This window comes from Gracilinanus agilis, chromosome 6, assembly GCF_016433145.1.
Source record: "Gracilinanus agilis isolate LMUSP501 chromosome 6, AgileGrace, whole genome shotgun sequence".
Classification (NCBI taxonomy): Eukaryota; Metazoa; Chordata; class Mammalia; order Didelphimorphia; family Didelphidae; genus Gracilinanus; species Gracilinanus agilis.
In genome coordinates, this window is record NC_058135.1 from 226,910,454 (window position 1) to 226,976,609 (window position 66,156).

Genomic DNA, 66,156 nt, shown 5'->3' on the forward strand with positions numbered 1-66,156 from the left:
CAGTGTTTTTTTTCTGCTTTCATTTTCACTTTTTTGAAGGTGTTTCGGGGGGGCAGCTAAGGGGCAGAAGCAGGGAGAGGGCACACATATATAGGGTCAGCAGGTGTCCCCTTCTATTATCCGAGGTTTCAGCCATCCACTGTAGGTCCTGGAACACAATCCCTGCAGATACAGGAGCCATATTGTATTTCACTTTATTCCCACAATCAGCCAATGAAAGAAGTCCTATGAGTAAGTGCTATTTTATAGCTAAAGGAAATAGGATCAGAGAGGTTTGGCCCTGGTCACATACCTATTATGCATCAGAGGCAGGATTCAAATCCAGGTCTTTCCTGACAATGCTCTTTCATACTATGCCATCCATCACTTTCTGCTTCTCCGTTGCTTATTCCTGCCCTAGTGTGGATGCAGAAGCATTTATGTCTACACTCTGGCTGAATGGGCCTCCTGTTTAAGCCAAGGCATGCATTACGTCCTGGCCACCCCAGCCACATTGGGCTCCCTTGGTCCCACAGTCTATGGCTCTTTCTACTCATCAGCTTCGGTCCTTCTCAGAGCCAGCCTCAGCGGGGGCTGATGGAGGTAGGGTCAAGGTCACAATGAGCTATCCTTCCTTTGTCTGGAAGGCTCCCTCCATTTCTTTAGTCCAAATTCCTCCTTTCTTTTGGAAACATCCATTGTCTCTTGCATCTCCTGAGACTCTTTAGTGTTGCTTCTCTTTGAGAATGGGGTGGGAAATTGTGGAAAAGGATGGGAAGGGAATGGAACTGAGGAAATGGGGGAGGAAGAGGCTAGAGTTTCGGGACTCATCCTCCTCCTCCCCCTGTCCCCAGGCTGCTGGCCCAGCGCCAACGTCACTCCTTTGGCCTGCATGGAGTGGCATGTCTGGGCACTGAGGCTCACCTCTCCCTCTGCCCCCTGGAATTCTATCGTGGCAATGACACTGCCCGGTGCCCAGGTGGGGCACCCGCCGTGGTGAGCTGTGTGCCAGGCCCTCTCTATGCCACACCGAGTGGCCAGAGAAAGAAGCAGTCATCACAACCTCAGGGAGAGGTGTGTGTGACCCAAGCAGAAGGAGGTCCCCCCATCCCCATCCCCTGACCAACCCAACCCACCTTACCACAAGGGATCAGTGGGACCCTGACAGTGACCCTCTAGGATAGACAGCAATCCCCTAGGGCTGGTAAACCCTTGATACTCTCCACCCCTTACCCCAAACAATGCCTACTTTCCTAGTCTATCCCTGTTAATACTCTCCTCCATCTCGTGTCTCTCTTCAGCCCCGGCTTCGTCTGAAAGGTGGAGCACGGCCGAGTGAGGGCCGGGTAGAGGTCTTGAGGGGTGGTGAATGGGGCACAGTCTGTGACCACAAGTGGGACCTCCAGTCGGCCAGTGTTCTGTGCCGGGAATTGGGCTTTGGCAGTGCCCGTGAGGCCCTAAGCGGTGCCCGAATGGGACAGGGTAAGCTAGAAGGGCAGGGGGCAGAGAGCAGTACTTGATAGGGTGGAGGGAGGGGGTACCATAGGGCACTGGGAAATTATTGGGCAGACACTGCAGGGACATGTGGTTCTCTTTAGCCCCTTGACCTCTGTCCCCTAACCAGGTATGGGCCCTGTCCACCTGAGTGAGGTGCGATGCTCAGGTCGGGAAGCTTCCCTCTGGAGCTGCCCCTATAAGAACATCACTGCTGAGGACTGTTCCCATGCCCAGGATGCTGCTGTCCGCTGCAACGTGCCCTACACTGGGGTCGAGACGATGGTCAGCTTTGTTCTGAGGCTTAATCAATAGCTCAGCTCCTTTTGCTGCTTCTTTCCCAGCCTCCCCCCTTCCCTATCTTCTATCCCCCAATCCCTCCTCTCTAACCCCCCTCAGTTTGGCCCCATTCAGCCTCACCTTTACTCCCTGCAGATTCGGCTAAGTGGGGGCCGTAGCCGTTATGAGGGTCGAGTGGAGGTGCAGGTAGGGGGGCCAGGCTCCCCTCGCTGGGGCCTTATCTGTGGGGATGACTGGGGAACACTGGAAGCCATGGTGGCCTGTCGGCAACTTGGCCTGGGCTACGCCAACCACGGCCTGCAGGTGAGTATGAAGGACAAGGGGAAAAGTAAGGTTCCCCCCCCCTTGTTTTCCTGGGCTCTCATGTGTCCACACATCCGTGTTTCCAGGAGACATGGTACTGGGACTCCGGGAATGTCACTGATTTGGTACTGAGCGGAGTTCGCTGTACAGGTTCTGAGCTATCCCTAGGAGAGTGTGCCCACCATGGCACCCACATCACCTGCAAGAGGACGGGCACACGCTTTGCTGCTGGTGTCATCTGTTCTGAGAGTGAGGGGAAATGGGTCAGGGAGGGGGGTCCCTGGCCCAATATGAACCTTCTTTTGAGGTGGAGAGCTGGGGGACCTGCAGCCCCAATGAAAAACCAGCCCCTATTCATACTGGGAGGGGGTGCCCCCTGCTCTCCACACTCACCAAGGTCATCCTTCTGCCTCTGCCTTTCTAGCTGCATCAGACTTGATCCTACATTCAGCACTGGTGCAAGAGACTGCTTACATTGAGGACCGCCCCCTGCACATGCTGTACTGCGCAGCCGAGGAAAACTGTCTGGCCCGCTCTGCCCGGTCAGCCAACTGGCCCTACGGCCACCGGCGACTACTGCGCTTCTCTTCTCAGATCCATAACCTTGGCCGAGCGGACTTCAGGCCCAAAGCTGGGCGGCACTCCTGGGTGTGGCATGAATGCCATGGGTGAGGAAGGGGGATCTTGGCTCAGGAGAGGGAGAGAAGGCTGCAGAGCCCTTCCCAGGAGTGGCAGGTCCAGGCCTGTAGGAACCCTGTGTACCCACCCCCCACAGGCACTACCACAGCATGGACATCTTTACTCACTATGACATCCTGACACCTAATGGCACCAAGGTGGCTGAGGGTCACAAGGCCAGTTTCTGTCTGGAAGACACTGAATGTTACGAGGGTGAGTCAAAGCCTGGAAGGGGCTCCCCATCCACCACTAGAATCTAACCCGACCCCAGAGGTCCTTCCCTATCTTGGGTCTCAGAGGCCCTGCCCAGGCCTGGGACTCGTGGCAGCCTCCTAGGCTGCTCCATCCTCTCAACTCCCCATCCCCCTCAGATGTCTCCAAGCGGTATGAGTGTGCCAACTTTGGGGAACAGGGCATCACTGTGGGCTGCTGGGACCTTTACCGGCATGACATTGACTGCCAGTGGATTGACATCACAGATGTGAAACCAGGAAACTATATCCTGCAGGTGAGGGCAACAGTGAAGGGCATCTGGGCTCTCTAGACCAGGGGAGGGTGAAGGGAATTGACCCCTAATCCTTCTCCACATCAGGTGGTCATTAACCCCAACTATGAAGTGGCTGAGAGCGACTTCACCAACAACGCAATGAAATGTAACTGCAAATATGACGGCCATCGCATCTGGGTGCACAACTGCCACATTGGTATCAGGGCTGGCTGGGCCCCCACCTCCACCCCTCCACCCCCGCCCCAACCCTCCAGCTCAGTCTACCCTCTAGCTCAGCCCTGCTGGGGCCAGGGCCTAACCCCATGGCTATCTCCCCTACAGGTGATGCTTTCAGTGAAGAGGCTAACAGGAGATTTGAACGGTACCCTGGCCAGGCCAACAACCAAATTATATAAGGCCCCCGGTCCATCTACTGCCTCAATCCTTGGACCTCCCCACCCTCAGGGCACTACTGGAGTCAGACCTTGGCTTCAGCCAAACAGTTTGGCTCCTGGTCTAGGAAGGCGGATTCCCCAGCCTACCACAACTGGACTGGAGCAGAGAGAGGAGCTCCTCACCATGCACATCAACATCCTGGGGACACGGTCAATACCTCCAGGCTTTTGGTTTTGGGAAGGAATCCATTCCATTCCCCTCACTTTTGGCTACAACATGTCACTAGTTAACATTTTATTTTATTTTAATTTTATTTTATATAAAATGTTTCTCCTGTTTCTTTGGGGTGTGTAGGGGGGGAGGGCCTGCCCTCCCCTGGCTCATTTCCCACCTTATTCCCCTCCCAAGCTATTCCAGCTTCAAGGAAGAGGGGGTCTAGAGACAGGGCAGGGGCTATACCCTCCCTTTTCCCTCCACTGGGACAAGCAAGATCATGGAAGTTCTTAGGCCCTTCAGTATGTCCTGGTCACTCAGTGACCTCTGGAATCACAAACAAGGTCAGTGTATCCAACCCCCTTCGGACCTGCACAGCCAGCTTGGCTTGTGTACGAACAGCCTCATATACATCTTCTGCTGACTTCACCAGGCAGTCTCCAATACACAGAATTATGTCCCCTGGCCGCAGACCAGCCCTGGAGGAGAAGAGAATCAAGGAGGGGAACTGTGGCCCTGCCCTCCCTCCTGCAGGCTCCTAGAGCTCCCCTGTACTCATGGAGACACAACCTCCTCTGCCTCACCGGTGTGCAGGGGAGCCCAGGATGACTTTGTGGATGAGGACGCCATGCTGGACATCAGGGAAGCTTGGCTCCCGGAGCTGCAGCTCAGCCAGGATGCTGATGGGGACATGAGGCATGGTCAAGGCTTTACCCAGCCACCCCACCCATTCTCCATATAAGTCCCTAAGGGAAATTCTGAGGATAAAAAAGGGTGACTGAAGCGTCGATCCTTGCACAAATGAGGGGCATCATCAATAGCATATATAGAAGCTCAGAAAAGAGAGGAAACAGTGAAGACAATGGTATTTACTGAAGGTTTCAGAGTTGGTGGAACTTGAGCTGGATGGATAGAGGAAAAAATAGGGCATTTTGGACATAGAAATGTAACCAGAGGTGCAAAAATTACTAATCTAGTCTGGTCAGAATCTTCAGAGAACGGTGATAAAACACGAAAGTTAAGTTGGGGCCAGAGAGAGCCCTGAACATCAGGCTCAGAATGTACTTTATTCCATAGGCAACAGAGAACCACTAGCATTTTGAGAACAGAGCAACTTGAGCAAAACATTTTTCTAAGGTGGAGGACTTGGGCCTGAAATAAGGTGATTGTGATGAAGTAAAAGGGCCATATGGGAAAAGGCTGCCAACTCTCAGTCTACTGGCTGGTGTCAAACCCTTGTAGAAAGTTTAACCAAAAATCAATGATTTATGATTCTCAACCTGGAAGTCATTTTGCCACTCCCACTCCATTCTTCTCAATGATTATACCTGGGTGTTAAAGTCAGCATCATCACCCCAATGTATCGACGTTTTGATTCACTGCTCCCAAACCAGGAACCTATTACAGACAGAAAATTAAGGAGCCAGGACAATTAGGTGGTTTAATAGATAGAGCACCAGGCTTAGAGTCTGAAGGAACTGGGTTCAAGTTTTGACCTCAGAGACTTCCTAGCTGTGTGACCCTGGTCAAGTCACTTAAACCCAACTGCCTTAAAGTCAATACTTAATATTAATTCTAAGATAGAAGATAAAAAGAAAATTACAGAGCTCCATCAACCTGCTCGATTCTGTCCTCTCTTCTTAGTCACCCTTTCATCCCCCAATTACCCCCTTCCCTCCTTCCTCTATCAGTCACTATTCTTCCTTTACTCCCCCCATCACTGGGGGATCATCAAGGTTCCCCTCTGGCTTCTCCCCACTTACTCTTCTTCCCCCCTCGCTGGAGGAACTCCCGAAGGCGGTCAGAAGGGATGGCAAAAGAGATCCCAGCTGTGACCTTCATTGTATTCACCCCGATTACTTCTCCATCCTGCAGGGACACAGCCCCCACCCCAGCACAAACCAGCCAGGGGTACAGGGGTGAGGGGGAGACACAGATGGACAGGGAGATGGGGCCAGCCCCAGAACCTGACCAATGATCTTTATGCAAAGAGAGTGCTTTCCCCATCCCCAAATGAGTCCTTGGGATTATCAAATGAATGGCATACTTACCAAATTAACCAGGGGACCCCCAGAATTCCCAAACTACAAAAAAAAAAAAAAGAAAACAGAAAGAGAAATGGTAAGAGAATAAGTCTGGGACATAGTTTTTTCCAAATTTCACATCCATCCTTTCCAACCACACATACCACAAAGACTACATCTATCACCCCATCTTCCACACACTAAGGCCAAATCTACCTTCACACCCCTGTCCTAACTCTCCATCCCCCGCGTACATCAATAGCTGCATCCGTCTGGATATACTCAACGTTGGGCTGAGGTAGACCAAGGTCCCGGGCCCGACGCTGGGCTGAGCTAACGATGCCAGAGGTGATGGTGTTCTGAAGTGCGAAAGGACTTCCCATGGCAACAACAAATTCACCCTGACGGACTTCAGCTGAGCGGCCCAAGGGTAGCGTGGGAAGGGGCTCCTGGGAAGTGGGAGGAATTGCTGAGGGAGGAGAGAAGCTCACAAGGAGTTGGGTCAGTGTATCAGCCGGACTTGGGGGTGGAAGGGCTGCTGGAGTAGGACTGGGCTGATCCAATGCCCACCCCCCCAACCTTGGTTGGGATCCTGAGTGTGGCAATATCAGCCACAGGGTCCACAGCAGTAACAGTAGCCTCGTAGGTCTCCCCACTGGGAAGTCGCACACGGACCCGGCGACGGTCAGCTACGACGTGAGCATTGGTGACAATGAGGCCATCAGGGGCCACGATGAAGCCCGAGCCATTGGAGATAGGAACCTCTCTTCCTGAGAACGGGTGTCTGGGGACGAAGAGAAGAGCACACTGTGGGGGACGGGGGAAAGAGAATAGGGGCAAAGGGCAGCAAAGGGGGTCGGGCGGGGTTATGGCAGGACTGTCCAGGAGGTAAAGATCAGTGGAGGTTGAGGGGGGGTCATTTCGTCCCCTTCTACACCGGTTGCCCCACCCCACTAGTTCTAAAGAAATCAAAGCTGGTGAGGAGTTCCCGACCCCACATTGGTAGGCTTAAGGGGGGCCCGGAAAAGGAGGTGGGATGGGAGGTCGGAGGTCAGAGGTCAGTACAGCCTCCCCACTCCCCCTCCGCCCCTCAGCCAATCCGCCCAGTTACCGGCCCAGGATCTCGATGTAGACCACGGCGGGCGCAGTTTTCTCCACCACGTCGGCGATGAAGTTGTAGAGCCGCCGCGGGGAGGACGATGAGGGGGGAGTGGGGACGGCAGCCAGTACGGCGGAGGGTGCGAGGCCCAAGCCCAGACGGTGTCCACGGCCCCCTGAACCCCACAGCAGTAACAGTGCCGCGGCCGCCCCCGCACCCATCGCGGCCGCCGCCCACCGGCGGGCTCGTGGTTCCGCGGCTCCGGGCTCCTCGGCCTCGGACAGGGGTAGGGGCCGCCCGGTGAGGCTCCGGAGTCCGCCCAGGTTCAAGGAGCGACCCCGTCCCACCCTCTTCAGCAGCGCTGCCACTGCCGCAGCCGCCATAGCTCACAGCCGGCCCTGGGCCCGACCCCAGAGGCGGTGCCCCAAGAGCCGACCCGGCTTAGGAGGAGAGACCGAAGCTCAGGTCGCGGGACACGTTGGGTGCTGTAGTTCTGGAGCCCGGGGTGGGCGGGGCCCTGTGGTGCATGCCGGGATACGTAGTCCCCCAGTCGGCTTTCTACGTTCCGAGACCCACAATCCTGTGCGGGGCCCCACGCGCGGGGCGTGTTGGGAGTTCTGGGCCCACCAGCCCGGAGGGCTGGCGCCCAAAGGCCGGCCCTATCCTTCCCAGGAGCCCGTGCGGCCGGCCAGGGACGAACATGGCGACGGGGTCTGGGAGACCCTAAAGCGGCTGCTGCGGCGGCGGCGGCGATGGAGCCTTCGCCGGCCCCGGGCCCGGAGCGGCTCTTTGATTCCCATCGGTGAGAAGGCCGCCCCGGCCCTCCCTGCCTGCCTCCCTCCCCGCCCCGAGCCCCGGTCCCTCCCCAGCCCCCAGTCCGGCCCGGGCCCGCGGGCCGCTGACGGCCGCTGCCTTCCCTCCTCCCCTGCCCCGCGGGGCCCAGGCTCCCCAGTGACGGCTTCCTGCTGCTCGCTCTGCTCCTCTACGCGCCCGTCGGGCTCTGCCTCCTGGTGCTCCGCCTCTTCCTCGGGCTCCATGTGTTCCTCGTCAGCTGCGCGCTGCCAGACAGCGTCCTCCGCAGGTACCGGCCCGGTCCGGCCCAGCCCGGCCCGGCCTGGGGGGCAGGGACAGGGGCGGCCCTCCCCGCGGCGGGGTCACACACCACGTCCCGTGTCCCCCAGGTTCGTGGTCCGGGCCATGTGTGCGGTGCTGGGGTTTGTGGTCCGACAAGAGGCTCCCCGGCTCCGCGATCCCAGCGTCAGGGTCTTTATTTCCAATCACGTGACACCTTTTGACCACAACATGGTCAACCTCCTCACCAGCTGTAGCACCGTGAGTGTGTGTTGAAGGGGGGAGGGACCCTAATCCACTCGGCCTTCAGGGGTCCTCCAGCCCTTCCCGATGAGCTTCCTCTCCTCCCAGGGCCACTCCGAGCCCAACAATCCTTTTTCTTCCTCTCTACCCCTTCCCCTTATTTCTGGTGCCACTCCCTTGTCCCTCCCTCCCAGCCTCTGATCAACAGCCCCCCTGGCTTCGTGTGCTGGTCTCGAGGCTTTGTGGAGCTGGATGGCAGTGGGGAATTGGTGGAGTCGCTGAAAAGATTCTGCTCTTCGAGGGGAAATCCACCTACCCCCTTGTTGCTGTTCCCAGAAGAGGAGGCAACCAATGGCCGAGAGGGACTCATGCGTTTTAGGTAAATGGTTAAGAGGAACAAGGGTAGGCAAAGCAGACAACAGGCTCAAGAGCCAGTAAACTTTTGTATTGAGGTAACCTAGGAGATGCCAGGGATAGTGGGGGCCTTCCTTTCCCTGCTATTTCCTGGCTTCCTGGAAAGTAGGTCTCTCATTTTTCTACCTGTCATTTTTTTTTTCTTGATGTTTCCCACTTTCTTTCCCATGGTTTCCTTCCTTTTAGTGATTTGTTCAGTTTCCTAAGGGGTTCTAAGTACAATTTCTGACAACCCAACCAACCATCATAATTGACTCTTGATTCTGTGATTTTTGTTCCCTTCTGCAGCTCTTGGCCATTTTCTATCCAAGATATGGTTCAACCACTTGCCCTTCAGGTCCAGAGGCCCTTGGTCTCTGTGGTGAGTGTATGACTAGGGAAGGTTTGAGTTTGTTTTCTTGGGGTTGGGAGCAAGGGGGTCTCCTTATCGGAGCCTTTAGCTCTCAACATTTGCATTTCCTCCCTTCAGACAGTGTCCGATGCCTCCTGGGTCTCGGAGCTGCTCTGGTCACTTTTCGTCCCCTTCACTGTGTATCAAGTAAGGTACTAACTTTTTCTTAGTTTCTGGGGAAAAGAGGGAGGTCAACTCGTAAACTCTGACTTCCTTAACACTCTTCCCCATACATGTGCTCCTACTCCAAACCCAAGGGGATATGGATTGTGGAAGAGTCAGGGAGGTATTTGCTTTTATGAGATTTCCTCCAACTTTGTTTTAATTCTCTTTTGCAGATGGCTTCGTCCTGCCCATCGACAGCCAGGAGAAGGGGGTGAGGCATTTGCCCTCCGTGTCCAACAGGTAACGGAAATTGGGGGAGTTAGGGCAGGAGGCGTAGGCATAGTGTTTTGTGGGGGCCTACAGACTCTGAACCTTGGCCTCACCTTCCAATTGTCCTCAGTTGGTGGCCAGGGAACTGGGCCAGAGAGGGACTCGGCTCACGCCTGCAGATAAAGCAGAACACATGAAGCGGCAGCGACACCCAGCAACATATCTCCCCCAGTCAGGTATGTCATCTCCCTAAAGGTTCTCTTTCTACTTAGGTCACCTCATCACATCTCCCATTTCTTTCTTGCAGCTCGATCTTCTACCCCTTCTTCGTCTGGCCTCACTTCTGACAGGCAGCTGGCAGATCTTTCACAAAGAGTCAAAGAGGTTTTACCCCATGTCCCAATTGGCGTCATCCAGAGAGACCTGGGTATGGGGAATGGGAAAGACAATTCCAGAGAGACTGGGGTTATGGGATGGGGGAGAACTCCAGACACATTCTCACCTAGAGAATCAGGAGGAGGAAATATGGGCTGGGGGAAGAAGCCCAAGTAGTAGCAGGGGAGGGGAGAAACCCTCATTCTCCTCTCTTCTGCAGCCCGAACTGGCTGTGTAGACACAACTATCACTAATCTGCTGGAGGGAGCTGTAGCCTTTGTGCCAGAGGAAATTGCTGAGGGGTCTCAGACCCTTCCACCTTCTGGGCCCCTTCCCACAACTTCTGTCTCCAAGGTGAGACCCAGGAAGTCATGGGGGGGAGGGGTGCAAGTCTTAGGCTGGAGGGTAGGGCTTGGGGTACTCCCAAGATGAAACCTTCAGTTCCCCAGCATCTTTTGTAAGTTAGGTGCTCAATAAATACTCGATAACATCTCAACCCTGTGACCCCTAGTCCCCCGGCTCTGACCCCGTGACCCCTCAGCCTGCAGCTCTGTTTGCCAAGTCTTCCTGGGCCCGTCAGGAGAGCCTGCAAGAGAGGAAGCAGGCACTATATGAATACGCCCGAAGGTGAGGTTGGAAGGAGCCTGGGGAATGTGGGGGGAGTAAGAGGGTCAGAAAAATCACACAGTAGACCCATGTATGGGCCAAATTTCCCAATCTCCCTCCTCCCCATCTTACAGGCGATACACAGAGAGACGGGCCCAGGAGACTGACTGAGCCCAAAGGAGATGGAGCAAGCCAGGGCCGCAGGACGGAAGCCAGGGGGCAGGCCCCCACACACAGGCCGGATGGGTGGGTCGTGTGAAGGGAGGGAAGGGGGCTCCCCAACTTCCCATTAAATTCAGGGTTTTCACTCAAGACAGCCTCATTTCCTATCTGGGCTTCTGGAGTCCTTAGGGTAAAATCATGCTCCTCCTCCCCCTTTATTAATTCTAGGGTATTGACTATATTGGGGAATTGGGGGAGGGAGAGGGTCCTTGGAATTTATCCGATTTTCCGAAGAGATGGAAGCAAGTTGTCGAGGAAAGTAAAACCGGATTAAAGGCTTAATAGCCCTTGACAAATGGGGCCAAATTTGGTTTTTAACCTCTGCCAAGCGGAAGCACAGAACCTCCTGTCTCTGAACTACAAATCCCAGAATACATTTCACTGATAGGGTCCGGCATGCAAAGCGTTCTGACGCTGCCGACCTCGCACATGCTCAGTGCGGAGTGGCGGAGCCCTCGTTTCCATGGGTTCCGGGTTCCCAGTCCCCAGCGGGGGTGGGGAGGCGACCACGCCCCCCACACCGGGCTTCGGGGTGGAGCCGGAATTTACCTTTGTACTGAACGTGAAGGGCGGGGCGGGTTAGGACGACTGGCGCCCGCCGGTTGGGGTAAGGTCCGCGTCGGAGTGTCGTCTTCTCCAGCTCGCGTCTCCGGTTCCTAGTGCAGGTTTGATTCCATGAGACTGGCTCTGCCATGCTCTCCCGCGCCGCCCCTTGGCCGCCCCCTATTTCCGAGCCTTCTGCCCGCTGGCCGGCCCGTCTATTTCGGTACCACCTGTCCGGCGAGGGCGAGGCTGAGCATAACCCCGCCCCCGAGCCCAGGGGTCTCAGGGGCCTGAGCTCTCCAGGCTCCGCCCCAGCTCCCCATCGCCCCTCCTGGAACTTGTCACCTGACTTGTAGCTTAGGGGTTTGCCTCCTTTCCTGTTCCCAATTGGTGTGCCACCGCTGGGTTAGGGTCAGGAGTAGGGGGCGGGCTTGCTCGAGGGGAGTGTAGCACCTCCCTCTTATGATAGCCTGCTGGACTCCCGTAGGTCCTGCTTAGGCTGCTATGGCCTCGGACGCCCCCGGGCCGACCGAGGAGTCGGGCCCAAGTTCTGATGGGTCGGACCTGGCGGTGAATCCCTATGACGGACTCCCTTTCTCATCCCGATACTACACTCTGTTGGCCCAGCGTCGTGCCCTCCCTGTCTGGGCTGCACGGTTTAGCTTCCTTGAGCAGCTGGAGAGCTGCCCCAGCGGTGTGGTGCTGGTGTCCGGGGAGCCTGGCTGCGGCAAGAGCACCCAGGTGGAAAGTGGGGGGATTGCGGGGGGGGGGGGGAGAGGCGGGGCCTGGGTGAGTGGAAGGGAGGAGTAGGGGCTGAGACAACCCCACCACCACCAGAATGCATGCATTAACGTCCACCCGGACTTCTTGAGTGACTGAAGAGGTGGAGTTTGGGACAGTGATCTCACCTGCGTAATTAAAAACCTGACAGAAGGCTTGTCTATTGACTCACCAACTAGATTCCTCAGTGGTGTGCTGAGTTTGCTCTGGCCAGGGGATTCCAGTATGGCCGGGTGACTGTCTCCCAACCACAGCCTTTGGCTGCCCTGAGCCTGGCTCTTCGAGTAGCTGATGAAATGGACCTAAGCTTGGGCCATGAAGTTGGCTACAGCATCCCTTTGGAGGATTGCACTGGACCAGACACCCTGCTCAGGTGGGGTGCCCCAAATATCTGCCAGTCAGCCCATTCCCCTGTCCAGTAGCTAACCCAGTCTTCCCTTCAGCCCTAACACTTCTTAGAAGAAATCACCTGGACCTTAATTACTATCGATACCAGCCTGTCTCCATCTGCTTTATACTACCTGTCTCTGGTCTCAACCAAACTCTTGTCACTTCACCCAGGGAGGCAAGCCCTTCCCCAGCTATGTCACCTTTCTATCTGTGGAAGTCAACAGATCTCAAAATTTTCTGAACCAAAAAGGGCATTGTGTAATAAGATCACAACATTGAGGTAGCACAGTCAGTAGGACCTAGTCAGATCCCACTTCTGTGGTCCTCTGACTTTCACTTAACCTATTCACTTAACCTATCTGGGCCCCAGTTTTTCACCTAAGAGGGAATTAGGCTGTGGCACCTCCTTTCTAGTTCAAAATCAGCAATCATATCCTGACTCATATAGCACAAAGCTTAAATACTGGGGAGGTGACTGCCACACCTCTAGGGCAGGCCATGTTTCAGCCTGGCATCTATCTACTCTTGCCTTCCTTTCACTTTGTTGGCAGGTTCTGCTGGGACAAGCTGCTATTACAGGAAGCAGCCTCAGCTCGAGGAGCAGGAGGTTGGGGTGTTCTGGTGCTGGACGAGGCCCAAGAGCGATCAGTGGCTTCTGATGTGCTACAAGGTTTATTGCGGGATGCAGGGTTGGGGAATCGCCTTGAAGGCCCACGAGTAGTTGTGGTCACTGATCCAGCCTTTGAACCCAAGCTCTGTGCCTTTTGGGGTAACCCTCCTGTGGTTCGGGTGGCCCTGGGGCCTGAAGAGGGCCCTATTCCTGTGTACAAGGATCCTGCTCCCACTGATGTGGTGGGTGCCGCCTGCCAGGCTGTACTGGAGTTACACCAGGGTGGGGCTCCAGGGGATGTGCTGGTCTACCTGCCCAGTGAGGAGGTGAGTGGGATCATGAGTCACTGAAGTAGAAGTCTTAAGAGTCAGTACCTTCTTTTAACGCCAGCCCCTTCCCACCTTTCCACAGGACATTTCAAGGTGCTGCGAGTGTCTTAGAAAGGAGGCAGAGCACTTGGGTCCCCAGGTGACCCCATTTCAGGTGCTGCCACTGCATACTGGGCTTGGCCGGGAAGTACAGGCTGTGTATGAGGATGTGGAAGGCAGTCCACGGAAGATCGTGGTCACACATTGGCTGGCTAATTCATCTTTCTCTCTCCCCTCAATCCACCACGTCGTTGACTCAGGACTGGAGCTTCGAAATGTGAGGGACAGGGTCTCTGCCTTTGAGTAGGGAATGGGGATGGGAGTGGAAAGGCCTGGCTGGGCCATAAATGGTAAACACCGATGTGTGTTTGGGCCCTGTGGGAGATAGGTTTACAATCCTCAAATCAGAGCAGAGTCCCAAGTGATGAGACCCATCAGCAAAAGCCAAGCAGAAGCCAGGAGGCTGAGGACTAAAGGCTCCCCACTAGGTAAGAGCCCATTTGTTCCATCTGAATTCCAAAGCAAGGACCCTCCCAAATGAGGGGAGAAATGACAATCTCTCTGAATCCATTTTCTCCCTTCAGGATCCTGCCTCCGCCTATATCCTAAGTCTTTTTTAGAGCTAAGAACCCCCTTACTTCCTCCACCCCGGATATGTGAGGAGAATCTGAGCAGACTCGTGCTACTGCTGAAGAGGAGACACATTGCAGAGCCAGGAGAGTGTCACTTTCTGGACCGGCCTGGTGAGACAGCTCCCTCCCTGTGAATAAGGGAGCTTCTGGGCCCTTCCAAAGCTCTTCCTGCTCTGATGCTCTCCCTTGTCCTTTCCTAGCCCCAGAGGCTCTAATGCAGGCTCTGGAAGACCTAGATTATCTGGCTGCCCTGGATGATGATGGAGATCTGTCAGACCTTGGGGTCATTCTCTCTGAGCTCCCTCTGCCCCCCGAGCTAGCGAAGGCCCTGCTGGCTGCCTGTGAATTTGACTGCGTGGATGAGATGTTAACCCTAGCAGCAATGCTTACCAGTAAGAACATGCTCCATGTTTCCAGTCATTACAGCTATCCCAGATGTTCTCTTCCTGTCTTTGTAGCTTAGCTCCAAGAGAAACAACAGTCCTCCCTGCTCCACCCCTCACCGTGTTCTGTCCCCCCACACCCTTGCAGCTGCCCCTGGGTTTGAGGGCCCCCCACTGTGTGCAGAGGAGGCTGCCCAACGACGAGCACTGGAGCATCCAGATGGGGACCACAGCACCCTCATTCAAGTGTACGAGGCCTTTATACAGAGTGAGTGAGTGCCTTTTTCTCGCCCTCCTCCCCCAGCAGTCCATTCATGGTTTCCCCAAGGTTTCCTGGTAACAGTAATACGCGTAGGGTTTGTGGGCCGGGGGACTAGCAAAAACACTTAGGAAGGCCTGGAGATGTGGGGCAGATCGGGACGGCTGTAATGGTCCATTCCTATTTCCTCTAGGTGGAGAAGACGAGAACTGGTGCCGGGCCCGGGGGCTGAGCTGGGCAGCATTGTGCCAGGCCCGGGCACTGCGGGGGGAGCTCCTGGAACTGATGCGTCGAATTGAACTTCCCCTGTCTCCACCAGCATTTGGCTCTGAACAGAATCGAAAAAATCTTCAGAGAGCTCTGGTGTCAGGGTACTTCCTCAAGGTGTGGTGGGGGGGGGGGCTGAAGGGGATGAGGACACTTGGGGGGGTCATCTGGGGTCAGTAAGGCCCACCTCCACCCCGGGGCCTCAGGGCTAAGGGGGTGGGTCATCCCTGTCTCCCAACCCCCTTCTGCCACTACCCTTTCTTCTACCTGCCCCTTTGGCCGCCCTTACTCAGGTGGCTCGAGACACGGACGGGGCTGGCAATTACCTGCTCCTGACCCACAAGCACGTGGCCCAGCTGTCCCCATCCTGCTGCTATCGAAGTCGACGCCCCCCAGCCCAGCCCCCACCCTGGGTGATCTACCACAACTTTTCCATCTCCCAAGACAACTGCCTCTCCATTGTGTCTGAGATCGAGCCCCACATGTGAGTCCCTTCCCGCTCGCTTCTCCTCCCCGGGGCCATCTCTGGGGAAAGGGACGTGTAGAGGATAGCAGAGGTGACCGAGCACCTTTCCCGTCTCAGGCTCGTGGAGCTGGCCCCTTCCTACTTCCTGAGTAACTTGCCTCCCAGCGAGAGCCGAGACCTTCTGAATCAGCTAAGGGAAGAAATGACGGGGGTCTCCTCAGGGAATGAGCCTCCCACCCAGGACCTCCACCTAGATGACAAGGATGCCTGCGCCTTGCAGTGACCTCTGCCTACGGAGATGACCCACCGCCACCAGTGGCCCCCGCCTGCCCCAGGGACGAGACAGAGGGGGGCCCCCACATCTGTCCTGAGCCTTAGGGCAAAGTCTAAAGCCAACAAGTGGGGCCTGGTAAATTGTATGACTTGGAGTGACAGAGCATGGGTGTGCAGGGAATACGGTGTAGGGGCTATTACTACTGGGTTCAAACAAGAAGGGGCTCCAGCTGGGGAGGAGAAGAAGCTCATTAACCCAAAGCCAGACTTCTGTGGGCAGCCAAACCCCCATCCTCAGCCTGTCCTTTGTTGTTGGAGAAGAGTTCACGTGCCCTCTTTCCTCTCTCCCCTAATCCCCAGCCCCTCATAAAGCTTTTTCTATGCCTAGATTTTTCTGGACTTCTTCTTGGACACCTTATATACTGTGAACATAAGGAGTTGGTGATCCTGGGGTCAGGGGCAACGGTGGTGTATTGGCAGCTAGGAGCTGAAATGGATAGAGCCACAGGCCTGGAAGAGGAGAAATTCCTGAGTTCAAATCCAGCTTCATAAACTAGTTGTATGCCCTTAGGCAAGTCACTTAACCTCTGTTGGCCTCTGTTACCTCATCTGCAAAATGGTGATAATAATAGCACCTACCTCACAGGGTTGTTGTGAGGATAAATGCAATAATAATTTTAAAGTGTTAGCACAGTGCCCAGTACATGCTAAGCAATATATATTAGTTGATGATTATGATTATTATCTCCAAGACCCAGGTTCACTCTACCTCATCCTGTCCCAGCCTGTGTCCTTAAGGGCCCCCTGAACTGGTGGTGAAAGCTGATGGATGGTTTGGTGAGGGCCAGCTTTGGCCTTCCCTAGAAAAACACTTAAGTTTTATAATAGAAGCTGTCAGGTTCCCAAAGGCTTGCTATCAGCCATCACAAGTCCCAGAAATTCCCTATTCAGCCTTCTTTCCTACCATGCTCAAAACCCAGTGCTACAGCTTTGAAAAGGAAGCAGCAAAACTAAAGTAGACCCAGCCCTGGCTCACCCCATGACCAGTCAATAGAGGCTTTGGCCCCATTTAGCTTGCCAGTCTTGCTTCCAGGGACTTGGATCCCCTTACTTACACATCATGTTCAGTCCCTTTATTCTTCTTGTTTTCAAGCTCCATTTCCATCAAACAAAGACTTGTTTCCCTTGCCTCTGACATCTTTCCCTTTTTCCCAGGTTCTGCCCGACCTTGTACTTGGAGACCGTTGTAATTAATGCACCCTCTTCACACACACACACACACACTTTTCCTTCTCTGAGCCATCCCAATTCCCTACCGCCTTCACCAGCCAAGGGAAAGATTCTAACCTCTCTTGTAAGCAAATATCCACTGCCACCATCAGCATAGACAGCTGGAAGAGATTTCAGAGACACGATATCCTCTTCTCGGTCTGCTTTTCTGAGTCCTTCTCTGGGTGCCCTCTAAGACAGCTCCTCTGTTCTTCTCTTGAACCTGACTGGTCCCCTCTTGCATTTTCCATGACTACATCTCATTCATCCCTAGATCCATAACTGTCCCCAGCATTGAATCCCTGGCCTGGGCACTCTACAGCATCTCTGCTGGGCTCATTCAGTTTTTCCCAACTTCACGTCTCTTTCCCCTTTTCACACCATTGTTCTCCCACACCCACAAGGGGGAATTAGCTTTGATCATCCTTCACCCTCTTATTTCCAGGCTGTCAAAAGGCCAGTGAATGTTAAAAAGTCTCACAGTTGGCCCTTCTTGAATCCATAACCCAAGCCCTAGACTTTATGGCTCTGTGGCTGGACTGATGTCTCCCTGTTTGCTATCCCAGGAGATACTTGTGGCTGGCCTGTAATACGTTGGATCTAAATGTTAGCTGTTACTATTAGTCTCTTCCTTTTCTAATCTAGCCGGCAGGTGCTGCAAGTTTTACTTCTCAATACTGCTACTCTGTTTGAAAATCACAATGAATGTCTTTGCTGTCAAGCCTTTCTCAGTGATTCTTTCAGATGCACCCCTGCATCTGATTAGACTTGTTCAGGCACACCCCGCTGTTTTCCTGTCCTCAGTGACAATCGTCTCTCTTTTTTGTCCATCTTAGAGCCTCTGCCTCCACCTTCCTACTGACCCTTCTCCCTGCCCCCTTTCCCCCCCCCCCCAACCCATCGGGAACTTCCCATCCACATACTTCAGAATGGTCAAGCCCTCCCTTATTGTGGCCCCCAAGTCACAACTGCTCATGCCCCAACGGCACCCACTCAAACGTACGCTTCATGGCCACGTGCTCCCCTCTAACGGTCATTAACACCCAGACATAATACACCCCCCCCAGGCCCTAAGGGTCACGTGCCTTCTACACTGCGACCCCTCTCCTAACCGTCCTGGTCGTGGTCCCTCGAGGCTCCCGACACACGCTCACACCCCCTCTTCCTGCAGTCACCCTTCTGCCCAGTGCCCGCTCTGTCCCGTTTCCTCCTCTCCCCTTAGGTGTGCTTGGCAAAGGAACCAGAATGGCAGGTTCCCCAGGGCGCAGGTGGACAGACTAGGGCTGCCGGACCGGCATCCTAACCCTCTCACCTCACTGCCCCTCGTTGGTGGCCATTGGCCAATTCTTCTCAGTCAGTCCCACCTCCTAATCTCATTGGTCTGTTCCGCTCGGCCTAGTTAGTCCAACCACTTCTCTACCACACCAGGTAGAAAGGGGAGCCCGAGGGCAGAAATTTGGGCGTCACAGACTTCGTGCTGAACCGAGAGCTGAGCCGAGCCGAGGCGTGGAGCGACGTGGTTGCCACTTAGGGAATCCTAGACCTAGGCTCCCCAACTCTTAAAACCATGTGAGCCCTCGAATCCGCAATGGGAGCAGCGATGCAACAACGGAGGGGAGGAGAGGGAACGGGAGGGAGAAAGGGAAGGGGAGGAACCTCTTCCTTCCAGGGGAGCGGGGGTCTCCTTTAGGGAACTGAGAAAGGAACCTACCCGGGGCCACAAAGTGTGATCCTGCCTCACGGGCTCTTTATTCCCCGAACTAATCATTTAAGGAGAGAGGAAGAGGGGAAAGGGGCTCGTAGGAAAGGCATGTCTGGGCCGGTTCCCCGGCCCCCGTGCCCTACTGTTGAATTCCGAGCATCTGTGGCCGCAAGATGCCAGTGAGCTTGGCCCACCGACTCCAGCTTAACTTAGTGGAGACACGGCGCGGGATCCTGCCCCGTCGAGACCTGGGACTTGGCCTCCAGTAGGGAGGGGAAAGGGATGAGGTGTCTGGTAAATGATGGAGGGGGGCTGGGACTAGTCTGGGAGAGGAGGACCGTGGGTACAGGAGGGTTGAAGACCGGGTCCTCTCCCGGCAGGAGTCACAGTGTCTAGCCAGGTCCTGTTAGGGGCGCAGTGTGTTGGTACCTCCGTGCATGGACAGTTGGTGGCCAAGGACCGTCTGGCTCTGTAAAAGTGGGTATAGGTGACAGGCCAACTCTGCAGGAGGCAAAGCGTCCAACCAGGTCCAGGTAGGAGTCCCAAATCTGACCTGTCTGTGCAGGGGGGCGGGGGTCTGGTATGACAAGACGAAATGTCCCCCTCCGAGTGGTGTCTGGTCAATCCTACAGAAGGCACAGTGTCCGGTCTATGGAGAGGCTCTAGGGATGCGGATGCAATGTTTGGCCTAGTCCTGGAGGGTGTGGGAATGTATCGCCCAGGCTCTGAACTAGGGTCCCCCTCAGACAACGGAGGCTAAGCCAGACACCGATGCGACCTTGTTGTCCTCCGCCCAGGGTTGCAGATTCTGCAGCGCAAACAGTGAGGAGTTGTGGAGACACAGAGGGTCCGGAGGCAGTGGTGGCCGCAGTGGCCTGGGCAGGGAGTCCTGCTGGAGGTGCAGGAGCAGCCTCCCTGCACGGTGCCTCTCGGCCTCCCGCTCTTCGGCAGTCTGCCGCCTGCATCAGGAGACCAGAGTTAGCCTAGAGGGTCGGAAGAACCGCCCCTCCAAGCCTTGCCGCACCCCCCCCACCCCCCAATAGAGAGAGAACGAGAAGATTGCGGCTCCAAGCAAGAAGACGCAGGCTCAGCAGGCTCCCCGCTGTTTCTGCCCACCTCTGCTTTCCTCCCCTGAATCCCCTCACACCGCAGCGCGCCCTGGTCTCCCCTGCCGCGGCTATCCTGTCCTCACCGCCACTTGGTCCGCCGGTTCTGGAACCACGTTTTGACCTGCGCGTCCGTCATGCGCAGGGCCTTGGCTAGCGCCGCTCTCTCGGCAGAGGCCAGGTACTTCTGGCGCAAGAAGCGCCGCTCTAGCTCCAGCACCTGCGCCCGGGAAAAGGATGTGCGCGGCTTCTTTCGCTTAGGAGGCGTCCGGTTCTGGTAAGGGTGGCCCACGCGACGGGCCCCAGAGAACGGGGACAGCGCAGCTGGGGGGAGGGGAAAGCAGAGGGTCCCAGCTCAGTCTCAAGTCAGCCCGGGGCCGCTGCTCTCAGCGAGCCACAGCAGGTGGGAGTGCTGGCAATCTGGACTACCTAACCCTCCTCCCATCGCCCCCTGCGCAGGCTCTGGAGCACCGGACCCGTCACTTAGGTCTCCTTACCAAGCCGACCCCAGCTTAGAATCATGTAACAGGCACTCCTGGTTTCCCCACTTCCCACCCCATCCCCACAACACTTCCTGGATGCTGAGCCAGTCCCTATCTCCGGAGCAGTCATTTCTTGACTGAAGGAGATGACTCCCAGAGGCAGGGGAAGGAGACAAATGAATAACGTGGGAATGAAGTGCTCGTCCCCAGGACCCAGTTCTGACCCATAGGGCAGACCTGCTGGGGAGCAGAGGATGGTGAGGGTCACATTACACCGAGTTCCCATATGTCCATAGCCCCCAGCAGTTACGAGTATTTTAGCACTCATAACTGAACCTCTCCCGGAGACTTCCCCCATCTCGATGTCTAGTCCTAGTGGCTGCCTCAAACTATTCTGAGTCTCTAAAGCATTTTCGGATTCCCTCTAATTATCTTGACCCAGAAAGGGCCAAACTCCTCCTCCCTTTAATTTGGAGACCCCCTCCTCTCCCTTCAGTAGAGCCAAGCTGAGAGGATCACGATTCCATTACCAAGGAAGGCCATCTTACCGTCCTACCAGCCTGGCCCATCTCCTTAGGTGTCAAGGCCTGAGATTAGGGAAAAGTGAAGGAGGGTTTAGTGGGAGTTGGGGTGAGGGGAGAGGGTCAGAAAATTCGGGAGTTAGTAATGTGTAGCTATCTAGCTGGAGAAATTGAGATTTCAAGAATAATCTGGGGACAGAGGGCTAAATGGAGGCAGGTTCCGATCAGTAGGGGAGGAATTGAGGGCTAGAGAAAGCTGTTGGTGGGAGAGGAAATGGCATCTTTGGATGGGTCCTAAAATTTGGAGTTGTCAAGAAATGGATTAAGGGTGGAGTATTGTAGAAAGTGGTCTAGCGGTAGAGGATTTTAGAATTAGGTGGAGGAGGGCAAAGACGATAAAGGAATGAAAAATCTAATGGTGAAGTTGGGAGAAAGACTAAATCAAGAACAAGGAAGGAAGTGGGAGTCTTTAGTGTTGAAGAATTAAGGGGCAGAATTTATAGGAATTTCCGTCCATTTTGAGAAGAAGGGTTTTGAGCTAGGTCGTCCTGGATTTGAAGATTTTAAAAAATGTGTGCCCAGGGATACGGTATTCCTAGGAATACGAATTTGGGGGAGTAAAGGATTCCCCAAGGGCATTTTGAAATTAGGAAAAAGATGGGAGGGGTGATTTTACACATAAAAGTAGGATTGGAAATTGAAGGCTAGGAAATACTACTTTGGGAAGGTCACTTTGCACTGTGAGGGGTTTGCAGGCCAATCGGGGGGAAGAGTTTGATGTGATGATTCCTGAGGCTGTCCTGGGATGGATGAGGAAGGGAGGATTAGGAAAGGGAGAACTTAAAAATACTAAAGGAGAGTTTCAGAGTATCTAGTAGAAGGAGTGATGCACCGGAAAGGAAGGAATCTTGAGTGAAGCAGGATGGGGCTGGAGGTGAAGAAAGCCTGCCCCACCCCACCCCCTCACCTGTGAGCCGGTCCTTGGCAAAACGGCGGCTGCTGTCCATCCAAGGGAAGGTAAAGCCAGATAGGCCACCTCCAGCGCCTAGGCCGGGGGTGCCTGGGGCTGCAGCCGGGCCCCCGGTGGGGGGTGGCACGGGGAGGGGCCGATGGGCGGGGACGCGGATGACGCCCCCCGCCGACCCCCCGCCATGACTCCCCGGAAGAGAGGTTAATGAGCACGAGGGGCCATAGCCCGAGGGCCCAGCGAATCCACCAGTGTACAGAGCACCCTCCGCTTGCCCCACGCGACCGGGACCTGGGCCAAGGCAGCTGCTGCCGGGGGGCTCGGGGCCGCTCAGGATCTGGTCGATGCCGAAGCTGATGGGCTCATGGTGCTGGAGGGTCTGCGGTGCTAGTCCGACCGGATCCATGGGGAAAGGACCTGTCAGTACTTGGTCGTGTGGTGGAGGTGAGGAAGGAGAGTCCGGAGGGCTTGCCGTTATACGGGCGGCCTCGGGCGCTCAGGGGCCCGCGGGCTCCGGGAGCATCTTCTTTAGGCGCTGCCCGGGTCCGGACCTGTGCCTGTTGCCCTGCGGCCCAAAGGGGCCGCCATCCCTGGTCGGGACTGGGAGTGGGGTAGCTCCCGGACCCGAGACCCCGGGGCCCTGACCCCGAACTTGGCTGGCGTCCGGGCTCCGGGGCTCGAGACCGATGGACACCCAGATAGACGGACACTGGGCTGCGGCTGCCCAAGTCCGGGGTGGCTTGGGTTGGCCAGCTCTGGAGAAGACTGACAGCTCGGCCCCCGGGGGCGGGGCGGGGCCGGACCGGCTCGTTAAAGGGAAAGAGCCGCCTGTTTGCGCCGAGGTGTGTGGGGCGGATGGCGGGTGGGGGAGCAGACGCCGAGCCTAGTGGAGGGGGAGGCGGGGGAGGTCAGCTGGGGTGGGGGTGCGCTCTGAGCTTAGCTTGGGGCCGCGCCCGGCAGGCAGGAGTAGGGGGAAGGGGGAAGAAGAGGGAAAAGGTGAAGGCCTCTCTCCTACCAGCCCTTTGCCTCAGCAGCAGGTGCCTTGAAGTTGTCTGGCTAGGAGGTGCAGCCAGGCTGGCATGCCAAGCCCGAGGCCCCAGCTACATTCGAAAGAGGGCCTGAGTCGGGCAGAACCTCTTAGCGACCCCAGATTCGTTTAGGTTCCAGGCCCGGCTAGCTTCAAGCCAGGATCTCGTTGGGTCTGGCCAGGAACTGGTGTTACTAGAGGCCCCGGGGGGAAGGAAGGACAGCTGGTGATGGCCTAAACCCTGACTGGGGCCTCTGGGTGCGACAGGGTGGGGGGTCGAGCTGGGCGCCGATGAGAGATGCTAGCAGGGCCAGATTGTCAGTGCCCGCTGCCACGCAGTTCGAGGGCCCCAGTAGAAGCGAATGGGGTGGGGCTGGAGAAGCGACCTTGGGGATAGGCTGCACTTGCTGACTTCGTTCGAGGAGGCCCCAAAGTGCACTGTTAGGCTTCACTCGGGGGCCAGTTCCCCCCATTTCTAGGGATTTCGATTTCTTGGGATCAGACCAAAGGTGACAGTGCAGCGCCGCAGCCTCTATCGCTTGCCACTTGTTCTTGCAGCCAGCAGAGTCTACCGTGACCCAAGGAGAATCCTTCCCTGCAGGAGCTCATTCCCCATCCAACCTAACTGCGGCTGGGACCCTTTCACCTGCCTTCTCGGGATTTGGGAAAGGGACTAGGAACTGCCTGGCCTGGGGCCTGTCAGGGATATGGAGTTTTTCCGCAACCCGCGACTCTTCCAGTGAACCGGGAGTCCTATGATATTGGGCTTAATTCCATCCTCAGTCCTGGTAAAAGGGAGCCGGGAGCTCAACTGGAAAATTGGAATTTAGGAGGTTCGAACCTTGACTTCGGTCCCAAGAGCGGGATGGTGGGGAGCTGGGAAGGAGTGCGCTCTGCATGCCTGCCCCTCCTTCCCGGGAAGGGGACCCCCGGCCCTGCCTCCGCCCTCACACCCCCACCACCGCCACCCCCAGACCCGCCCCGCCGCCGCCCGGCCCCGCGCAGGCTGTGGTAATCGGGTTAGCGGCGCTGGAATTACATTACCTTCCCCAGCCCGGCCGGGCCCCGGGGGGGCCTGGCGCCTTCGAGCCGGTCAGACAGGGAGCGGGGAGGGGGTGCAACTTCTTCTCCCGGTGGACCCCTGTAGTCTCCCCAGGGTCTTTTCCCCCATCCTGGCTCTCCTGGCCTCAGGCTACTTGCCTTCCCCAGAGGGGCTGGACATCGTCCCTGTCCCGGTTCCCCATCTTTCCGACCATCTGGGGTTAGACGCTGGGTCCCTTGGATTCAGATCCCCCATTTTCAGAGAGATTTGGTTCCATCCCGGTGGCACGGAGTGGGCACTCAGGAAGCCCGGAGGGCGGGGGTGGGGAATTGATTGACTGATTAGTTCATGGCAACCCTTTCCTCCCTTCCTCCTCCCTTCCCAGCAGATGGGCCAGCAGCCGGGGCGCCTGGGGCTGAACAGAGAGGGCAGAGGCTTCTCTCCCCGGATCCATCAGCTCTTTTAAGCGTCTGGTACAGAAAAAAAAAAAAAGCTGGGATAGGGAGAGTTCCCTAAATTCCTGGGTGCTACTCCCACCCCACTCATACAATCAATACCCAAACTGTTAAGAATACCAATAATTTACATTTCTTTGGCACTTAAAGTTAACAAGGGGTGTTTGTACTACAACCCCGATATGAGGAAACTGAGACTCAGAAGGGGAAGTCACTCGTTTAGGAAGTGGCAGGGTCCGAACAGGTTCTGATATGATGGTAAAATTTAATGCAGGATGGGTCCAACCACCTAATGTCTGGGGAAATCAGGATGGGTTTAATCCTCTGGGAGAAGAGCCCCATGTGTAGAGCCCTTAAGTGTAGTCCTTAGAGAGGAGGGAGAAAGAGTGTAGGCTCTAGGATTGACTATCCTAGAACAGGGATCAGAGATGACAAAAGGGTAGCTAATATTGATATTTCCTTCCCATCAGCCAGTCCTTCTGTAATCCAACGGCCTCTTTGCTCTTTCTTGTCTCCCCTCACTCTGCCTTTTAAGCCTTCCAAGCTCCAGAAAATGTTCCAAATTCTTCTTTCCTTCTTGGCTGCCCTGGAAGAGAAATCGATCTCACAAGTGACTCCCAACTCATTTTCACTAAGGAACCCAGGGAATGTGCAGCTGATTGGGGGAAAGGGGAAGACATCAATAGACAAGGAGGAATGAGAAAAACCATGGATGGGGAAAGCAGCAGGAGGAGGAACTGTATGTAACAAACCAAGCAGAACTGCCCCTCTATCCATTCATGCTGACCCACTTACACATGGACCCTCCTGCCTAGGTAGTTTTTCATCCTTTTGACCCTCTTAATTCCCCATAGGGCTGTTCAGGACCTTATCTACTTAAGCTCACGATCCTCACATGCATCCCTCCACTCAGTAAATGATCTTACCTCCTATATCCCAGAGAAGATGGAAACCATCCAGTGGGAGCCCCCTGAGCTGATTTTGTCTCCCTGAGCTCGTCTTCATCTAAAAATGCCGCTTTCATCCCCACATTTATCCTTTTTCCTGTCTCAGAAGTATGAGTGCCTCTCTGTCAGGGCTAACCTGTGCTTCATCTTGAAACTTCTTCCCACATTTATCTCCTCCCTTAACAATTTCATGCTCTCTTCTTCCATTGGCTTCATCCCCTTTGCTAACACATTTCAATTCTCTGCCAGTCTTGCTACTTCTCATGTGGCATACAACTCTCTTTATCCTCACTAGAATTTGATTGTCCTCTGATCACTGGCCTGGAAGTGTGGGAAGCTACATTTGTGTCTCATTGCTGACACTGGAAAAGGCCTGATTCATCATTTGCTTCTGTCTTCCTCTTTGTCCCAATTGCCATCACCTCAGTTCAGACTCTAATCATTTTATCAGATTTTTTTAAGTGGTCTATGATGCCTCTAGTCTTTCCTCCAGCCAGAGTTACCTTTCAAAGGTACAGCTTTGACCACAACACTTTGCAATTTACCATACCTACAGGATAGAGTAGGACCCTACAAAATCTTGCACCAAAGCCCTTTTCCAAATGTATCTCACTTCCAGATTTAAACTTGGTCTCTGACATTTACTGGTGATGTGATGGTGAACTTATGATGTGATGGTGAACTTATTTAATCTTTCTGCCTCAGTTTCTTCATTTGTAAATTGAGAATAATGCTTATACTTCCTAGTATACAAGACTGACTTGAGGAAAGTGCTTTGTTTTGAACTCTTACTTTTTGTCTTAGAATCAATATCTGTTTCAAGGCAGAAGAATAATAAGGGCTAGGCAATAGGGGTTAAGTGACTTGCCCAGGGTCACACAGCTAGGGAGCATCTGAGATCAGATCTTAATCTTGTATCTCCAGTCTCCAGGCCTGGTTCTCTATCTATGAGCCACCTAGTTGCCTCTGAGGAAAACCCTTTGTAATTCTTAAATTGCTATAGGAATGTGAACTTAACTCACAAATGAGTAGCCACTGTTTCTACTTCCTCAACATCTTTTGAGTGCTAAAACTTTTGTAATCTGGCTCCCATCCTGCCTATCCTCCCCAGTCTGTGAAACAGCTCCCTAAAAGCTACCTCCTAAAGGCTTCTCTCTCTTTAACCTTTCACTAGCCTGTTTTTCCCCTACTTCAAAAAAGTATTACTTTTTCAATCACCTTCATTCCCAAACACATCTCTCTTCCCCTCCTCCCTAGTGAATCATTCCTTAAATGATCATACCAATTGCATCAGATAATACATTCAGTGTTCACTTCTTGGGGGGAGGGGGAGAAGAAAAGTTACATTTTTTCACCCATTTCCTGCTGCCAAATTGGGTCATTATAATTACATGGTATTTGATTTCTTTTTTGTTCCTTTCATTCATATTGAAGACATCATGTATATTCTTTACCTGGTTGTACATATTTTATCCTCTATCAGTATTTATGTTCCAGCTTCTCTGAATTCTTGTTTCTCACCCTGCATTGCTTTCAGGTTCGGCTGTTCCCCAACTGACAGACATCTTCCATGCCTTCTTTTTTGTTCCCACAAAAAGGACTATGAATCTGGTGAATATGTCTTTGACCTCCTTGGGATAGACACCTTTCAAGGGAATCCTTGAATCAAAGGGAATAGATATTTTAGTTGCTTTTTTAAAACTGGGTTTCAGATTGCTTTCCAGAATGGTTAGAAGCAATTCATATCTCCACCATGTATTGATGTGTGCCTGTCTTTCCATTTCCCCTCCATCATTGCCTATTGCCACTTTCTGTCATCTTTGCCAGTTTGCAGCCACGTAAGAAAATGTTATATTGATACTGTTCTCACTAACCCTTCCCCACCACTACCAATAGAGTCTAATGACTCAGAATGATCGAACAAAACAAATCAACACTTATGTCTGCAAATGCATGGCTTATTATGGATCTCTAGTCACTTCTCTCCCAAGAGACAGAAGGCATGGTTTACCATCCATCTTTGGAAGTTAGGCTTCATCATTTCATTGATTATATCAATGAAGGCTTTTAATGTTTTCTGTTAGTGGTTTTGGACTCTGTTTACCTACCTACTCTTTGAAATCTTACTTTTCCAAGTATTTCACCTAGTTTTCCTCCTACTTTTATGAATGTTCCTATTATGCCTAACCCTCATCTTTTCTCTCTGTCTACTCCCAGATCTTATCCAGTCACCTGGGTTTAACTATATCTCTGGGCTAATGACGTTGAACCTCTCTTCTTGGTTCCATATCTATATTTCCAACTGCCTGTTGGATATCTTTGCCTGGTTGTCCCTTTGGCACCTCAAACTTGGCTGAACTCGCAGCTTCCACCCTCCAAATTCTCTCCATGCTTCCAATTTCCTAATTTATCTACTATTTACTGGGCTCAAAACTTCAGCGTCTCAGTTTTTTTTCTCCTACTTCTATTGTCGATGTGGCATCTTTTCCTTAAAAATTATTCTCAGATTTGGTCTTTCCAGCTATATAGCTAACACCCTTCTAAGTCTTTCTCTTCCCCCACCAACTCTCTTTCTCTCATCCTTTCTTGAACTATTGTTAACAACCCCTTCCAGATGGTTTTCCTGCTCCTAATCTCCTCTCCCCCACCCCCAACACATCTTGAAACATGATTTCATCAAAAACCACCAACGGCTCCCTAAACTGCCAACAAAGCTTGGGATTCGAGGTTCTGACTGTCTGACCTGTTCCTGCCTTTCTAGATTTGCCTCCATGATTCTCCTCTGTGCTACTTCTACCCTATCAAAAGAGATCATATTTAAAAAGTGCTTAGCTCCATGTCTGGCACATAGTAGGCACTTAATGTTTATTTCTACCCCTCTTCTACCTTGCCTGCTCTTCTCTTTAGTCCCTGCATACTTCATGCAGACAGTGAATGGTATTGATGAGATGAGCTCATGAGCAGTCATGTGATGCTTTATAGTCCCTAAAGCACTGTTTCACTGCCCTGCCTTATGAAGAAGGGGGCGTAAGTATGACTCCACTCCTTGACACATGTGTGATATCACTTTTGACATTGTCTATACAGATTGCAAAGATTTCAACATCTTAAAAGCTTGAACGGTTTTCTGATTTCTGTGGTTCCCCAAATCATAACCTGAAGTCCACCCTCTGGTGTTGAACCTCCAGGGACTTTACAATTTATTTACAATTAGGAAGGTTAAAGGTATGGAAATTGAGAGAAACTCTGGCTGGGACCAGAGGCCCAAACCAGGTAAGAATTTAGAGGCCCAGCAGAGGGGCACAGAGGTTAATTAAACAAGGCTTCTAGCCACAAGGCCTCCTCCAATAAGAGAGTTCCCAAACTTTTTTGGCCTACCACCCCCTTTCCAGAAAAAATATTACTTAGCACCTCCTGTCACATACTATCACCACCCCTTTACAGTTATTCACCACCCCCAAATGTACCTGTGGCCATCACCGTGCCCCTGTATCAATGCAGCACCCAACGGGGTGGTGGCACCCACTTTGGGAATCACTGCTCCAGGCATTCAGCTAAGCTGGTCAGTAGCAAACTTGTCTAAAAGTGGTTCATCAAAATCCCATTAGTTGAATGTGATAGGAAAATCAATGTTCCGTGCCCATTGTCCCTCATTTGTTTTGTTGGGGACATATGTAGTATCTTTCCAATTTAGTAAGACCTATCAGAGTTCTCTGTCTTTTGAGAATCCAAAGTTACTTCCACATAAAAAAAAATTCCAATTAGCCTTAGTAAAAAAGTTAAGATCAATCAAATATTAAGTCCCTATTATATTCCAGGCCCTGTAGACACTCATACAATTTGTATGTATGTTTACCAAACAAATATGAAGCTGATACAAGGTAATCTTGGAAAGGTCTAGCAAATGAAAAGAATCAGGAAAGGCCTTATATAGAAGGTGGCATCTGAGCTGAGGAAATGAGGGATCCCCAAATGCAACTGTGGGAAGGGTAAGCAGCACTGTAGGCATGGAATATCCAATGCAAAGGCCTGGCGATGGAAAATGGAGTATATGAGGAATAGCAAGAAAGTCATATAGTTGTATTACAGATTGCTTGGAGAAGAGTAATCTGTAATGAGTTTGAAAAGGAGAGTTTAAAGTGTCCCTAAGAGATGTAAAGAATGAAATTTTCCATGGGCAGTATTTCTTAAATTTAATTTAATTAGTTGACCATTCAAGACAATCTAAACTGGCCAGTCCATAATCCAATTGAAGAGAATAAGCTGAACAGAAGAAAGCTTAGCAAAAGAGCCTAAGAAGCCAGAAGAGAGAGCCCCAGGAACCTTCTAGAGCACCCCAATAAATGCCCTTTGGGACCTCATCAATCAATCCCTCCCCTAGACATCCCAAGACATCTCTGAATGGTAAAAAGCCACTGAGAAAGTGGCTTCATTACTTCTTCATAGGAAGAGGCAGGTCTTAAGGACACCAACAGGCCCTCTCCTCCCTGCCACTATAATCCAAAATGGCAGCTAGAGCTTTTTGATTTACGTGTGTCAAATGGCTGCTTGTCCCTGCTCTAAATCCTGTTATTCTTTTTAGGATATAAACAAAAAAAAGGAGGACCCCACCCAATTTCATAGTCTGGGATAGAAGCTTTTTCAGTCTTAAAATCAAACTGTTGTTGGGGTGGGTGGGGAGGCTAAAGGAGAAATTATTTCACAATTCAGTGTTAATTTCCACAGAGGTCAAGACTCCAGTCAGACAATGGAATTGAAAAAAAAACTATTTCCTACTAAAAAGGTACAGGGACATGGACATGAACATGGTCATGGAAAAATTGAATTCACTAAATGGGTAGAAGATAGAAGGAACACACTCCAATGAATCCAAACGTTGTCTAGGCAAGAGGATTCACAGGAGGTCAAAACGAAGCTTGGATATATATATATAGGTCATTGTTGGGAAACTAATTCTTTCTTGCTTTGAGGTTTCAAATGAGGTTTTAAGTGCATTTTTATTATATATCCTAATTGTCCCCAAAATGTTGAGAAACATGCTTCTAAGTACTCATGTGAAGACCTAGAAGAATATCTAATTTCTTAGAGAAGTTCTATATTTGCTTGTTTTCCCTTAATAAGATTGCTTTGATATTTTTACATGGCAAGAGAAAAAAATGGAGGCCGGAAAGGTATAATGTCAAGATCTAAAAAGGTTTTAAATGCCAAAGAAAGGAGGTGATGTTAAGCTACTGCAGTTTGTTGAATATGTGTATCACAGGAAAAAAATCACTTTGGCAATTATATTGAAGGTAGGACTAGATAGAGTACAGAGAAACCAAGCAGGAAGTTATTTCCATAATTTGGCAAGAGGAGATAAGGATTTGAATGAGGGTGATGGATGTTCGAGTGGAGCAAAAGGAACATATGGGAGATGTTATTAGAGATTTGGCAAATGAATGGATATGTGAGGTAAAAGACAGTAAAAAGATTTTGAAATCGGGTGACTAGAAGAATAATGATAAACTACAGTAATTGGGAAGTTTGGAAAGGAGGTTAGCTAAAGGGATAGATGAAATTCTTTTTTGCCTTGTGGTACTTTGAGTTTGTGATGTGTATGTATAAAATTCCAAATGTTGAATAAGTAGCTAGTGCTGCAGGTCTAGGGCTCGGGAGAAATATTGGGACTAGATGGATAAATCTGGGAGTCCATTGCAAAAATAAGACTGAACGCATTAGACTCATGGGAGCTGAAGATGTTGCCAAAGGTGGGCAGATAAAGAGAGAGAGGAGCCCAGGGCAACACCTTGAGATAAGCCCAATGTTGGAGTTCTGCAGCCTAGTTAGCAAATGAGATTTAGAAGGATAGTTGAGGGAGAGGAGAACCAAGAGAACATTGCCAAAAAAAGCTGGAGAGGAAAGAGTATCTTGGAAGATAAGTCCTAGATAAAGATGAAGAAGGTTGAGGATTGAGAAAAGAGCAATAGATATGACAGTTCAGACATCACTGGTACTGAATGCTGGGAATTTAATAAACAAGCTTGGCCCTAAAGAATATATGTGAGAAGATGCCTCCCCCAGGTGATGTTAAAAAAAATCATTTTAGGGGACAGCTAGGTGACTCAGAGGTTAGAAAGCCAGGCCTGAAGATGGAAGATTCTGGGTTTAAATCTATCCTAAGATGCTTCCTAGCTGTGTGACCCTGGACAAATCATTTAACTCCCATTGCCTAGCCATTACAGCTCTTCTACCTTAGAATCAGAACATTGAAACTGGTTGCAAATGATTCTAAGATGATAGGTTTTTTGGTTTTTTTTTTAATCTTGTTTTAAACTAGGCTAAATTACACAAATAAGAGATGCCTGGCAACTTTATATTTTGATAAATGAGTCAAGGTCTTTAGATGAGAAGAGGGACAGCGCTATGGGAGGTTTGAGAATATTTGGAACACTGGTGAATAGGATAGAGAATCACATAGGGAAAAGTAAAAAGATTGCCTTGCTACGTTTAGAAAGCAATTGAGATTAGATGTAATGGACACAATCGGCACTGTTGCATGATTTTATCCTTCTCGGTTCAGAGAAGGAGCAGAGGTAGCTCCATCATGAGGAATAATCCAGCCTTAGGGCTTGGCTTGGAAGGCATGAGCAACAGAAGAAATGGAGTAGGAATTCAAGAGGATAACAAATTGGAACAGTTCCCCAAGGACGAGGGTATTGAGAAGGGAGGAGGTCATAGCAAGAGTATGGGTGATGGCCCAGTAAAGTACTGAGGAGTGATGGTGAAGAATTATCCCTATTTTATAAGTAACAAAATAGACTCTGGCTCAAAATCACAAATGTAGCTAGTGGCATAGTTGAGGCTCACATGCAGGCCTGATTTCCAATGCACTAGTCTTTCTACATCTCTTGTATCTTTGTTCATGTGATCCTCCAGTTTTAGGTGGCAGCTAGCTGGCACAGTGAAGAGGGTACTGAATCTGAAGTCAAGAAGACAAATTCAAATCCTACATCAGACAGACACTTCCTATCTATGTGACCCTTGTGCTAGGGTTTTGTTTTTGCCTTTTTTGCCTTGGTTTCCTCAACCGTAAAATGGGTCTAATAGCAGCATATATATAAAGATAAAAACGAGATATTTGCAGTACTTTGCAGAATGCTGGCCACTGTAACTACTAACATTAACTTTGTGCCTGTCTTGTCTTCCCAAGTGTTTTTTTAAGATTCTTGAAGACATGGCATGGATTTTTTTCTGTGCTCAGCTTAGGGCTGGACACATAGTAGATACTCAGTAATTCTTTGAATGGTATGTGTAAGGGATAGTATATCTGTTTATTACGTCTGTGAGTGTGCATGTGTCTCTGAATTTGGGAACATATGCTTGCAAATGTGGGTTTGTTAGTCTGTTAGTATCTGCCCACTTTGTGTGTGTGTGTGTGTGTGTGTGTGTGTGTGTGTAGGTGGGGTGCCTTTGAGTGTGTATGAGTTTATGGATATGTCAACTATGTATGTTAGTATGCAGTGAATGGGTGTAGTGTTGTCTGTGTGTGGCTGACATTCATACAACATATTGGTATTGTCTCTGTGTGTGGTATGTCTGGGTCTGGGATGTGCATGCGTTTGTGTGTCAAGTTTCTGTGCAATTCGTCCATAAGGGGCAGGAAAAGATTTTACAGTATGTCTGGGTGTGGGATATGTGTGTGTGTGTGTGTGTGTGTGTGTGTGTGTGTGTGTGTGTGTGTGTGTGTGTGGAGGGGGGTTCTCAGTGTCTCTATAGGGTGTGCCTATCCATGTGTGTGTGGTGTCTGTCTGCTGTGTGCCCTCTGTCCCTTCATCTCCTCCCCACCCCCTTCAGCATCTGCTCTGCATTAGCTTGTCCCAGGCCTTGGCAGGCGCCAATGATTAAATCACCATCATTAAGCCGGGCCTGCCCCCCAGCAGCAGGGGGATGGGGGATCACTGCCAGCCCCCCAGGAGCCCCTCCCCTCAGAGGTGCCCGGAGAGACTTCCAAAGACACTCCCCAAGAGACTATGAGATTCCCTCAGAGAGAAGAGATCTGTTACTGAGGGGGCTGGAATGGAGAAAAGGAGGGAGGGTAGTTTGCAGATGGGGGAAACAAAAGGGAACAACCTAAAGGGAAAACGCTGAGATATATCGCTGATGAGAAAGAGAACAAGAGGGTGTGATACCTAGGGGCAGAACAATGGGGTGGGTCACTGAGGGGAGCCATTACTAGTGAAGGGGGTATCACTAATGGGGCAAATAACTGAGGGGGGAAACGAGATGAGGCCCAGAAGGCAACGCACCGAGGAGAAACAATCGCTTAGGGAGAAGCCCTGGGTAGTGATCCACATGCATGCAGTCCCAAATTGAATTGTGTTATCACCCTAACGGTTAGGACAGTTTATTTTCTTGTTTTGCCTTTATCGCCCCCACCCTGCTTAGGACAGTGCCTAGCACTTCGTCGGCGCTTAATAAATGCTTATTGATTCGAACTAGAGGAAATCTCCAGCAGATAGGCAGCATCAGAGGTGGGAGGGAGGGGGTCTCTGAGACCCCCTAGCGTGGCTACTGGAGGTGGGGGTCACATGAGAAGATCGTTATAGGGGCGATGCTGCAGCGAGCAGAGGAGGGGTAGGGGTTGGTCCGCCAGGGAATCCGGAGAGGACGGACACGGGACTACGACTACGCCCCGCGCGTCAAGGATTTGGCCGCGGGAGAGCTCAATCTCCGGCCACGGAGGGCCCTGTTTTCGGGAGCAGACGTTCGCCAGGCGCCCTACTCGTCCCGCGCTAGACTCGGCTAGGCTGGGGAGGATCCTCGGGGGGGAGCTGCTGGAAGAGACGCGGGTGCCCTTCTTCCCGGCCGCGGCAGCCTCCGGAAGACGTAGGCACCGCGGCATCCGCGGGGTCTGGCCCAGGGATGCGCGGCCTCGGCCTCTCTAGGGTAACGGGGCAGCTCGAAGCCCCCTCGGCAGCTCTGACGCCGAGCGAGGCGGGGTTAGGGGCGGGCCGAACTCAGGTGAGCACACGGGAGAGAGGGGTGGGGAACAGTGGGGCGGAGTACTGGGCGGGGCAACCAATCAGAAAAGGCCTAGGCCCCCTGTTGCCGGGAGACAGGCCCCGCCCAGCAGGCGGCACCGGAAGTGGCTGGCCGGGCTCAGCCTTTAAGATGGCGTCTCCTCAGGGGGGCCCGATGGCGATCGCGATGCGGCTGCGGAACCAACTTCAGTCGGTGTACAAGATGGACCCGCTGCGGAACGAGGTACGGAGACGGCAGGCTGGAGATGCCAGGCAGCGGGGAGAACCGAGGCCCTGAGGCCAGTGGGCTGCTGGGCAGCTGGCCCGATGCCCAATGCGCTTGCGCTGCGCCTGGGTACTGGATGCGCGTGCGTGGTGTTTGGAGAGGGGGGCGACCCCCGAGTATAACGCATGCGCTCCGCGACCCCCTCCCTCGCCCCCCTCCTTACGCCGAGAGCTCCGGTTGAGTGGCGAGCCCCCTGCTGGGCGGAGATGGGGGGCCCAGGGGTGGTGGTGGGGGAGGCATAGCCCGGGTGTGGAGCACTCGCCCATCTAAGGGTCGGACGGGGTAGCAGGGAGGGGGCCGGTAACACAAAGAGGTTTTCGTTGGACTGTCCTACGTCGGGTGTCAGGGTGGACACTTAGAAAGTCAGTGATGGTCAGTTTGGCTGCAGGAGGAAGTCCGAGTGAAGATCAAGGACTTGAACGAACACATCGTCTGCTGTCTGTGCGCCGGCTATTTTGTGGATGCCACGACCATCACGGAGTGTCTGCACACCTGTGAGGGTCCTCCCCACCCACTAGCCCACCCCACTCTGTGCCCTTCATGAGGGAGGGCAGCCCAGGGAACCCTGGATGGAGCTCCCTTTGGGGGGATCCTTCTTCCCGTATCCCTTACCAAGGACAAGGAGGGAGGGCAGGAGGAAGGCTGCAAAGTATATGACATCTCTCCCTCTATATAGTCTGTAAGAGTTGCATAGTGAAGTACCTGCAGACCAGCAAATACTGTCCGATGTGCAACATAAAAATTCACGAAACCCAACCGCTGCTCAACCTCAAACTTGACCGGGTCATGCAGGACATCGTGTACAAGCTGGTACCCGGCCTTCAGGACAGTGAGTGTCCTCTTCCCCACCCACCCCCTGCCCTCAGGGCAGTGAAAAAGCCCCCAGAAAAGCCAGGCATCCAACTTCACTGCCTAAATTTACCACTTAAAGCTTGGGCAAGTTTTGTTCCCACCCTGGGCCTCAGTTTCCCTCTCAGAGAAAAATGAGGGAGGTAGGCTAAATTTCTAAAGAGCCTTCCAGCTCTGACTTTTTATGACTCGAGAGCCAGCAGGACAGTGACAAATTTCATTTCCACTAGGATGTAAGTGCACATGTGAGGTTAGGCTATGAAGGATTAGGGGTAGTGACTAGGAATAGAGACTAAGGGTCTAACATGAATATCTGACACTCCCCTCCACTCAGGTGAGGAGAAAAGGATCCGGGAATTCTATCAGTCACGAGGCCTGGACCGAGTCACCCAACCCACTGGGGAAGGTGAGTATAGCCTCAGGAAAGGAAACCATCTCTTTCCCCAGCGTTTTCCATTTTTCCATCTCACATCTCACTCCCTTGTGATAGTCACCGTGTCTCTCCTAGAACCAGCCCCGGGTACCCTTGGCCTCCCCTACAACAGCTTTGACCATTCAAAAGCCCACTATTATCGTTACGATGAGCAGCTCAGCTTATGCCTAGAAAAACTAAGGTGAGGGGTGTGATTGGGGGGAGGGGGCATGGAAATGATGGTCTATCCCAAGTTTAGTGCAGAGTCGGGAGGGGGAAGGAAACCAGCTGATCTCCTCTATAAACAAAGATCTGAAGGAGAGGGGAAGCAGGGCCTGTAGTAAAAAAATGCCTAACCATTGTCTTTGTTCCCCCTTCTCCACAACAGCTCTGGCAAAGACAAAAATAAAAGCATTTTACAGGTAAGAGGGCTGAGGTGTGGAGCTCTCCCATCTTCCCATCCAAATAACCTAATAACACCTCAATTGCACTTATGTAATAATAGTAGCTCTCACATCTAAAGCACTTTAAGGTTTGCAAACTAAACTACAAAGTAATCCTGTAGAAGATTATATAGGTATCATCCCCATTACTCAGATGAGGGCACTTGGGAAGGGTCAGGATTTGAACTTGAGAGTTCTTGACTTGGAGTCCGTTGTTTTTTCTCTGTCTTCCCTCCCTGTCCAGCACAAGTTCGTCCGTTGTTCTGTCCGAGCTGAGGTTCGACATCTCAGGAGGGTCCTGTGTAGAAGGCTGATGCTAAACCCCCAACATGTGAGTTATTCTTCTAGGAAGAAGCTGTAAAAAAGTAGGTTGAGGGAGGAAGGGCTGAGGGGCTACCTGTCCTAGAGTGACCGTGACCGGGTCTCCCCTCTCCTCCCTCCAGGTACAGCTCCTGTTTGACAATGAAGTTCTCCCAGATCACATGACTATGAAACAGATTTGGCTTTCTCGATGGTTTGGCAAGGTAGGGAAGAGAAGGTTTGGGGGCAGTGAGGGACTAGACTGGATTGGAGGTGGGGTTTTATATAGGAAGATATTGGTTTTAGCTAGGAGAAAAGGGTGGTTGTTGGTTCAGGGAAGGAGGCTAAGGATGAAGGAATGTCGATAGTGTGTAACGGCCCTTCCCTCTTCTCTTCACTAGCCTGCACCCCTGCTCCTGCATTACAGCGTAAAGGAAAAAAGGAGGTAGAAGCTGGCCTCCCTCCCCCACCCCAGATATTTATGTGAGACCCACAGCGGTTTTATTTTTGAAATAAAAGCTGAAAAAGCACCATTGGCTCCTTGAACTCTCCTTCTTCCCATCCCTTTCACCTCCTTGACTGACATGGCCTCTCTTTCCTTGCCTTCCCTTCCCTCCCTTTCTTTCCCCTGCCTACCCACTCCATTCTCCCATTCATTATTCAGCAAATCTCAGTTACTTCTGCTGGACTGTGGGGAACTGAGTGGGCATCGAGGGATTGATGAGAGCCAACAAGCTGCCTTAGCAGGGCTGAGGGAAAATGGTGTGGAGAACTAAGGCCAGGGAGCAACCTCAAACACTCTCAGGGGAAAGTTAGAGTCTTGCAGGGTAGGGTGGGAAAGTGTCCAGGTGGGAGGACCCAAGGATATGACTGGAGAAGAGGAGGGGGTGAGCCCTTTGTCAGGAAGTTGGGGAGCCCAGTCTGACACCTCTGGAGAGCCATAGCCATCCCTTCCCCCATGCTCTTCAGAGAGGCTCCAACCTCTAGACGAGGATCTTCTTTGTGTCTTTCATCGGCAGGGGGGTGGGGGAAAGATTTGGCCAAGCTCTTGCTTTGGCAGCTGTTCCCTCCCCACCGCCACTGATTCAGACCAGCTGTAGGGTCAGCTGGGCCCCCCATTCTACCAACCTCCTTTATTCCCCTGCAACAAGTACCCCATGGTGTGTCTTCATCTCAGGACCTGTGGATGGGCCTTGTGCTCTGGGTCCCAGAGATCTCAGAACTCCTTTGGGGTCCAGGCTTGGTCAAAGGAATGGCAGAAAGAAAAGGGACCTGGAGCCCTCGCCACAGGCTCTGTACTACACTGTTCTCCCCTTTGTCTGGCCGGGTAGCTTCTTCTAGGAAGCTCGGGGAAAGATTGTAAGAAGAGAGCCCTGGTTGCCGTCTGTCCTCAGCTCTCTGCCTTCCCTCTCCCTCCCCCCCCCCAGCTGTTCCCAGCTGTCGGGGATGAAGGTGACTCCTCCCCTGCCCTTGCCCTCCCCCTGGTGTCCTCAGGAGACCAAAAAGTAAAAGCGTATGTAACACATATGGACACATGCACTGTGTTGGGGAGAGAACCCTGGGAGAACCTGAAGCTGTGGGTCTTGGCTGTGTAGACCTTGTTCCAATCACTTCCTATTTTTCTAGGCCTCATTTTTCCCATAGATAATAGCCAAAAGTTAGTCCATTTAAGCTTCGCAAACTGTTTTAAGGGTTTCATTTGATCTCTACATCTCTACATCTCAAAACCGTGAAAGTACCCACCAGGGCACTTGGGGCTTATGCCAACATTTACAAACACAAAGAGCATAATGTTTCTAGGCCTCGGTTTTCTCCATTGCTCCAATGCTTCTGCCAGCATTCCCCCTACTTTCAAAAGAAATTTAGGGGTAGCTGGGTAGCTCAGTGGAGTGAGAGTCAGGCCTAGAGACAGGAGGTCCTAGGTTCAAACCCGGCCTCAGCCACTTCCCAGCTGTGTGACCCTGGGCAAGTCACTTGACCCCTATTGCCCACCCTTACCACTCTTCCACCTATGAGACAATACACCGAAGTACAAGGGTTTAAAAAAAAAAAAAAAGAAATACCATCTGGATATCACTTTTAGGTTTACAAAAGAGCTAGTATACAGATTATTCTGGATTTTCTAGTGGGGAAATGGGTTCGAGAGAGGGAAGGTGATTTGTCACAGTGAGAGCTAGATCCAAATTTTCCTCCCGAGTCTGAGGGTTTTGTGCTATCTGTCTTTGGAAATATAGCGAAAAGGAGAGGGAAAGAACTGGGATGAGGAAACTGGACCAGGAGTGAGACTTTTCTAAGGCACATCTCCAATGAGTCTTGACCTTGATGTGAATTCTGTTTAACAATATCTGACATGAAGACAAATGAGAGCCTATCCGCCCTCCGATGGGTTTATCCCAAACTCCAGAGGAATATAGAAAAGTGACTAACTGGAGGTGGGCCCAAATTAGCTTAGGAATTATTGCCTGAGCTGCATTTGCAGAGGAGGCATGGTGACGACACACAGAAACTCGGTGATGATGGTAAGAGGCCTCTACAAGGTTGAGATGAGGCGATCAGTCTTCAGGAATACATTGGATCAGTGATGGTTTGCTCTGGATAACTGAGGTATAGTTGGGTTAAGCCAGTGGTTTCCAAACTTTTTTGGCCTACCGCCCCCTTTCCAGAAAAAATATTACTTAGCACCCTGGAAATTAATTTTTTTAAATTTTAATAGCAATTAATAGAAAAGATAAATGCACCTGTGGCCATCACCGCCTCCCTGGATTGCTGCTGCGCCCACTTTGGGAATCACTGGGTTAAGGGATGATGTTTAGCTCTCCATTGATGGGATGGTAGAGAAGTGAGAAGGGTGAAGGATGAGCTGGAAAAGAGTAGGCAGTGTTTGGGGGGGGCTCTTAGTGCTGGGGCTGTGACCAGATGGTGAGGTGCTGCTCTCCAGCTTGGGAAGTCTGACAGAGATGTTTTGGGTGGGGGCTGAATCAGTAACAGAGTAGGGATCAAAAATGGGATCTGAGGTCCATGATGAGTGCCAGGCTGTGAGATGGTTGATGGGATGTGTGAAAAGGAGCGTGTGGGTCACTAAAGGGCGATGTAGGAGAGGTCATGGAACAAGTTTGTGGTGGTGGTCACAGGGGATGAGGGTGTTTTCAGCACTGAAGTTCATGAAGCATCATGGGGGGTGGGGGTCAGTGACCATACTGACCAGGGACTGGAGTGGTATGTTGTGACAGGGAGTGAAGTTGGGGGTAGTGATGAGTGTCAGGTTATGGGAGGATCTTCAGTTGGTTTCACTCCCTGCCCTCTCCCCTACGAGAGGGACCTTCTCAATTTCCCATGGTGGGGGGGGGGGAGTGACCTCTGAGCCCTGAGGTTTAATCTCCCTCATTAATCACTCACCCCTCTCTCCTCCCCCAACCCCTTCTCCAATGGATCCGGTTTCTCTCTGGCTCCTTGACCTGGGGCCAGCAAGAGGCTGGAGGTCGGGGGTTTGGGGGGAGACTGAGAAATCCCTTCAATGGCCCCTCACCAGTCCCAGGGGAGACTCTCTTCTTGAGAAATGGGGCACCTCCCTTTCTGTGTGAGCTGTCTGGCTGTGTTTCTGTGCATTCTTTATCTTCTGTCCCGATGTCTACTGGTCTTTACTGGGCCCATGACTATCTTTGTTGCTCAGGTTCTGTGTGTCTACTTTTATCTTTCTCTTTGTTGATGGCTCTCTGTTGGCCCGTTTCTGTATGAGCCTTTCTAGCTCAAAAAATGGAGTATTTTTGTACATCTGTCTCTAGTCTGTGTCTTAGTTTCTATTGCATACATGCCTTTCCAGGTGTCTCTCATTGTTGGAGGCTGTTTTTTTTGGGGGGGTCTCTTTTTCCCCCATCCCCAATCCAAATCTCTTCACCATTTTCTTATTCTCTGCATCTCCACCCCTCCCACCACTACCCAGGGGACAGGCTAACCCCATTACCTGAGACAGGCACTGAGAGAGGGAGGGGGAGGAGGAGGGGGGGAGAGAGAGAGAGAAGGAAAGAAAAAGCAAAAATGGAAAAGCCCCCGGCTTGAAAGCCAGTTCTTATCTGGGGTGACAGATGTGAGTTTGCTTCAGCCCTCAGACTCAGGAGATCACACCCCACTTTTCTCAAGTCTTCTTCCTTACCCTTGAGCACTGTTTACATCTTAGACTGTCAGACTGAGAAACTATGGCTCCCGATCAGGCTCAGGGCAAGATGTCACCCCTCCAACTTGATTCTCCCCAGGTACCTGGGACCTCTGGGGACAGGAATGCATCAGAAGATCAGCAGGGTGGTCTGATAAAGGGACCCAGATAAAGAGGGACGAAGGAAGGAAGAAAGGAAGGGAGAGAGAGAGAGAGAGAGAGAGAGAGAGAGAGAGAGAGAGGAAGGAAGGAAGGAAGGAAGGAAGGAAGGAAGGAAGGAAGGAAGGAAGGAAGAAAGAAAGAAAGAAAGAAAGAAAGAAAGAAAGAAAGAAAGAAAGAAAGAAAGAAAGAAAGAAAGAAAGAAAGAAAGAAAGAAAGAAAAAGAAAGAAAGAGAGAGAGAGAGAAAGAAAGAAAAAGAGAGAAAGAAAGAAAAAGAGAGAAAGAAAGAAAAAGAGAAAGGAAAGAAGTAAAGAAAGAAAAGAAAAGAAAGAAGGGAGGAAGGAAGGAGAGCTTGTGAGCAAAGGAGTCAGGTAGATGGATGGCAGCATCGGAGGCAGATTTTGGCTTGTGTGTGAGTTGGGTTTTTGAAAATGTCTATTGTAGATACAAATGTGTAAGAGGTGTGCTGTGAGTGTGCACTTAGGAGTTATGTGTCCATGTTGTGTATGCTTGGGGGAGTTTTGCGTTGTGCCTAGGAGGTGTGTGTTTTCTACCTTAGCCTCTCGGTGGAGTTGAAAGAGAAGGGATTCCAGGAATGAGGGTTGGGGCTGGGAGGAGAGGCACACGGAGACTCTCCCGGGACCCACTTTAATTACAGATTAAGTGAAACAGCATCGATGGGACAGACATTGATTTGAGCGAAGAAAGGCAGCTCCCAGCCTAGCCAGGGGAGGGGATGGGAAGCGAGGTGTGCGTGCGGAGGCGGGGGTCTCCCCTCCGACATTGAGTAACCTGTGAAGAGGTGCGAGAATCACCTCAGTCGGCCTGCACACTTGGGTTCATTCTAATCTTTGACCATTAGTCGCCAGTGTGTCCATTGTGTGTCTATTCAACCACGCAGTTGTGTATATGTGTACGGTTGCGTATGTGTTTGCGGTCTGTCTGTCTTTGTGTCTGTGTGCATCGGGCTCAGTGTGCGTCCTTGAGGTCTTTAGGGAACTGTCAGGCTCTTCTCAAGGAATGCTGCAGCTCCAGGGTGCCCCGATGCCTCGGGTCCCTGTCCCTGCCTTCATCCCTGAATGTGTGGCGGGGCAGAAAGCAATGCTGGAATGAGCGCAGCCCGGGCTCACCCCCTCTGTCGCGGAACGAGGGACACAGACCTCTGCAACACACAGTCACCGACACACTCCCCAAAGGGGGCAGAAGAATGACCTGGAGAGAGGCGCTACCAACCCCGGGGAGGGGAGGGAAAGGGAAATGGACGTGCAAGCAGGAGACCCGGAGACCCGGAGACCCCGCAGCCAGAACCCGCCGCAGAGGAAGGAGCAGCTGCGAAGCGGCAGGCAGGAGTTTCACGAATCCCTTGGTTTTTCCGAAGGGACAGGGGCTCAGCGACTCCCAGAAACAGAAGCCACCTCCGAGGTGGGGATGGAGGGGACACTGGTCTAAAGTGAGGGGATTCAGAGGTCTGCCTTCTGTCCCAGGGAGTAGCTTGACCCGCAGCCTGCGCAGTGTGTTTGGTGCGATTGTGAATATAATTTGGCGTGTGAGAGGGAGGACTGGAGATTGTTGTGCCTTCTTAAGCCGGGTGAAGGCTCTGGAGGCGAGGGAGCAATAGGCTGAGAGTAGGAGGCTTTGGGATTCAGACAGAGCAACTGAGGGACCCCCACGAACCTGGCTCTCTGCTGGGAAGGAGCTAAGCCAGGGGGGCTCCAAGCCCTCCCTGCCGTCCTGAGGCCTAGGAGGATTCCATTGTAATTCGCCTGAGGCGGGTCTCTGCTAGGTCGACAATGCTAGGAGTCAATGCCCTGACTCTGGCCAGAGAAGAGCAGTGAGGAGCTTTTGCCAGGTATGGGTGTGTGACTGTCCAGCTCCATCCCCCCCCCATGTCTTTTTGTGTATGTGTTCATGTGTGAGGGCTCTTGGGGGACAGTAATATTCCTGAGTCAGACACCTACATCAATCTGAGGCTTTGAGGTCCTGGAGTGAGTGACTCCAGGCTTTGGGGCTCAGTCTAGCCTCTGAAAGCTTGGTTCAGGCCAGACCCCTAGCCCTGGGGTGGCCAGGTCAGTTTCTGCCTTATATAGAAGGCCCCTTCTCTATCTGAAGCATTAGGCTGGCCAGGGGGAGCTCCCATTCATTATAGAGCCAGAACTAGAGAGACCCACGCTCTGTGGGAAGCCTGGACTGCCCTCACCTTGGAGCATCAGGGTTGTTTGTGGCTCTCTGTCCCTGCCCCTTTGTAGCACTGGGTTTCAAATCTGGGGGGGGGTGTGGACAGACTCTTCGAGGGTCCTCTTCTAGCACCCAACCCACCACTTCATCCTCCGACTACTTGTCCCATTTTGGGGGGGTCTCCAAGTTGGTCCTGTAATTGTTTTGTGAGATGGGATAGATACTGAGTCCCAGGTCTTGAGACAGTCTAGAACAGAAGTCAGAACCTTGGGAAGTCTAGTGTGCAGCCTCCAGAGCCCCAGGGAGCCAGTTCTGAAAGTTGGGATTGGGGGAAGAGGAGAGGGGTATTACATGTCTGGGAAATGGGATCAGAATAACAGGAAAGGAAGGGATAGAAAACAAGAAGAAAGAAGAGGTAGAACCGACAGGGCTTGGGGATGGGGAGGAGTACTGGGCCTGGGGCCCAAGCAGTGAAGAGTGGAACTGAAAGAAATGGGACAGTACCAAAGGAAGAGGATTGAATAGGCAGAATGTCCATGGGTTCCCCTCACCTGCCTCCTCCATTAGGTTCAGCCCTTCACCCCCAACCCCCACCCTTGGCTCAGCCAGCCCTGAGCAATCTCTGTTCCCAGGGTCTGAGAAGGAGTGCTCCCTACTGGCCAGGTGGTGGAGCCTCGGACCTCCTCTGTTTGCTGGGCCCAGCCATGGCGGATCTATTGGGCCTGAACAGTGCCCCTACTCCCTACCCCCTCATTCCCAATCACTCCCAGCCCAGTCATTCCCATCGCCTTATGGACCCATTCTCTCAGTGGAGCTGGAGAGGAAGGTAGATTTAGTAGAGTTGAGTGCACAGAGAAGGGGAGCTAGAACCAGAGGCAGGGAGGGTGGCAGATGCAGCTGCCCCCTAGGTCTAGTCACAGCTGGATCCAGCCCCCTCTTCCTTCACAGCTGGTTTCAACGCCCCCCCCCCCCAACTTCTGCGCTGGGAACTTTTAAAAGCCCTTGAGGCCGCGGAAGGAAAAACCCTTTTATCGCCCGCAGTTTTATGGGCCAGAGAGGCTGCTCCCATTACGGATCTGGGGCCCAGGCTGGACAGCGGTGAGGGGCACGGTAGGGGGGACTGGGTCTGGGGATTAAGGGACAGGGGTGAGGGCTGGAAGAGTAAGGAAGCTGGCTGGAAAGGAGAAAAGAGCCGCTAGGCCCTAGGCAGTGGCCACAGGAGAACAGGAATCAGAGGAGGGCTGTGGAAGGGGTGCTTTGGGGGTAGTGCAGTGTCCCATCCCGTGGCGTCGCCGAAGGGTGCTTGGACTAGGTCACTTCCTCAGCCCGCGTCAGGGTCACCTGGGCCCCAGCCTGAGGCGGGTGGACGATCAGATGAGTTGGGGGATCCTTGACGTGGGGGTGGGTCTGGAGGAAGGAGACGGGCCCCGGAGCTAGGGGGCCGCCGCAAGCTCCGCCCCCCCACCCACCCAGTTGCCGCCTCCGGCCCCGCAGTCCTTTAAGGCAGGGCTAAGGCTCTGCCGGCAGGCCCGAGTAAGGGAAAGAAGCTGCTCCAGGCTTGCCCAGCACCGTCTTCTGGGCTTAGATCGGGGCCCCGGGGGGCGGTGAGGGGCGGTCCCGGGGCCCGGGGCCCAGAGCATGAGCCGAGGAGCGGAGGAGGTGGGGGAGGAGGAGGAAGAAGCGGAGGCGCGGAGCTGGCGGCCCCGGCAGCGGGGACCCCTTGGCCCGGGGCCCCCGACATGACCTCAGCCCAGGAGCCCGGGCCGCCGCCCGCCGCCTCCAATAAGCCGCTGACGCCCTTCAGCATAGCTGACATCCTGGGCCCATCAACCCGTCCGACCCCAGCCCCAGCCCCAGTGCCGGCCCGGGGCCCTACTTCGCCTCTCTGCGCCCTAGAAGAGCTGGCCAGTAAGACGTTCCGCAGGCTCGACGGCAGTGTCTTGCAAGCGGCCGAAGGTACGCGGTCAGATGCTTAGCTGGGGTTACAGTTAGAGGGACGGCAGGCGGGAGGGGGCTTGGTTGGGGTTCTTAAACTGCTTTGCTTGTTACTGCGCCTCCCTGCTACAACCTTCTCCTACAGCTCCTACTTTCTCCTTTTTTCTACACCGTTTCCTCTCTGTCCATTCCCAAATCCCTTCTTCTTCCCCCAAATTTTCCTCCCGATTCCCCTTTTTTCTAGACCTCCTTTCTCTTCCCTCCTTCCCCCTTTTCCCTCCTTTCTCTTTCCCCTGGTATCTCCTTCTCTCCTGACCTCCTCTACTTTCCCCTCGATCCTCACCCCCTTTTCTCTCTTTCCCTGGAGTTCCTTTCTCCCCTGATTCCTTTCCTGGATCTGTTCTTTTCTCCCCCCTGGCTCTCCTCTTTCCTCCGCCTTATTGAGCCTCCTCTTTCATTCACTGCCTCCCCTTTAATTGGTTCACCCCCTCTTCCAACACCCTCCCCTTCTCCAGTCCGGCTCCATCGAAAACGTGGGCCGCGAAGAGCCTCCTCCTGGGTGAGCTGGCCTCGAATTGCCTAGGGTCGCTTTTTCCTCTCCCCTGTGTTCCAGGGATCTGGCCAGGTCCCCATCAGGTCTTATTCCGTCCTTACTTCTTCGGCCCGGACTCGGTCCCACCAAAGCCTGCCCTAACTGCGCTTCCCTCTGGACAGTTCCGACCCTTGGAAAATGCCCTGGCGCCCATATGGACACGAGCGCATACACGCACACAACACACACAACCACACAATCGCAACCACACTGAACCTAGGGAGGAACAATCATATGGGGGGACTCACTGCTCCTGTTAATCTGTGTACTGCGGCAGAGATAATAGAGATCCTGTAGGGCTGAGAAAGACAAAGGGACAGATCGAGACAGAAGAGGAAGAAAGAGCAAGAGCAGGAGATCTAACCCAGTTTGGGATCCGCCTTCGCCTCTTCCCAGGCCTGTAGGGTTCAGAGACTTCAGGCTCATTCCTCCCCCGCTGTGTTTGTGTCTCCACCGCTCCGGCCCCTGCAGAGACCCGTTTGGCTACCCGGAGGTGGAGGAGGGGCACGGGAAAGGTGTGAGCCAAACCATTGGGATAATAAGGGGGGCCTGGGAAAGGCACCGAGGTCCTCAGAGGAGCTCCCAGGCCTGGGGGAAGGCCATAGGGTTAGATCCCTGGTCTCTTTTCACTCACCTGGCTTGGAAGCCCAGGGCAGTCCCATCATCCAGTTCTTCACTTCTCTCTCACTCATCTCTATCCTACAAAACTTCCTTTTCAAAACCGTCTGGACCTCCAAAAGCCTGCTCCCCATTTCCTTGTTGCCTTGTCTGTTCTTCCCATCTCCTTTCTCCCAGCTCCCTTCCTCTTTGTGCCTCCCACTCTAATTCTAACCCTAACCCTGCCTCAGACCCTCAGTTCTAGTTCTACACCCTTCTGACCTTCGTCTCAGTCATCGCAGACACCTTGGTATGGTCCCAATCAATCAAACCATCAACAAGTCTTTCCAGTGAATACTCTCGACCCTTTCCCTCCCTTCCCCCCGCCAGGACCTCGCATTAGCCTCCCGGCCTAAGCTCGGACCTTGCCTCAGGGAATTCATAGATCACCACCCCCCTTTCCCGAGTTAAAGCTCGGCTCACCCCTTGGGACCCAGAGAGCTTCCAGATTCTGAGCCAGGGTCAGCCTTGTCGATGCGGACAAGGTCCGAAGTTCACTCCACTCCGCTTGTCCGAAGAGTGCTGCAAGGCCGACCTGTCTGCTCTCCGGGAGGTCCTGGCCTAGACTTGATCACACCGCTGCTCCTTCCTGTTACTGCAGGTCGGGAGGCACTGAGCCCGCTGAGCCCCAAGCCTGTGACCCGAAGGCGTCGGAAGTCCCGTACAGCGTTCACCGCGCAGCAGGTGCTGGAACTGGAGAGGCGCTTCGTCTTCCAGAAGTACCTGGCTCCAGCTGAGCGGGACGGGCTGGCAGCTCGGCTGGGCCTGGCCAATGCCCAAGTCATCACTTGGTTCCAAAATCGCCGGGCCAAGCTCAAGAGAGACGTGGAGGAGATGAAGGCGGACGTAGCCTCCTTGCGTTCGCTGCCGCCCGCAGCTCTTCGCCGGTTGAGCCTGTCTCTGCCAGAATCAGGCTCTAGTCCTCCGGTTCAGCCAGAACCCAGCCCTGAACCTAGGCAGGAGCTTTCAGATGAGGAGATCCAAGTGGACGATTGAAGAAAGGCTGGCCCCTTGCCAGCAACCTGAGGGCTAGCCCGATGTTAGACTCTTTTGAGACCCACGTTTACCCACTGCGCTAGCTCAAACAGTTTAGGTCCCTGAGACTTTCATTGCCCAGTTTTCCCCACACTGTTCCTCTTCCATTCGTGGTCCCCCACTCCTAGCCTCTACTACCCAATCCTCCATTCTTTGGGGTCATCCGATTACTCCACCATTTAATCCTACAGTGAGGGTGTGGGGCAAGATGGCACAGTCCATCCTGCCACTCTCCATTTTTCCAGGCTCTCGATCACTGCTCAAAGGCCTTCCCGCTCCCCTTTTTCCAGTCCCAGGGAGGGAGGGATCGCAGACACATCTACCGAGCTAGTTTCTTTACTTCCCACTCTTGTTCCTGGAATATCCCGGGTTCCTCACTTCTCTGGAAAGCCTAAGGCTTCTCAGAGAGTGCTGCTCCTTATTCCAACCGCCTCCCTGGCTCTGTGTTATCCATTCACCCTCGTTTTCCGTAACCTAGAACCCAGATAGATTCTATACTGCCTGGTCTCCCCAATCCCCACTCTTCCAGGCTGAGGAAACCCTTCTGGCTCCAGGCTGCGGTGCCTCTCCCTCCTGAAACCTAGTGCCCTCTGGCCGCTATAGACTTAGCCTATCCAGTACCCTCCCTCCCTTTCTTGGGCACCTTTTGTTTTCTGTGGTTATGTCCTAATCCGGTCCTCTGCCCGGAGACTTCTCCCAGCAATGTCAGTTGCTCAGGAGATGGACAGCGAGCCTGGGCCAACCAGATCTTTTCTGCCTAGGATAGGTATCCCGCAGCCTGTAGCGGCCTGCCTCTCTTCCACCCCCGCAGTGTGAATAAAGACGATTCGAAGGGGCATTTCGACTTTTCTCTCTTGCTAGAGGAGAGGACCCGGCAGGCCCAGATGCCTGGAGTTTGTGTGTGAGTTCGGCCACCTCTGGGTACTCACGAATTGCAGGCCTGAAATGGGGGGTGGGGGAGTCCGTTCCCCATCACCTTTACCCCCACTCAGTTTTTCTTGTTACGGAGCTGACTCGGACTGGAGCTTCTTCTCCCCCTCACCTTATAGGATAGGAGGTCTGGGTCCTCGAGGGCATTTCTCTGACTTCCTTTCTACAAACACGGCTCCCTCCTCGCGCGCGGCCCCCAAAAGAGTTTATTAGGATGGCCCTGACTCTGCCCTGGACCCCAGCCAGACCCCCGTGGGCTGCGCAGAAACTGCCGAGAGGTCAGAGGAAAGGGCGAAACTTCACGGTGTAGGGGGCCACACACCCCGCCCCTGGCTACGCACTCCGCGATGGACAAACCGGCAGTCCCTCTGGGCCAACCATAGAGGCCGTAGCGCATTAAAAGGGCCTCTGGGGGGCACTATGGCTACCCGAGGGGAACGCATGCGGCGACGTTCTTCGGTCACGCGTATAGCTGGAGCCCTGCAGTCAGCAACGTGGGACACACAACACACATAGACAACCACAGTGGACAGAAAATAACCCACGCTGTTGTAACACAATAACCACGCGACCCCCACAGTGACGCGGAACAACGTGCTCCATTGCGCATCACACATAACCCAGACAGCTGCACGGTCACACACGGCAACGCAAGAACACGTAAGGACACATACCGTAACATGGTCAACACAAAGACAGTCCCTTGGAGAGCCCAGATTGCTTCCCACCCCCACCTCTATCCCCTACATAGGAGCGCGCGCGAGCGTGCGGGAGGGGGAGACTTGGGAAGATTGCCCCACCCCCACACGGTGGAGTGGCTGTACCCTTCCCCCCCTCGGTAATTTCCCGGGTGACCGAGCCGCCGCTGGCTGCTGACATCCGCCGCTGAGTTTAATTCCTTTAACTTGTGATTAATTACCCGCCCCCGCCCCTACCCCTCCCTCGGGCCTGTCTGCACATCAAACGCCGAGGGGGAGGGGCTGCCGGGAGTTCCAGGACCGGAGAGAAAGGAAAAGGGGGAGGGGAAAAGCTGTGACTACCCACCGACTCTAGGCCAGGTAAGGTTTCTCCCACTCACTCACTGCCATACACTTGGCCTTTCTCTCGACTATGCAAAATCTCCCCCAATAAACACCTTAGCCCGTACTCCCTTCTGCTCTAGCGGACTGAGGTTCTGTTAGGCCCATTTCCTCATGGGTAAAATGAGGGGTTTGGGGTAGACCCATGATCCTCCGTGGGTTCCATCCCCAGAAGAAAGTGAATGAAGAGAACAAAAGCAGCCCCAGGTCGGAGTCAGGGCACCTAGCTTCAAATACTAACTTGGCAGCTTTTCTGGGCGATAGCTCCAGATCCCATCACCCCGTAGTCCTCTTTCCCTCTTTCTAAAATGAGGGGGGGAGGGGCGGAGCAGCTCAATTGCACCGATAGAGAGCTGGCCCCCTACACAGTGCGACCTGGCTGTGGGACTTAACCCCGATGGCCTAATCCCTGTCATTCTTGTCTTAGAATCGATAGGAAGGCAGAAGGCGAGGGCTTTACAAATAAAAACGTGAGGAAGGACCTCCTATAAAAGTTGTAATAGTCGCCCATAAATGCATAGTTCACAAAGGCTGGCTTCCGGGAGTTAAGAAAGAGATCTGTGCTGGCCTGGTGGCCAGAGAAGACTTCCTTAAAGAGGTCAGTTTAAGTTGGGTTCCTCCTTCATAGGAGGAGAGGGAAGTAAGAGCTGGGAGAATGAGGTAACCTTTGGGACTTGGCAGGCTGGATGTTGTAAGGGTCTTGAAGCCAAGGCAGGGTAAGAGCAATGAAGAATCGGTGTCTCTACAGTCGATAAACATTAAGCACCTACTATTTGCCAAGCACTATGCTAAGCACTGAGGATACAGGAGGAGACAAAGGACCTGCCCTTAAGGAGCTCATAGTCTAACAAGGGAGACAATGTGCAAACCACTCTGTACAAACAAGTTATATACAGGAATAAGTGGAAATAATTAACAGAGGGAAGGCACTAGAATTCAGGGGGACAGGGAAAAGCTTCCCGTAAAAGGTGGGACTCTATCGAGGATAGGACATGAAGGAAGCCAGGGAAGTCAGGAGGCAGGAATGCAGAGAGAGAGAGAGAGCATTCTAGGCGAGGGAGACAGCTAGTGAAAATGCTCAGATGACATGGCATGTCTTGTTCAAGGAACATCAAGGAGGCTGGTTTTTCACTCCCAATTGTAGGAGAAAGGGGGAAGGGGGTGCTGGTGGTAAGCTTTTAAGAACACTGGGAGTTGAGGGGGTGGGGAACAGGTTAAGAATGATAGCCCTGAATGACAAAAGATTTTATACTTTCGCCATTAGAATAACAGAACTGACACGGTAAGAGCTTACCTTTAGGAAAATTGCTTGGATAGCTAGGTGGAGGACAGCCTGGAGCAGGGAGAGACTTGCATCAATTTTTCAGGTATGAGGTAATGAGGGTCTCTGCCAGGGAGAGAAGGTGGGGTATTTGATTAAAAAAAAATTTTTTTTTTATTATTAATGGTCTGTGGATGCCCTTCCTGATAGGATCTCTATGAGCTTGGTGTAAATGCTGCCTCTGTAGAGCTCAGAGAATCTCTTCGGCTTGAGTATGCAAGGATTTCTTCTTTTGTGACACTATAGACTGTCATAATTGCTTCTTCATGCTGGTGCAAGACTGTGTTGTTTCAGGGGAGGTTGAGACACAGCATCTTCTACTTCTTTATCCATTAAGTTGGATAGTGATTCTACGGTTAACCTATAATCCCTGAAAGAGATCTCTTTTTTCCTTTTCTGAGCTTTTGCAACTTTGCACAGGTTCAGATATTTAACCGGTGCCAGTGCTTCATGGCCCAGGAGCTTCAGGGCTTTTATATACGGGAAATTATCCACAGCGTGTTGTGCTATCAGCTGTTTTTCGGCATTTAGGAATGAACCCATCTCAGTTGCAACTCTAGGCAGCATGGCACCTCTTGAGAGTCCTTTATCAATAAAGCCTTTCATAAAGACATATGGAGTCATCTGAGCATATTTGGCAATCAGCTTGACTTGTCTTATTAAAGCCTTTCCAGTTTCTTTTGTAGATTCATGATTCTGTAATTCAAATAATGATTTAATAATGACTCTACTAGCCCTTCTCAGAAAGAGCCATTTGGATGCTTCTTTCATGTTTAGGAGAGGATCTATGTCAACTGGAGGAGTTTGAAGGCTTTTTATAACAGTTGTATACATTGCATTAAATCGTTTTGTGATTTGTGCCATAGGATTTCCTTGTGGCTTTCGAATAACATGATATAATAATCCAAGGGTTAATTTAAGGATAACATTTTCTCTTGTTCTGTAATGACCATGTTGTCAGGAGTTCAGGGCATTTCTTGCCCAGATGTTTTGGGAACACCCCTTGGTTTGCTTGATAAATTTATTGGTCTGCCATCGAGTTCGTAAAGGGCAGGAAGCGATGTGAACAAAAAGTTAAGAACTATTGCAACTTCTTCTCCAAGAGTATATTTAACCACTTTGCTGAGTCCCTTAAGAGCTGTGGATTCCGATAACACAGCCTTATTCGGAGGTGGTAGTGCAATTGTTTTGGTGCCACCAGTCTTCCGTGAGTTTGCCATCGTGTCCTAGGGTATTTGAGAGATATTGCAATGGTAAAATCAATAGGCCTTGGCAACAGATTGGGCAAAGAAAGGGGAAGAGTGACCCAGAAAGAGAGGAGATGAGGATGAGGACAACACCTAAAATATGAACCTGGGGGAACTGGGAGGATGCTGATGCTCTGGACAGGAACAGGGAAGTTTGAAAGAGGGGAGGGCCTGGGGAAACAACTGAGTTCAGTGTTGGGCATGTTGTGTTTGAGATGTCTACAGGACATCCGGTTCAAGATGTCCAATAGGTAGTTGGAGATAAGATACAAGACTAGTCAGCAGAGAAGTTGGGGCTGGATAAGCAGATTTGAGAATCATTAGCATAGAGATGATAACAATCCATGGGAGCTGATGGAAAAGTATAGAGGAAGAAGAGAAGAGGGTCCAGGATAGAGCCTTGGGGGATCCCCACTGTTAGCTGGCATGACCTGGATGAAGATCCAGCAAAGGAGACTGAGGAGCAGTCAGATAGTTAGGAGGAGAACCAGGAGACAGTGGTGTCTTGAAAACCTGGAGAGGAGAGTATCAAGAAGAGGAGGTCATTGGGGGCAGCTGGGTAGCTCAGTGGATTGAGAGTCAGGCCTAGAGACAGAAGGTCCTAGGTTCAAATCTGACCTCAGACACTTCCCAGCTGTGTGACCCTGGGCAAGTCACTTGACCCCCATTGCCCACCCTTACCACTCTTCCACCTAGGAGCCAATACACAGAAGTTAAGGGTTTAAAAAAAAAAAAGGAGGTCAAGATGGATGATGACTAAGAAAAGGTCATTAGGTTTGGCAAATAAGAGATCATTAGTAACTTTGGAGAGAGTTCTGGTCTACTGATTGAGATCAGAAGCTTGATTTCTGAGAGTTATGAGAGTGAAAGTAAGGGAAGTAGAAGCACCTATTGCAGATAGCTTTTTCTAGGAGTTTAGCCACAAAAGGGAAGAGATGAAATGATAATTAGTAGGGATGGATGGATCAAGTCAGGGTTTTTTGAGGAAGAAGGAGAAATGGACATGTCTGTAGCCAGTAGGGAAGCAGTCAGTAGACAAGGAAAGATTGAAGATAAATGAGAAAGGGAGAAATCTACTGGAGATGGAGGAATGGAGTAGGATCATATGAAGTGGCTTGCCAAGGCAAAAAGTACCTCTGTATGTGAGATGGGATTTGGATAGTGGGAAATGAGGAAGAAGAGGGAGCTCTCAGTGGTAGGAGAGCTCAATTTTTGAATACTTTCAATTCGCTTAGGAGAAATAGAACTGGCACCAGCAGTTCAAATGAAACCTAAATATTCTACTTTTGGGAGACACCACTGAGCCTTTCCCTTTGAGATCTTATGACCTCTTTCATGTAATTCTAAAAGATGTTTACTATCTTCTTGACATGTTTTGGCATCTGGTGAGGCCAAGAGCAAATCACCCACATATTTAATTAACTTACTGTTTTTAAATTTTATATTATCTGTATCTTGGCTCAAAATTTGTGCAAAAAGGGTGGCACTTTCCATGTACCCCTGGGGCAGTCTAGGTCCAATGGGAATTTTTCCAAGTTAAAGCAAATATATGTCTGGAATCTTCATGAATAGGAATTGAGAAAAATGTGGAGCACAAGTCCACTACTGTAAAGTAAGTGATTGTACTGGGAATAGAGGAAATTATTGTTTGGGTTGGAAACCACAGTATGTCTTTTTTATGACATGATTGTTTACAGCCCTTAAATCTTGAACAAATTGATATTGGGCTTTTCCAGCTGGGCCTATTTTTGGCTTTTTAACAGGTAAAATAGATGTATTATATTCTGATTTACATGGAATTATTATTCCTTGCTCAATTAATGAATTTATTACTGGGGTGATTCCCTCAACAGCTTCTTTTGATAAGGGGTACTGAGTTGTTTTAATCTTAACAGGAACAGCTGATTTAAGTAGGCCTACATCAGAAGATGTGGCCCAGAGAAACTTAGGGATATCTGGGATTTCAAAGGTGGGAAGCTCTTTCACATCCTGGCTCTCTGAGAGAAGTACAGGGAGCAAATTTAAAGATTCCTCAGGTAATTCTAATGACATAGAGCTGTCTGGAGCACAAATTATTGTGGCTTTAAGTTTATATAATAGATCCCTTCCCAGAAAACTTGTGGAGGATCCAGGCATTAAAAGAAAGGAATGTTCTACAGTTAGGAGTTCCATGCTTACTATACAAGGAGAGTTTTGGGACCTTTTGAGGTGTTCCTGATACACCTACTACATTTAGAGAGCCAATAGTTACAGTTTTCATGTGGTTTACTCACCAGGACTGATCTTGAAGCTCCAGTGTCTAATAAACAATTGTAATATGAATTTCCCACTTTTAGGGTTACATGAGGTTCCTTACTATGTGTGTGTGTGGAATGTATGAGGATAATTGGCATAAAAATATCAGGGTCTGGAAAATTAAAGGTTTCCCTTTTTTATTCCAAGGCCCTTGCCCCCTCATCACACCTTCATAAAGATGCTTGGGCATTTCCTTGGGCAACCCCCCCCCAGGGGCATTAGTCCCCTGAGTAGTTCAGGGGCAAGCTCCACTTAAGATATACTGTTTTGGAGTCATTTGGTACGAGTACCCCTGATTTTTATTCCTAGCATTTTTATCACTCCTAGAGTTGCTATTCCTAGAATCATTGTTATGGTTATTATTCCTATAGTTATCTTTCAACTGGGTATTATTTCTGATTACTCTTAACAAATTCCTACAGTTCATCATTGTATGGCCCTTCTTCTCACAGAAGTGGCAGGTAAGGGATTTCAATAGTTAATTCTTGGATAGGTGCTATGGTCTCTCCCTGATTTTTCAGTTTTTCTCTTAGCATTTTATTTTCTATTTTTAAAGCTTCTACTGAGTCACTGTTTTCCTCATGTCTTTGTGCATGGCCCTTAAAAACATAAGATGCTATCCTCCTCCTCAATTCCTCAAGATCCATAGAGTCCCAGTTTGGGCAGTCAGTTTTAAAGTAGTCTTTGACCACTTTACAATTCTTAAACTGTCTACGTATTTGTCTAAAATCCCATTCTCTGGTCAAGTAAAAGTCTCTCTCTCTCTCTCTTATATATGTTGCCCATCTCAATAAGTGTGTCCATAAACTGGGAGGGAGTTTAATATTTTGTTTGGTCTCCCTGAATTTTGACCAGCTTTGAGGCATATCAGAGCAAGCTTTTATAGATGACAATAATGCTTCTCTGCCCTAGTATAGTTTTGTGTAATCTAGGTCTGAATTGTAATTCCATTTAGGATTTTGGACCCACCAATTAATTGCTCCTCTACCTTGCTTCTTATTGACAAGAGATATGATTCTATTTTTCTCACTTCTTGTTAGAAATATTTCTAATAGATTTTCAATTGTGGTCATAAGTTTGGAATATATTCTCCAATTTTCTCATAATTAAAATGGGTACTGACTCAAAAGTAGGCATATCTTCTCTGAATCTGGCTAAATCTTGGGGGTCGAAGGGTATATGGTGTCTTATAGGCACCAACTCCCCATTTTTATTGAAGGTGGGTACTACCTTTAAGGGAAATAAGTGTTGGGCTGCATCATTTTGTGTTCCTGCCTCTAGCCTCCCAGTCTGGTGATTCGTGGGGTAGGTAAGGGGAGGGGGAGGAGTAGGTAAACTGGGAGGAAGGGGTTGGGGGCAGGAAGGGTCAGAAGGATAAGAGATAGGAGGAGCAGGATGGGAAATGAAGTGAGCAGGTGGGGGAGGGAGGGAAGGGTTAGGGGCTGGGGCTGGGGCTGGGGCAAGGGAGGAGGAATAGGAGGCATCAGGGACTGGGGAGGGAAGGAATTTGGGAGAGGCTGGAGTTGGAGCCACAGTAGGGATAGGGTATGGGATGGGTTGAACAGGGGGTGTGTCAGTAGCAGGAGCAATAGGTTGAGTGGAGGGTGTGCCAGTAGCCGGGACTGGGGGAGGGATGAGTGGAGTAGTGGGAGGAGGAACAGAGTTTTGTAGGGCAGGGTGGGACAAAGACTCATAATGAGGAGGTATGTAGAGAGAAGTCTGCTGCTGTCCCTTATTCTGGGGTTTTTTAGAGTTGTTTCATGAAAGCCATTAGCTTCCCTAACTTCTCAATATTGTCCAGTCTACCTGAAGTGTGTTCCTCATAGAGAAGCTGAGATAAATCTCCTAATTGTACCTCCAGCATACTTAGGTTATTTCTCAAGTCCCTGAAAGAAAAAAAAAAAAAAAGATAAAAAACTCCACATCCTATTATTATAATTATACCCAGGAACAGCAGTGCTAAGTATATTCATTGTGGTATACTCTCTGGGAGTATAAGCCAATTGGAAATGCTATCAAAAATTATTTTGAATAGTTTTCTTATGTTTAAATTTAATTATTAGTGTTTGTAATTTTGTTTTTTGTCAGTAGATGGCGCTATTGACTAGGGCTACGGGTCTTTTGTCTTCAGGCCTTAATCCAATTTTAATTTCTGGCTGGCGGAAAACAAAGCCTTTAGCCTGAAGACTGAGTTTCTTTCAGAGGCTAAGTTTAGGAAAGGCAACTAGATACAGCTGAAACTTTTTGCAGCTTAAAAGTTTAATTTTAAAAGTCTGAGAGAGCTCCCCCCCCCAGGCTAAAACTGCTAAACCCAAGTGCTTCCCTCTTTTGGGCAAAAACACCACTTTTTCTAGCTGGCTCCACCAGGCTTTTGCTTCTCACTTAAGCTTTAAAAAACTAGAGACATATGGGGCTTGGAAAAAGGAAGTAGACTCCCAGAAGTAAAACTAGGCTAAGAATTGGTTAATTTCAGCTTAAAATGCACTCTCCCTAAAGAAACTACTAACAAGCCAACGTCCAGTACCTTCATCAAAAAAATTTTTTTTGGGGGGAGGAGATTTTTTTTTGCTTCAGGATGGAATTTCTGCCTTTGGGCGTGGAGCAGAGCTGCTTCTAAGCTTTTTCCAGGTGTGTGTGGCACTTGGTTAGTTAAGAGACCAAGCAGTCCACTAGTCACCACTAAGGCAACTGAAAGAATTCCTCTCCAAGTGAGGGTCTGCTATTTGGCTTGTTTGTTCCCAGAGGCGAGGCGAGGGGGGTTGGAAACAGCCTCCTGGGCTGAGGTCTCAGGGCCCTGCCACTAAGATTAAAAATGGCTGCTTCCTAATTTATTTTAAGGATAAAAAAAAAAAGTTTGATCTTACCCATCTGGCAGCTTTATGTGAATTGTAGATCCAAAACAAGCTGTTAAAAGGCTGACTTGGGGATAGTAACAAAAGTAAAGGAAAAGTCAAGAAAATTTATGTAAGGGTGAAAAGGAGTTTTTATTGTGTAAATATTAAAAGGTTAGGTTGCCAGGGAACTGAATAATTATCCATCCCCAAAATGATCTTAGTGATTTGTTTACAAAAATATAAGAGAAAGTAGAAGTAGGGAAATGAGAAAAGAGGGTAGAGTAAGAGACCATATTCAAGTCTGGGCTTTACTCTGGTGGGTCTCCAGAGGCCAAGCCAGAGCCTAAAAGTCAATTAACAAGGGGTTTAGCCACAAGGGCTTCTCCCAATCAAGGGAGCCTCCAGGAGGCTAGTACCTCCTGGGAGGAGGTTAAAGGAGTCAGCTTTCTTCACTCACCACGTGTAGTTCTAAGAGAGATTTAAAAGCAGTCTCACTAAGGTCTCAGGGTCCCAGCTGGCACTCCTCCAAGAACCAGAAGAGCTCCTTCTCCGGAAGACCCCCTCACTCACTCCACTCTCTCTTTTTAAAAGGGTCACTTATGCTGTCACTTCCTGTGCCTTCCTCCTAGTCCAATCACAATAGATGATTCTCATAGTACTGCCTAGGGGGCAGTCAGTCGATTCTGATTGTCGTCCACTCTAGCATATGTGGGTTACAGACCTCCCAAAAATGGAGATGTTTTCACCTTTGGTGATTAAATCTAAAGATGGGCAGTGTAGATTTGATCTAATTATCACATTTAGGAAGATTGAGGGCACTAGTCACAACCTTCCAGTCAGCCAAAATGTAAAAGGGGAAACAAATTATGAATGGATTGGATATTTAAGCGTTTTAGTGTGGTCCCCAAGGAATTGAATAAATATCAACTCCTAATAAAAAAGACCCAAGTCAGGATGACTTTTATGGTGGTTTATTTACAGTTAGGAAGGGAGAAGGTAGGAAAAGAGTAAGAGAAAGCGAGAGAGTTACTCTGGCCTGGTCTGGATACCCGAACCAGGAAAGGCTTGCTTCAGAGGCCCCAACAAAGGCGGCACAGAAGTTAATTAAACAAGGCTTCTAGTCATGAGGCCTCCTCTAAGATGAGAGGCCTCTTTTGAGGCTAGAGCCTCCAGAAACACCAAGGAAAGTGAAAGGGAGTCAGCCTAACTTACCCACGTGACAATTCAAAAGGAATTGTCTGAGGTCTCACCAGAGCTCCTTCAAGGCCAGGTTCAAAAAGGCAAAATCCTCCTCACAGGAACTTACCATCATATTTAAAAGACAGTTCATTTTGTCACTTCTTGCATCCACTCTCCAGTTCTACTCTGAAAAATGACAGTCTCAATTTTGTTTTGGACTACCCAGGGGGCAGTCACTTGTTTCTGATTTGTCACTTACTAGCACATGTGAGTCATAGACCTCCCCCTTCCCCACTTAATTCTAAGATGGGTGGGGTGATATTATTCCTGGGGGCTAAAGTAAAGAATGAATAATTGGTGAGCTAATTCCAATTATATACTTTCTCATTGCTGCTCCCCTGACTAGGACTCTGGGGGTTGGAGTTAAAGTTGCTTGTCTCTGCTGGTGGGCCTGCTGCCACTGCAGCATCTTCTATACCTGGTTAGAAGCAGTGTTGGTCCCTCCATGTAGGCCAACCACCTTGAAGTTTTAATCTCAATGTTCCCCACCCCTGTCCCTTCTTGCTCAATACTGACCCCATGCCCCTTCTACCCTGCTACATGTGCTCAGCAACCCTCTTCCTTGTATCCTTTTTCACTCATTCCCCATCAAGCATTCATCCTGTCCATCAAACCCCACACTTACCTTGCCTCTGCCACTTTCTTGTTCCATTCGTTCCTGTCATTTCTGCTCCTTCTGTCACTGTAATTCACCCACCAGGTGAGGGATCCCCTCCAAGTAGTTCCCCATGGTTATTCTCCCCCCCATATCAAGAAGCCTGGTTGGAGGGCAGAGGGGCCCCTTCCTTGACTTTCCCTCTCTACCTGCCTCCTCCTGCCCACCTCCTCAGAGGGCCCCCTCCCCTCCCATAATCACATACAATAGGAAGGTCTGGAAGGAGAAAAAGAGTAATGGGTTTTTCACCCTTGCTTTGTGCCTGCTGTTCCAACTCAGTCTTAGATGTAACACTTTTGCCAGAATTTCCTACATGTGAAAATACAGCCACATTGCCAGTATTAGGAGGACCAAGAGGTTGACTAGAAACACCACCATTCTGCATGTATGATTCCAAATTATTTAGTTTGATTTGCAATAACCATAACATTTGTTTAGTTTCAGAATCCCTAAAACACCAGGTCACTATGATCTTAAAACAATACATAATATGGAAGAACATCCACCTTAACTTATATACAAAATAACCACTAAGGATCAGGATTGGCATATGTTCCCATCATTGCCCAAACCATATTAGGAGGACCAAGAGGTTGACCAGAAACACCACCATTCTGCATGTACGATTCCAAATTATTTAGTTTGATTTGCAATAACCATAACATTCATTTAGTTTCAGAATCCCTTAAACACCAGGTCACTATGATCTTAAAACAATACATAATATGGAAGAACATCCACCTTAACTTATACACAAAATAACCAGTAAGGATCAGGATTGGCATATGTTCCCATCATTGCCCAAACCGACTAGCTGTAAACAAAATCAGTGTTATTATTAGCCACAATTACTGACTAATAACAACTAATAAAACAATCACAAGTACAATTACAATTAAGTACAAACAACAGAGAACAAAACACACAAAAAAATGGTACAAATCCCTTTCTCTGGGTCTACTCCAGGTCTAATAGTATTTTGCCTTCCCACAGAGATTTTATGAATGACCTGGGGTGGGGGCTGAGCAGCTCTGAGCAGCTCACCACTGGTTAAGAACTTTCAGCTCACAACCAATGACTGAGCTCCATCACAAAATGTTCAAATGCCCCTGACTTCCTGTGTGGCTCTAGCACCCCAAGAGAACACTTCCTGTCTGTCTCTCTGTTACCCAGCCATCTGGGTGTGACAAACTGTAAAGATAGGGCACCAGGGATGTTAAAATATAACCTAAATGGTTTGTGTGGGTACACACTGGGTTGAAGGAGAGACAGGACCAACCAGGATAGGGAGACCAGGGTTCACTGTTTATCAGACACAAGAATGGCAGTTGGCCCAATGGACACCCAACTCACCCTAGGCCAGGGTCTATGGAACCAGAAGGCAAGGTAAAAGTTCATAGAGTTTAATTGTGGGTAACTAAATAAAAGATGGGATAGGGGATTCTACACTTGAAAACCTAAGGGCAAAACACAGGGGCAGGGAAGGACTTAACTACTCTATCTTATTGACCTAAGCCAGGCAGGGCCCAAGGAAGCAGTATTGGAATCACAGGGAAGGCTCCTTCAAACCTGGTTCCAGCCAGGTTTGGTCAGCACAGCTAAAGGGCAATTGGGGTCTCACAGTAATCCAAGGATGGTCAGGATGCCAAGAGCCAAGGTGATCCAAGGTACCCAGGTAGGGAGAGTGAGTTTGAAATGCTGTCCACCAGATCCCAAACCACTTCCCCACTTGGTGCAGCTCTGCAGGTCTTGTTCACTTGCTGAAAGCCTTTACCTCTCAGGATCCCAGGGAATCAGGATGCAGTTTTTCCTTAACTCTGAGATCTCCCAGGGTTAGCAACAGTTATGTCCCAACCACTAATGGAGTCTCTCTCAGAACATAAGCCCTACTTCCTGCTCCTTCATTCCATCTTGGAATCCTCTAGCCCTTCCTGCTAGGTCCAACCTTAATACTTAATTAATTGCTAAATAAACCCTCACAACACCAACCACCTTCTTCTTTAGCCATTTCTTTTCTGCTTGTGGCTTTGCTCATTCCTCCTCAGCCACGAGCTCTTCTGCCAAGTGGTTAGCTTCCTGGGGGTGGGGAGACAGAGGAGCACAAAGTGTGGGAAGGATACAAGGTCTAACTAATGGAGAATAGGGAGCAATAGATGGCACTTGGAAAAAGGCTTTCAGCCTAGAGTCTCACCTCCTCAGTCAGCAGCAACTTCTGGGGCATCTCCAATTGGAGCAGGGATGGGGGCCAAGAGGGCCAGGAGGATGGCCATGGGAAAAGGCTGATCATGGGGGCTGGGACTAGACCAAGTTCTAGAGGACTGACATAGAAAGGACTTCTGGAGACCACAGAAAGTACTCTGACTCTTATTCTTACTCCTACCCCTGGCTCCTTCCTCCCCTTCCCTCTCTTCTTCTTCATCATCATCATAGAAATCATCCAGGCTGAGGTCTGTGAAGAAGGAAATGGACAAGGGTGAGATAAGGACAGAGCTCCCAGCTTCCCAATCTCCTTAAGAATGTCCCCCACTAATTTCCCTGCCCATGTCCCAGCCCCTATTATGCTCCTTGGGACTCACTCACCATAATGCCACAGCTGTAGCCAACCACTGTTTCCATTCATCAGAATTCAGTGTTGCCCATGGGGGTTGTGTGCCTTAAGCCTCCGAAGGAAAGCTACTATGTCCTGGAAAGGAGGAATAAAGGGTAACTTTGAGAGAAGCACTGGAAGGGAGAGGGCAGGAAACTGAAGATATTACAACTTTCAAATATTTCTAATCACTGGGTGGTAGGGAGAAAGGAGTATTTCCCTCTCAGAACAGGCAACACTATGGGGTCAAAGAATTGAGGGGTACAATCAGGACATAGTTCCTGGGCTAAATCTCTGGTGAGGACATCTTTTAGGATGAGCTGCTAGAAGAGTGCTATAACCCAGTTTGGGAATCTCCCTTGCCCTTGGGCTCTACTATCAGAATGACCTGTAGTTACTGGAGGCTTAGGAATTCAGTCCTTCAACCAAGTCAGTTAAGTATGAAACTGGTCTTTGAAAATGTTTGCTTTTCTATATGGCAAATATCAGTCTTTTGGGTAGTGAGTAGAAGCAGAGCAGGGCAATCTGCTTCCTTTTCCCATTCCTTTTTAGTCAAGGCTCTTGTTCCCAATCAATGCTACATTCTGAATTATCATTCAAAACTGACTGAAGGATAGATATAGAGCAAAAGGCATAAATATAGGACAGTGAATAGAAAGCACTGGACTCTAGGGGTCAGGAAGTCCTGAACTCAAATCTTGCCTCTGACACAAGCTGTGTGAGTCTGCCTTAGCTTCCCCATCTGCAAAATGGGGATAATAATAGTACTCATCTCCCAAGGTAGTTGTGAGGAGCAAATGGGATACTTGCAAAGTTCTTCGAAAACCTTAAAGAGCTACAAACACTAGCTATTACTGTTAAGATAAACTTTAAAATAACTAATGTGGGTGCTGGTTTAGAAGAACATTAATAAAACAATGATTTGAGGACAAGGGATCTGGGACCCAGCCAGAGGGCCAAGGAAGTTAGAATTCAGCAGGCAAGTCATTTGTTATCTCTGTTAAGGATCTGGCTACTCTTCTCCTCCCCCAATTAAATATTAACTCTAATTTCTTAAGATGAAAAATGGGCTTTGGAGGCTTTGGGGTAGGAGAGATTTTGACAAGGTACAGAGCAATCAGAAGAGATATACCATTTTTGTTTTTCAAAATGCTGGGCCCAGAGTTCAGGGAGTAATGGGCAAGAATGAATACATCACTTCCCCTGGCTCTTCAGTAGGTCTTGTCTTTCTGGTGGTAAAGGTAACATAATCCACCAGGGCTTCTGTCCTCAACTTGACCCTGAGAGGGGTTTCTTTGGAATCAAAAGCAGAACAGAAGCAGGACTATGATTCCCCACCCTATGGTCTTTCCTCATGGGCATTGTTCTATTCTACTCTGAGAAACACTTTCTTACATTTTGTCACCTCTCTACTCTTTTTTTTTCTTATGCTGCTGTTCCACAAGGACTCCAGGGACCAGGGCCAGATCCCTGTAGGCAGGCCCTCCTTCTTGAAGAATTTGACTTCTACTTTTTAAATTCTTTTTTCCTGATGTGAGCAACTTTTAACTGTTTCCATCATCATTCATTCCACCAGGTCAAGGCATGCCCTGCCTTTTAACATCAGATTTGTCCCTCCCTGCTTTACTCCTGGATGGCTAACATATGTTCCTCTACCAGCCCTCACTTTCTCAGTGGTCATTGTTCCTACTTTCCTTATTGGATCTCTATGTTTCAACTCCTCCCAATTTATCTGGTCCACTATTTCAGGAACTGGGGTTACTCTTGGGGCATCAGCACCACTAACACTACCATCCAATTCTGACTTGAACAGCTCACATTTGGATTCTCTCCATTACTGACATCTTAGTCTCCTCATCCAGCTCACTACTAGAGGAAGGCACAGATAAAACTGGCCTGGTCCACTACAGATTGATGCTGTCTATCTTTAACATGGACCTCTGGTGCTTCTCTTTCCCTCTCCAGCTCACTGTATAATAATGATTTTTAGGATGTCATCTCTTAACTAATTAATTTTTCCCTCCCAGATTCTCCTTTAATACTTCACTTTACCCGCACATTCCAAGAGATTGAAATGAACTAACCATTTCTTTCAGAAGTCAACTCAAGTACCACTCTCTCTAGACCTTTTCTGATCCCCAGTTTCTATTGTTTCCCCACTGAAATTGCTTTATATTTGCTTTCTGCACATTTTGTATATTTTATATGTGTCTGTGTTGTTTCCTCTGAAAGAATGTAAGCTCCCTGAGGGGACAAGGATTGTTTCACTTTGGTTTCTGTAGCATCAGTGCTCAGCAGTGTTTTACATATATATGGTAGGCACTTAAGCACTTATAGATAGCTTCATAACGACAACGTTTAAATGGCAATTTTAAGGTATGCAAAGTGCTGTATATATGTTATTTCATTTTAGACTCTCAACAGTGCTGTAAGGGAAGGTACTATTATTAATCCCATCTTAGAGATGAGGAAACGGGCTCTTCTCCCTGAGAACCACCTCCTGAGAGGGGTTGAGTGACTTGTCTAGGACCATACAGCTAACTGTCTTAGGCAAGACTAGAACCCAAATCTTACTGATACCAAGCCCAGCACTTTCCACTGTGCAAACTGAGTTACTCCAACTCTCTCCCCTCCAAATGTAAACCAAAGTACAAGTAACTAAACTTCTTATATCCAATCTGATCTCAAATTCTATTGATTCTTCCTTGGAAATGTTTCAGATTCATCTCTGCTTTTCCAACTCCACAGCTACTGTTCAATCTAGTACAGACTTTCATCACCTCACATCATCAATCTTACACAGGTCATTGGACTAGTCTCCCTAAATAACACTTTGAAATCCTATCACTCTCCTCTAAAATCTTCAGTGACACCCTGATGTTTTTAGGATAAAACTCCTGATCCTAGAATTCAAGGCTCTTCACATTAGGATCAATTCAATGTAAGATATAAAATGAATAAAGAACAGGGGTCGGCAACGTATGGCTCTCAAGCCATATCTGGCTCTTTTGAGGGCCAGATATGGCTCTTTCTGCAGGAGCCATAGTCAATTTTTTTTCAGGCGCTGTTACAGGAGCGCGCGCTGTGAGCACTTTCCGATTCTCACGAAATTACATTTTAAAAAATGTGGCGTTGGGGGCAGCTGGGTAGCTCAGTGGAGTGAGAGTCAGGCCTAGAGATGGGAGGTCCTAGGTTCAAATCCGGCCTCAGACACTTCCCAGCTGGGTGACCCTGGGCAAGTCACTTGACCCCCACTGCCCACCCTTACCACTCTTCCACCTATGAGACAATACACCGAAGTACAAGGGTTTAAAAAAAAAAAAAAAAAGAATTAAAAAATGTGGCGTTTATGGCTCTCACGGCCAAAAAGGTTGCTGACCCGATATAGGACAGATTTAAAAATATTATGGTTTTAAAAGATTTATTGGTAGCCATTAGAAAAATGAAGCTGTTTGAAAGACCCGCCATTACCTCTGCCACCATGCTGCTTCAGACGGGAAAGAGACAGTGCAAGCCCAGCCACTCATTTTTAACCTCTGGTCCACATACATCATTACTACGTAAGCCAGGAAGCTCATGGGAAATGTAGTTCAAAGACCTCAATATTTCAATAACATATTCCCAACCTCTGATCCTCTTGGGGGGAGACTAGTCTCCCCAAAAGGAACATGATAACATAACTAACTTATAGATTACAGAAATTTGGGGATAAAAGAAAAGAGGACAAAATCAATGATCCAATGATTGCTAGGCAAATTGACAAAAAGCTAATTAGGGGGCAGTCTCCTTTGGCATGAGAGTGTAAATTCAAAACAAAATGCATTCAACTCCCTATAATTCAATCAACTGCTCCCCAAAGTTCATTTTGGATCTTCTTGATGCAATGTAGATTTCTGCAGACATCTTCATGGTGCCTTCTCCAAACAGGTTTGTTGTCTGGATTCTGGGGAGGTGGCAAATTTCTTATCCTGAAATTACTCTCAAAAGAATTTAAACTTTACATTATAGATTATAATACATACATTCTGATTAAAAAACATACATACCCTCCCCCCAGGAGAATCAACAACACATTCCTCCCCTAAAGAGGTTAAAGGCTAACACCCAAATCAGCTAAGAATACATGGCTGAGTTATGGGGTTGTATGAGTCGATGTGCAAAGAAATCCTAAAACAAAACAAAAAAATCCAAAGTAAAAACAGAAAAAATAATTTATGGACAAAATACAAAATGTCAAAGATATGTGCAAAAATGTAAGGAAAAGTAAACTTATAGCAGGTCCTTGAATCAAGGCCCAATTAAAGTGATTTAAGCAATTGTGCAATTATTCTTTAGTAGCCATGACTACAGAAAGTTGCCACACTTTTAAGAAAAAGGAAAAGGACCAGATTTTTGTGTGAAAAGGGAAGTGTCTTTCCCTGGTCTGATTTGCCTTTTTTTTTCTTTTTTTTTTTTTTTTCAGGGATAGGGAGAGCCAGGATGATAGCCTTTGGTACTTGACTAGGATTGAAGCTCAGGGAAGTCTGACCTCTAAAATATGTAACAGCTGAAACTCCAAATCCAAACAATAGGTTCAAGTCCTTAGAATTGGCGTTAATCCTACCTGGATTGGTATGGTCTTTTTGGACCTTGTGCTGCTAGGCACTGTGCAGTTTCTCATCAATCCCATTGGGACTGGGTGGTCTCCTTGACCTTGTGCTTCTTAGCACTGTATAGTAGCTCTTGTGTTCCCTTCTCCTGGAATCAGACAGAAACATTAATCACAGTTCCATAATATTTACCAATTCATGGCAGGTTTCCATAGTCTAAGGCTTTAT

General features: G+C 50.3%; 7 protein-coding genes across 9 annotated transcripts; 5 read left to right on the forward strand and 2 right to left on the reverse strand.

Moving 5' to 3' along the window:
* The first annotated feature begins 1,390 nt into the window (after positions 1-1,390).
* LOXL3 (lysyl oxidase like 3) lies at positions 1,391-3,835 on the forward strand. Of its 2 annotated transcripts, XM_044680445.1 has the most exons (9): positions 1,391-1,461; positions 1,604-1,758; positions 1,909-2,076; positions 2,163-2,325; positions 2,501-2,744; positions 2,852-2,967; positions 3,246-3,262; positions 3,347-3,458; positions 3,584-3,835. In XM_044680445.1, exons 1-9 carry the CDS (start codon positions 1,452-1,454, stop codon positions 3,655-3,657), a joined length of 1,059 nt encoding a protein of 352 aa, XP_044536380.1. In that variant the 5' UTR covers positions 1,391-1,451; the 3' UTR covers positions 3,658-3,835. The 2 variants fall into 2 exon arrangements, with proteins under 2 accessions (XP_044536380.1, XP_044536379.1); XM_044680444.1 differs by lacking the exon at positions 1,391-1,461 and having other exon boundaries at positions 1,546-1,758; positions 3,126-3,262.
* Positions 3,836-3,918: 83 nt separating this feature from the next.
* HTRA2 (HtrA serine peptidase 2) lies at positions 3,919-7,422 on the reverse strand. Its single transcript, XM_044680443.1, has 8 exons — positions 6,986-7,422; positions 6,454-6,658; positions 6,129-6,323; positions 5,902-5,934; positions 5,614-5,719; positions 5,179-5,248; positions 4,435-4,530; positions 3,919-4,329 (listed from the first exon to the last, which is right to left on the reverse strand). Exons 1-8 carry the CDS (start codon positions 7,354-7,356, stop codon positions 4,164-4,166), a joined length of 1,242 nt encoding a protein of 413 aa, XP_044536378.1. The 5' UTR covers positions 7,357-7,422; the 3' UTR covers positions 3,919-4,163.
* Positions 7,423-7,651: 229 nt separating this feature from the next.
* AUP1 (AUP1 lipid droplet regulating VLDL assembly factor) lies at positions 7,652-10,760 on the forward strand. The gene is made up of 12 exons (XM_044680046.1): positions 7,652-7,775; positions 7,917-8,054; positions 8,155-8,305; positions 8,482-8,666; positions 8,990-9,062; positions 9,171-9,244; positions 9,431-9,497; positions 9,598-9,703; positions 9,775-9,894; positions 10,063-10,196; positions 10,354-10,469; positions 10,583-10,760. Exons 1-12 carry the CDS (start codon positions 7,726-7,728, stop codon positions 10,617-10,619), a joined length of 1,251 nt encoding a protein of 416 aa, XP_044535981.1. The 5' UTR covers positions 7,652-7,725; the 3' UTR covers positions 10,620-10,760.
* A 475-nt stretch (positions 10,761-11,235) lies between these two features.
* Positions 11,236-16,238, forward strand: DQX1 (DEAQ-box RNA dependent ATPase 1). Its single transcript, XM_044680208.1, has 12 exons — positions 11,236-11,335; positions 11,701-11,954; positions 12,173-12,366; positions 12,935-13,319; positions 13,405-13,638; positions 13,750-13,849; positions 13,946-14,104; positions 14,194-14,385; positions 14,525-14,644; positions 14,829-15,019; positions 15,196-15,386; positions 15,486-16,238. The coding sequence occupies exons 2-12, from the start codon at positions 11,718-11,720 to the stop codon at positions 15,649-15,651; spliced, it is 2,169 nt and encodes a 722-aa protein (XP_044536143.1). The 5' UTR covers positions 11,236-11,335; positions 11,701-11,717; the 3' UTR covers positions 15,652-16,238.
* Positions 16,239-19,354: 3,116 nt separating this feature from the next.
* TLX2 (T cell leukemia homeobox 2) lies at positions 19,355-22,094 on the reverse strand. Its single transcript, XM_044681446.1, has 3 exons — positions 21,689-22,094; positions 19,805-20,042; positions 19,355-19,571 (listed from the first exon to the last, which is right to left on the reverse strand). The coding sequence occupies exons 1-3, from the start codon at positions 22,092-22,094 to the stop codon at positions 19,355-19,357; spliced, it is 861 nt and encodes a 286-aa protein (XP_044537381.1).
* A 12,210-nt stretch (positions 22,095-34,304) lies between these two features.
* Positions 34,305-36,980, forward strand: PCGF1 (polycomb group ring finger 1). Of its 2 annotated transcripts, none has more exons than XM_044680827.1 (9): positions 34,305-34,402; positions 34,833-34,938; positions 35,121-35,273; positions 35,628-35,699; positions 35,784-35,907; positions 36,094-36,127; positions 36,393-36,479; positions 36,592-36,672; positions 36,850-36,980. In XM_044680827.1, exons 1-9 carry the CDS (start codon positions 34,310-34,312, stop codon positions 36,895-36,897), a joined length of 798 nt encoding a protein of 265 aa, XP_044536762.1. In that variant the 5' UTR covers positions 34,305-34,309; the 3' UTR covers positions 36,898-36,980. The 2 variants fall into 2 exon arrangements, with proteins under 2 accessions (XP_044536762.1, XP_044536764.1); XM_044680829.1 differs by having other exon boundaries at positions 35,802-35,907.
* Positions 36,981-44,672: 7,692 nt separating this feature from the next.
* On the forward strand, positions 44,673-47,113 carry LBX2 (ladybird homeobox 2). Its single transcript, XM_044681791.1, has 2 exons — positions 44,673-44,889; positions 46,719-47,113. The coding sequence occupies exons 1-2, from the start codon at positions 44,673-44,675 to the stop codon at positions 47,111-47,113; spliced, it is 612 nt and encodes a 203-aa protein (XP_044537726.1).
* The last annotated feature ends 19,043 nt before the right edge of the window (positions 47,114-66,156 follow it).

What these genes read in the sequence shown, in the direction of transcription:
- TLX2 (XM_044681446.1), bottom strand. Translation starts at nt 22,094, where the DNA reads ATGGATCCGGTCGGACTAGCACCGCAGACCCTCCAGCACCATGAGCCC. An exon ending in TGCCAAGGACCGGCTCACAG is followed by an intron (nt 20,043 to 21,688) that starts GTGAGGGGGTGG and finishes CCCTCCCCCCAG; the next exon opens with CTGCGCTGTCCCCGTTCTCT. An exon ending in AACCGGCGGACCAAGTGGCG is followed by an intron (nt 19,572 to 19,804) that starts GTGAGGACAGGA and finishes CTCCTGATGCAG; the next exon opens with GCGGCAGACTGCCGAAGAGC.
- PCGF1 (XM_044680827.1), top strand. Translation starts at nt 34,310, where the DNA reads ATGGCGTCTCCTCAGGGGGGCCCGATGGCGATCGCGATGCGGCTGCGG. An exon ending in CACGGAGTGTCTGCACACCT is followed by an intron (nt 34,939 to 35,120) that starts GTGAGGGTCCTC and finishes CCCTCTATATAG; the next exon opens with TCTGTAAGAGTTGCATAGTG. An exon ending in GGTACCCGGCCTTCAGGACA is followed by an intron (nt 35,274 to 35,627) that starts GTGAGTGTCCTC and finishes CCCTCCACTCAG; the next exon opens with GTGAGGAGAAAAGGATCCGG.
- AUP1 (XM_044680046.1), top strand. Translation starts at nt 7,726, where the DNA reads ATGGAGCCTTCGCCGGCCCCGGGCCCGGAGCGGCTCTTTGATTCCCAT. An exon ending in CCAGACAGCGTCCTCCGCAG is followed by an intron (nt 8,055 to 8,154) that starts GTACCGGCCCGG and finishes CGTGTCCCCCAG; the next exon opens with GTTCGTGGTCCGGGCCATGT. An exon ending in TCCTCACCAGCTGTAGCACC is followed by an intron (nt 8,306 to 8,481) that starts GTGAGTGTGTGT and finishes CCTCCCTCCCAG; the next exon opens with CCTCTGATCAACAGCCCCCC.
- HTRA2 (XM_044680443.1), bottom strand. Translation starts at nt 7,356, where the DNA reads ATGGCGGCTGCGGCAGTGGCAGCGCTGCTGAAGAGGGTGGGACGGGGT. An exon ending in AGACGGATGCAGCTATTGAT is followed by an intron (nt 5,935 to 6,128) that starts GTACGCGGGGGA and finishes TTTTTTTTGTAG; the next exon opens with TTTGGGAATTCTGGGGGTCC. An exon ending in ATGCTGACTTTAACACCCAG is followed by an intron (nt 4,531 to 5,178) that starts GTATAATCATTG and finishes TGTCCCCATCAG; the next exon opens with CATCCTGGCTGAGCTGCAGC.
- DQX1 (XM_044680208.1), top strand. Translation starts at nt 11,718, where the DNA reads ATGGCCTCGGACGCCCCCGGGCCGACCGAGGAGTCGGGCCCAAGTTCT. An exon ending in TCACTTTCTGGACCGGCCTG is followed by an intron (nt 14,105 to 14,193) that starts GTGAGACAGCTC and finishes GTCCTTTCCTAG; the next exon opens with CCCCAGAGGCTCTAATGCAG. An exon ending in GTACGAGGCCTTTATACAGA is followed by an intron (nt 14,645 to 14,828) that starts GTGAGTGAGTGC and finishes TATTTCCTCTAG; the next exon opens with GTGGAGAAGACGAGAACTGG.
- LOXL3 (XM_044680444.1), top strand. Translation starts at nt 1,606, where the DNA reads ATGGGCCCTGTCCACCTGAGTGAGGTGCGATGCTCAGGTCGGGAAGCT. An exon ending in ACACTGGGGTCGAGACGATG is followed by an intron (nt 1,759 to 1,908) that starts GTCAGCTTTGTT and finishes TACTCCCTGCAG; the next exon opens with ATTCGGCTAAGTGGGGGCCG. An exon ending in ACGCCAACCACGGCCTGCAG is followed by an intron (nt 2,077 to 2,162) that starts GTGAGTATGAAG and finishes CCGTGTTTCCAG; the next exon opens with GAGACATGGTACTGGGACTC.
- LBX2 (XM_044681791.1), top strand. Translation starts at nt 44,673, where the DNA reads ATGACCTCAGCCCAGGAGCCCGGGCCGCCGCCCGCCGCCTCCAATAAG. An exon ending in TGTCTTGCAAGCGGCCGAAG is followed by an intron (nt 44,890 to 46,718) that starts GTACGCGGTCAG and finishes CTGTTACTGCAG; the next exon opens with GTCGGGAGGCACTGAGCCCG.